Consider the following 72,089-nt stretch of genomic DNA (forward strand, 5'->3'; position numbering starts at 1 on the left):
ACCTTAGATATAACAAATCTGACTGCAGATAATATCACCAGTAAAGAGCAAGGCTTGCGATTAACATATACAGGCTAGTTTCCACTTATAATGTAGATCCTCAGCACTCGGCTGACGTCTGGACTGTTATACAAAGATTTGCGAGTCTAAATGGCATATACGCTAAGAGCATGCTACGTTTGACTATTGTTTTCACTCAAGCCCTCCGGCCGGGGGGGAAACATGGCCAAATGAGCATAGTCCAGCGGGAATCTAAAAACCAAGGCATAAAGCAATCTATAACGGAAAGGGTATTAGGTTCGGGAGCTGGGTGGGTCAAACATCTAATAAGTGTCCAACGTAGTCTAAATAACTTGCCAAGAAATTCTCTGAGGGGATTCAGTCCGTACGAATTATTATTCGGAACTAGGATGTTAATCTCTGACCTTGACAGTCAGACTTCAGTGGTGAAAGAAAAAAGCTTTGATATCAAAGACCGTTTGGCTATTTTGCAGGACTTAAACAAAACAAGAAAAGACCTGAGCAACATAAAGTTGAAACAACAGCCAACAACCACTGAAGAACCACCACCTGTCCCAGCAAGACCTGTCTGGATTCCAAAAGTCGGGGATCTAGTCAGAGAAAAGATCGCGGTAAAGAAGGAATTTGGGCCTTCATACAGAAAAGCAGTTCCTGTCTTGTCTGTCAACGGGACAAGATCAGTTGTACTACCGCCGCTTGCTGGTAAAAAGGAGAACCGAGTTGTATCCATCGACCTGGTAAAACCACAATCATGTGGCCGATAACAAACAGTAGGCCAAGTGGACACCCAATAAGTAGCAGAACACCAAGGTTTGCTACCAGTACAGAGGTCCTATCAAAGAGGCTCATCACATTCGAAACGCCTACAGAAGAACAACAAGGACTATGCAACAATGCAATAGAACTCAGACCTCTGAAAACCCAAACAAAAACATTTAGCAGAGACACACCAATCTATAATGAAGTACCAAGTGAAGATGCAAGAAACAGTTATCCTGAAGCAATTGGAACAATTGACAGAACTGCATCCGGCTACTTCATAAACTTCGATGATTCCTCTGAAGGCTTCAGTGAATCAAAGACACAGCCATCATCAAAAACCTTTAAAGATAAAGCTAAAGAACTTTTGAAACAACTGAAAGAAACATACCTGATTTCTCCATGGATCGAATTTTGGGTGGGTTTTGGTGCATTTATCCTCATACTTTGGCTCATCATGGTACTAACTTTGGGACGCTTCATTGAGGGAAAATATGCTAAAATGGACACAGCAAGTCAGAAAATCAACTTGATCCTCAAACCACACACATCTTCACACGTCGAGAAAAGAGAACTTTCTTCAGTCAACTTCACAGCCAATCCTATACCGGGTGGGGTAGCATGGGACAACACTGACTACGAAATCTATGGTCCGGTTGAAATCCTGAAATATCCACACCAAATTAAGATCTCCTTGAGTGACTTTGTAAAACCAAGCTCATTTGCTGATGATTGGGACTTCGAAAGCAATAATAATATGACGTCTGACTTAGTAATGTCTGCTAAATTTACCAAACATGATTATTTGCAGGGTTCTACAAATTATGATAGTATGTATTGCTATAACCACTATGGTAACCATTTTCTACATAGATCTGCACAGCCTAGAAATGTTTTAAATTATAATCAATGGGAACATTGTGCTACACCTCCAAAAGGGAGCTCAAGAACCGTTTATGACAAATATTCATACTTTTCAAGTTTTAACACAAGCAATGCTGAAACATTTTATTTTAAATTGTCAAACAAGACAGGGACAAAGACCATGATAACCAACACAAAATTGATATATTCAGATTCATTCTTCGAACAAATGAATACTTTTGGTTTTGATTATTGGGACAAAAATGTTGAATTGAAAAGTGTTTGGGGTACAAAAGAATGGCAAGTACAGGGTATAGAATCACTATTTAGAGCCTGCATGATCCCAGAACAAATGATATTTTTAAATGACACTGTTCAACAAACCACCTGTCTTGGCTTACCCAAAATCAAAGACTTAAATAAACCGTCTATTCCAAAGCCAACAATGTTTAGCAATAGCTCTACAGATGAAGAGATAGACGTAAACCATATATTAAACCAAAACAGAACACATCCTGATTGGAAACAATGGTTGATCTGGCCCACAGATACTAATAACTGTCAAGACAGATTCCTGAATAAAACACAGGGGTTCAAAATGACCAGGCCAGACCCTAGATATCCCCAAAGACATCACCCAGGGATAATAACCACCTACAGTGTGGGCAAATTGTGCCTTCAATGGCTTCAAACTTCCACACTGGCAGAAATTAAGCAACACCTAACTTTACTTACTGATGGTGCTGACTTGCGTGATTTCATTATGGGACCACGCAAACAGTGTCAAAAACGTTTCATAGCAGCCTCTGTATATGCAGCATACAATGAGGCCTGGAAGGTTACTCAAATTGAAACAGCAGAGAGAATACGGGAAATTGACCGTATTAATTTGGAAAAATCACTTTCTGTAGTGGACAATGGGTTAATGACTCTGTCCTCCAGAATTTTTTCTTTGGACAGCATTGTGTCTTCAGCAATCGACATATTATCGCAAGACTTACTGTTGCTACAACACGGTCAGTCGCAATTGCGTTCTATTGTACAGCTTGGCTGGACGTTACAAAATCTGCGTTCAGGCTATGTGCCTTGGCGTTTAATCAACACAACGTCATTATTCCAAATCTTTAACCTTACTGATAGACAAATCAGTATGGCACAAAAGGGTGCTGATTATACAATCTTGAGCATTGAAAAACTCGAAAGATTACCAGTGACAATATCAGAACAACCTGTCAGTGAATGGATAATACATGGAATCATAAATATTCCAATCTCAACCTTCAGGTTTCAATACTGCCAAAAATATATACAGGCTGGCATGTACGAGAAATTGGGAAAGGGGTACATTAAAACAACATGGAACCTGCCCTATTCACATGCATGTGTCAGTAATAAAGGACAGAAAGTGTTTCTTAGTGGCAATAATTGTGCGATGTCACTAAGCGGCACACTTCTGTGTAACGGAATTAGTTTGCATGGAGCCTGTGAAGGGAATTCATACAACCTTTCATGTCACCAGCAAGGCGCACCTGCAACAGAGATAGAACCATTCTTTCAAAGACTCTATAATGGGAGTTACATTCTAATTCTAGATCGCAGATGTTGTAGTCTTATGCCCGGGACTCCTTATATTGTAACTACGACTGCGAAGGTCAAGTGCTGTGGACGCTCATTGTTCCCCAGCTCCTTTCCAGACAGGGAGGCAAGGGCATGGCCCAATTTGAAAATTACTTCTATTCGAATAGATACTTTAAGCAGAATGAAAACAGTGCTTCTTCAGACGCCTACAAGGCTCACGTCATCAAAAGAAACGTATGATCTACAAGTCGCAAGGACGACTGCAGAGATACATTCATTGTTATCGACTAATTCCCCCATACATTTCGCGGAAATCCTTAATGAAATCTTAAATATTTCTGATACCACTGGGGTCTCAAAGGTATTTAAGACAGTATTTTCGATGGCATTAACACCATTCAAAGCCATACTGGGTATTTTTCCAGATTTCGTCCATTCGATTTTTGGCGGACTTCCCCTGATCCTGGGACTAATTGCAGGAATCCTATTCTTAGTCCTTATTTTTCGTTATGGCAACCCATGTCACAGACCAAACTCTCAGGACAATGGAAGAAACAATCCTAGCCATTGGATACCGGGACCGGATATCAAAAATCCTGGGACTCTCCCGGCTTAGAGACCTGAACATGACTTGGTTTCTATCATTTCGACCAATGTGGCAAAGATGTGTTTTACCTGTATTAAGGTGTCTGCTATGCGGAGAAGAATGCGTGTTAGACACCTGTCTGACGCTACAATCGGATGCGCCAATGGATGCAGAAACATTGTTGAGCCCAATAAAGGTTCATGCTTTGTGCTGCCCTCAAAGGCTACCAATCCTGATGACGGCATTCGTGGAAGCTTCACCACTACGATTGAGGGGTAGTGAAGTTCAAGATGAAAGCAGCATCGATCAGGTACGACCTTCTGTCAGCAATGCGAATCAGAATGTCAATGGAGACAATCATGCGCACGAATGCATGGTTACACCTATTTCCGAGTTAGTGGAACTTTCCCATGAAGCTGTTGACAGTTTTTTCGAAAGCCTAAATGATATGATGTTCTCACCAGAGCAGAAATAGAGACTTTTGAGCAAACTCGCACACGGCGTTCCCTGAATTCGGCCTTCAACTTTAAAAAATAAAGCCACATGAACTATTTTCACTCCAGTTCACGGACAGCAATTTTTTCAACAGCCCCAAATTATTTTTTACAATTTTTCGGGACACTTATCTTCTGCTTAAAGTAAGAAACTATTCCTAGAGAACTAAGATTTCTATTTTTAGATACTTTATAGACATTAGCTGCCCACTGGTATGTTCATAAAATATTTCATTCTGTGATGGAATGGTCTCGAACTTTTTTTCTGTATTAAGAGCCATTTCATGTGTAATTCTCATATACCAAATAGCAATAATGTATACAAATGCGTGATTACTTTAGCATTTAATTCATAGCTTGAGTGCATACAATACATATGACTGCAATATTTTCGTATATTTGAAAATTTCAAAATGCATTTATGTGTTTTGGGGTGGTAAGGTATACACTATACTCTATAGTATGTTGTACTATGTTATACTATGCATAGATTAGTAAATATGACCATAGTTAGCGTGGAGTGGGTGTGATGTATTCCTATAGGTTCTGAATCGATCCCCCTATTCCTGACCCTATTCTGGTTAAACTAACCAACGAGTTAACTAGCAGTCAGCCCATGAGGCGGAAAACCCCCATGATGCAGATACCGTTATCTGACGCAGTCACACTACGGCACAGGAACGTGTTATCTGATTAGGTCATAACGCTTGCGATCTAATTAGACAAGCGATATTCCTCCAGCCCCTGATAAGGCATACGGAGTTCTCATAACAAATCAAACCTATGACAACCTGGAAAAACCGTGCGGCCATTGTTTTGATTTCACAGAGAACTTCAGCAAAAGAATGTGCTAACGAGCAAGTCGTATGACATCCTTATTGACGTATCTATGTCCATCCTTACGTCAATCTCGGCACCTTAAAGGTATAAATATTACCGATCTTGCCCTATGCAAACACACGCGTGGTGACGAGACGGAGCAGCCACACTTGCCGAAGCCCAGAGCAGAGCAGACCCCGCTGGCAGCAGCCCCGCCTTCCTGACGCGCTGAGAACGAGAAGCTGCTTTCTCCTGCCGAGAAACCCAGCACCGGCGCTTCCGGGTAGCCCTCGCAGGCAGCCTGGAATATCGAGACCAGAGAAAGAGATACCATTCCTCATTCATCCTAACTTCCAGGTACAGAACTGAATAACCCCTCACAGAGAATTCTTTAGTTATTCACTTGGCAAAAACAAACTTAACTTAAACTGTAACTTTCTATTCCTGCCCTCGCATTAGACTTAGGTCAGGTACACGGGGTAGGCGTATCTAGAAACACCAGTTGAGTACGTTTAGTCAAATGTATATGTGTATGTAATATATTTTATTCATTTTAAAACATCATATTGCTTAGAAACCATATCAATGTTTTTACAGTATTATTTTATACTTCTGCTTTTAATGTATGCACTTTACTTAACTATAAGTATTGCAATAATATCGATCCATTTCTCATGTATGAGAAAAGAGACTGATCAATAAATAACACCTTTTTATTGAACACGCCCGTCTCTTCCTTTTCTCTACAATCTGATGAGACTAAGAATGCACGTACTGACTGAGTAAAATAAATTGCCTTTTGTTCACACGACTCTCGAGATATACTCTTGATTAGGGGAGAGCAAAGTTGTCATGTTCTATGGTTGTCAGAAACTAAATCCCTTCTTGTCTAATCAGGGAAGTTAAGACCTACCTGAACATTCGAGAAAGTTTCTAGTGAACTCTGAGCTAGCTGGCAAACCCAAAACTTTAAGTCTAATATCGACAGTAGTAGACCTAGTTAACGTCTGATCTAGGCCTTTACTATTGTAGGTATTATTCCAATGCGCAGAGCCTATTGGGATGATAGGAACTACACTACAGTACTTCCAGAGATCTCTGGAAGTAGCACACAATGGGTGCAGGCGGATCTCGTATCACTAATTGAAAATTGACTATTGCTGACTTTTCGAGTGGAGTGCTGGACCATTGTATTTCATTGCACATTGTGGGAATTTTTCTTGGAAGTGTAGGGGTATTGAGCTTCAGGTCCCTAGCACCCTGAGATTAGGATAACTTACACCAGACTATTGATAGGTGCAGTCATTATTGCCTTATACTCTGTGCTCCTTTTTGTTGTTTATCTATCCTGCATTGATTGTTTCACCAAATTCTCATGACATTACCAAAGTAGGGTAAAGACTGAAATTCTCCAGCTAAATATCCACTGCAGTGGATCATCCAACTTCTAATGGAAGTCAACTATCAAATACCTAGGAATATGGTTTTGCAAAGACCTCGCCAACTCTGTTTCCTTCAATGAAAATAAAACTCTAAGGAAAGTAAAAGATCTCTTATCAACATGATCACCAAAACATATTTCTTAGTGGGGTAGATTCAAAACCATCAAAATAATGGTCTAATTTTCGGTTAACTTCTCATCAAGTATGTTACTCACTCGTCTCTCCCCATATTTCTTCCTTAAAATTGATAAGGCTGTTTCACACTTCCTTTGCAAGAATAAAAAGGCCAGAATTAGACTTCAAAAAAATTAGATTGCCAGCAAAAGTCGGCAGTTGAACAGTCGCTGATTGGATTTCCTACCAAATGGCCTACCTGGCCTCACAGGGCTCCTGGTGGTTTAAATCTAATGCACTGAAAAATCCAATTTGGCTTGATGTTGAATCTTCTGCCACCCATATCCACTCATATAGACTCTTACTATAGCACAGGTTCCTTAACCCTGCCCTGCACACTTTTTAATGTTACCATTTCCGCCATACTTCCCGTAGATGTGGCACTGACAACTAACACCCAAAAATCGACTCCGATGTCTTTATGACATGATAAGAAACTACGCTTTCCTAACTCGTACACCGTTGGACCAATATAGGCACACAAAGGGATATCAGACCTCTATGATAACTCTGACCTGCTCTCATTTGCCTCCCTGCAACATAAGCACAGCCTCACTAACATGAACTTCTATGACTTTCTTCAACTTTAGGCCAAGATATCCAAGCTGCACCACCTTCTCAGTTCACCCCTACTACAGAAATTATAACGGATCCTTCTCGGTGGTCAAGGAACCTCAAAAATCTATAAAACGCTTATCTCCTCTAAAACCCCATGCCACCCACCCTTAGCACAAAAGTGGACATTTTACTTTTCATCCAAAAACCTTGTTCCTCAGGATGAGGACTCCTAGGCTAAAGTAGGATCACACTTGCTTCAACACAAACTGATCCCCTTCCTATTCCAGACCAGATTTGTGCAGCACAGTGCATGTACTGGACACCATCAAAACTTTCAATTTAAAAGATGCCAATATATGCTGGGCGTGCAACACGTCTGCCAGCGATGACGAGCATACGTTCTTCTCTTGCCCTTGCCTGCTAGCCTACTGGTACGATGTGTCTCTACAGCTACAAAATATTTTCAAAATGACTATTACGCTATCCTTCCCGGAGCTCTTGCAGACCACCCAATTGATCTCCCTGACACGGACCTTTTCCTCCTTGGCCTTCCACTCACCATTGCTATTAAACTAATATTGATCAATTGGAAATCTAGCAACAATGTATCTTACCACACTTGGCGGGCCTGGGTGAGCTATCTAAGGAGCACACATATAACCTAATCTAAAAACAAAGGTTGCCCAATAACCTCCCAGCGCATCTGGAATAAGCTTGATCGCTTTATTCGCCCCATGCGGCTCTAGAGAGAAATCCGCTAACTCTCCCCCTGGCTACAAGGTCTATCGTCGTCTATCATCGCCAGCATTACTTACGTTTTCCACACCTCTCATGCAGTATCACATGGCTCCCCCTCTTGACCCCCTCCTTCCTTAGACACATGGTCTGGGACTGCCGGCCACCCCCGGCCTTAACAGGCACATTATAATTAACAATAACTTATTAATCAGTCAAGCAACAGAATTCTTTGGAAGGCAGGGGGTCTCCCGACCCCCCGGCCGTATTTATTAAAATATGAAAACAAATTAATATTGATTAAAATAACATTATTTACATAATTATTAAATGCAAAATTCAGAGATTAGATTTACTGCCAGTTAGACAGGTATGATGGGCTAACCTTAACAAATGTTTAATACAGCGTGTTTCCTAACCAAATCTAACATCCTACATATCAATTTTGCATTCTAATAATTTCTGGTCCTACGGCAAGGTCGTTAACCGTTGTCAGATCCTTTAACCAGCTATGCCCTCACGTCTGAGTGCGCATGCGCGACAAGGGCCCGATTACCGGGAGGGTTCGTCCCTCTCCTGGTTGCCCTCGTACGCTCCGTGAACTCCATTTAACCAAAAAGGAGGGCCCTTACACTCGCGCCATTCGCTGACATCATAGGGTATGTGCGGGGTGGCTACCAGCCCGAGGAAGGAGTGACTCCCTCCCCCGCACCCTTCCAAGCAAGCGGATATCCTGCCCCTGAAGTTCTAGGAGAGACCATTGGCCCCTCCCCCTGGGCAGCCCCATTCGCTAATGGTGCCACCCCCTAAGGACCTTAAATTGCTGCTCACCGATTATGACCTTACCGCCACAGACCAGCATAGTTGACCGACTATCTGGCCCCCCAACTGCCTACACTGTAAGGGCATACCCTCCTAGCAAAACCTTCTACCCATGCCAGTATGTTCCCTATCAGTAGGTCGTTCCCTGTCTCTGTCAAGTGGACCCCATCCCGCAAGTAGAACTGTTCCCCCCAAATGCAACCATGCAGGTGAGGAGTTCGAAACAGCTTATCTATTTTATTGTTGACCCTCTTTACCGAGTGATTCAACGCCCTGACTGATTCACCCCCCCTCCATTGAAGCCTAGGTATCAACTGTGACCACACTATAGTGCAATCCGGTAACAGTTTCGCCAGCCAACCTGCCGCTGAAATGATCTCTTCCAAAAGGACCCTTCTGCCTAACTCGACTAAATCATTCCCTCCCAGGTGCAGGATGAGCACTGAGTGCGGTGGGGTGTGACTTTCTAGTACATCTGAGATGTAGCCCCTAAGCTGACTGAGGCGAAGCCCCCCTTTGCCATGAAAAGCCACATTGGCGCCCCCCCCACTCCGCCCTCCGTCTACCTTCTCCTGCAAGAAAAATTGGTTTAGCACGTTTCACATAAGAATGACCGACTATCCATAATACATGTGACCTCATTTCATCTTCCTGCCGTTGCCGCGATGTTGATGGCTGCTTTTGATGACCCTGTAGTAATTTCCGCCCTGCGTCACAGGCCCGAGAAACTAAAAGATAAACATAAACAAAGCAGGTGTCAGGGGGTGTCAACTGACCCTTACAAGATGTGCAGCCGCACATAACGCTTATAGGCATTGGAAGACCATCTGCCAATCCTCTTCACACTATTGACATTCAATCCCCTCGCAGTGGCCTCGGTGGCTGCCCCTATCCGGAAAGAATGTGTCCCAAATTCCTTGGGGTTTAAACCTGCTTTGGCAATAGTCATAGCTAAAACTCTTTGGAACTGAAACCTGGTCAAAGGGGTACCATCCGCATGCATTAGCAATGCTCCTTTTGCTTCAACCGCCCGTTGTTTGATGAACGCCTCCACATGTGACACCGGGCACCACGGGTTATTCGGTGCCAGATGTAGTACTAAACTCTCTCCTCTAGCCTCCTGATCAGTCTTGGATTTCCGGATGGTAACCCTCATTGTGTCGCCCGTATACTGATATCACTCAGCCGAAGGCCACCTATCCTGTCCGCTTTGTTGCCAGCCACTAGTTCACCTACCTGGAACGCCCCGTAAAAGGCCAGGGAAAAGGCGGCCTTGAATAGTACTACCTCCCCCGAAGAGCTGCATGTGTCCGGCAGGGCAAGGAATACTAGTGCCAACTGGTCTAGACCTATTGGCTTTCTGCTATCGGCGGTGGTTTCCTGTAAGCGCCGCCACCCCTTTAACGCCTTTTGTATTAGAAAGCTCTTTGTAGGGTCCCTGGCTCCCCTTGCTTGTGCTAAAAAGGAAACAGCTGCCTTATGTCTGCCAGCCGTCGCCGCTGAGCGCCCTTCCTTGTGAAACGTGTCCATGTACCCAATAAACTTAGCCTCCTGATCCCATTTGGTCTCCCAATCCTGTCCCAGAAATTTACAGTAAGACCTGAACGCCCCTTCGTAAGCTGTCCTGGTCCTGGGAGCTAGGCTGGCTGCCACGAGGTCATGTAGTTGGGGGCACCAATCTGCCAAAGTGTCGAAGGGAAGTGAGCTCGGAAGGCCTCTGCAGCTGGTAGGTGTTCCCTGAATACCTGCATCTTAAAGCGAGAAAGGGCATCATCTGCAATATTTAAGACCCCTGGAACATGTTTGGCCCTGAAATGTACATTCAATTTCATGCACTTCAGCACAATCTCCTTTTCAGGCGCAGTATGAACTTACACCGTGCTGCTTGTTTTATTGATGCATTCAACTACTGTCATGTTATCTGACCAGAAAATGATCAACCGATTAGCCAATTGTTCAGGCCAAACCTCTAAAGCAACCCAGATTGGGAACAGTTCCAGGAATCCGATGTTTGCTGTCAAATCGCTCTCCTCCCACCAGTTGGGCCATCTCTGGGCCACCCACTTATTGCCAAGTATGGCGCCAAACCCCACACCGCCGGCAGCGTCAGTCCATAGACCTAACTCTGCTGAGGTCAGTGTGGGGTCACCCCACAGTACTCTGCCATTGAGATCCTCCAGGAATGCCATCCATATCCGCATGTCCTGGTGAACCTCGGCTGACAGTCGTGTACAATGATGCTTGTCCCAAAAGCCCTTCATGGCTTGTGCAATTGAGCGGGGAAAATGGGCGTGCCATACATATGACCCTCAATGCAAAATTTAGCTGGCCAACTGTCTGCTGCAACTGCTGTAATGTGACTTTCTTTTTTAGCAAACATTGCTCAAGGGATGCCCTGAATTTCTCAATTTTTTCTTTGGATAACCTGACACAACCCTCCACGGAGTCCAACTCAATTCTTAAGAATTCCAGACATGTCGATGGCCCTACTGTTTTTCCCTGCGCGAGCGGGACCCCAAAAGCACGCATGAGCATGCAAAATTCCCGCAATGCCCACGCGCACTCCAGGGAGCCCGCCAGACCCAGGAAAAGAAAGTCGTCAAGGTAATGCATGACATACTGGTGGCCCGTAGATTGTCTAAGAACCCACTCCAAGAAGGAGCTGAATGTTTCAAAATATGCACATGAAATAGAGCAACCCATGGGCATACACATATCCATGTAATATTTGCCTTCAAAGGAAAACCTAGCAAGTGTTGATCAGCTGGATGCACTGGAAGTAGTCTGAACGCTGACTCAATGTCTGATTTCGCCATCAGTGCCCCAGGACCCAAAACTCTCAACATTTGAACTGCCTGGTCGAAGGACGCGTATTTCACACTACAAATGGTCTCATCAATCGCATCATTCAATGATAAGCCCTTGGGTGCTCACAGATTGTGTATGAGCCTATACTCGCCCTTTTCTTTCTTTGGGACCACTCCCAAAGGTGAGCAGACAAAATTTGGTACAGGGATGTCAGGGAAAGGACCCGCTACTCTACCTAGGCACAGTTCCTTCTTTATTTTGTTTGCTACCACCCGGGGATTGCTTTTAACTGACAACTGGTTCCTACACTGCGGTGTCCCAGTATAATCCCCAGTTGGAATCCGGAAACCGTGTGTGAAACCTTCCTGGAGCATCCTTGCGGAAGTATGGTTTGGGTATCTATTAAGCCAAGGAATCATAGCAGCCACGATAATAGGTGAGTGCGCAATTTGGGGATGTTCTCCGCTATTCTGGTTTCCTCCTCCCTCTGTTACCTGACGCACCACCTTTTGACCGGCATGCCGTTTCTGGGATGCGAAGGGTGGTCGCATATGTAACACGCATGCCTGAATTTGCAAGCGCCCGGTGCCCTGTTGCAAGTTCCCCTATTGAAATCCCAGCACACTCCTTTCCCACCTGTATTAATTCTGGCCTTATTGGCCACTTCCCCACCTTGCGCTGGCCGAAAGGGCTGCTGAAAGGGCTTCTGAGGCTTGGGGGAATATCCTTTGTTCCAGCTAGGGCTAGTACCTGCAGACTGTCCCCTTTCAAACTGAGAGTGCCAGGAAATTGAGTCAACTTTGTCCCAGGCTAAAGATCTGTTAAACTCCCTCGCTTTCCTGAAAGCTATGTCATATTCTTTCCATGAGTCACCCCCATGATTCTCATTGAACATAGTAACCCTACTCTGATAGCAAGCCATCTCCGCCGCAATACCGGGAGAACGCTCAGCGGTAACCACCACAAACACAGAAAAAGCCCTGATCCAATTGATGAGCGTCTCCTCGACCCTAAATTTGTACAACTGAGATCGCCATTCGCTAGGAAACATCATCTCCTTCTGTGATTTGGCATATTCCCACTCCCTGTTGTCAATCAGCAATGAGAAAATATTTATATATTTATCTGCCCAAATCAATTCTTTCACACTTTGAGAGACATGCTACGCCAAACTCTCACCCCTGGAGGGAATCGCGCCTTTGCCCAGTAGCGGCAGGGCAACCTCCTTACCACTTTCAGCGGGTTGCGTTGGTTCAACGTTCTTGACCGTGCCCCCATTGCTCGCTGGACCTGTTTGGGGAGAAGTCGGTGCGCTCTGCATGCTACCTTAGCCCATAGCCACCATGATTTGTGCAACCATTCTCTGTGCCTCAGCCGTGGGGTCAACTGCTGGAGGTAACATTCCCCCAATCCCCAACCATGGAAGCACTGCTGCTATCTGCGCCGCTAATTCTGGTGGTACCTGACCCCCCCCAGGCGATGGGCTTGCTGGAATTACCAGCGGGACAACTACAGGAACTGGGTTAATAGGTGGCGTGACTGGCGCTATCGGCACACTTACTGGAATTTGCGGGGCAGGCGTGGGTGACCCAGGTGCAACAGGCGCTCTATTTGGGACTGGCCTCGGGGACCCCCCCATAAGGGGTTTTGGGGGGCGACTACTACCCTTCTTAGCTCTACTACGTTTCGGTTGTTTCTCGAAATCCCCCCTTGGTTTGGGTGGCACTATGTTCCGCTTAGGCCTCCATGTTGGCCCTGCCTGTGCCTCAACCCTCACACCCAACACAGCGACAGTCTTCCCCAATTTGTCCACTTTCCCCAATCTCTTATCCATTGCTGACATTCTGCGCATCATGGTTTGAAACATCGGTTCCATGCGCGAAAACCCTGCACCCCGTCTGGCAGACATACCTCCTGCTCTCACCTACACTGCACAATGCGTTGATTATTGGCACAATGTGCCTTGTACCTGTTCCAAGTTGGAGACTCACAGGCTCGCCGTAAGCACCACGCAACTCTGACCGCACACACCAGCTAGCCTGGAGTGTTTGGGTGAGCGAACTCAAGCCCCGCGGCCCGCCAGAAGCAGTGAAATGCAGGCCTGGCTGTGTCCTCGGATTCCGCCGTGAGCTCCCCAGCTACCCGGATTGCAGCGGCCCTTGTCTTGTAAGCCTATAATGAAAGAAATGTTAAAAACCGAATTCTTGACTATACAAAATGAGGGGGGGGGGGTTAAGGGGTGGTGCTTTACAGAAAGCCACTATTACTTCACCCCTATTTGACCCAGTCCCCTTACTACTTTTTTATGCTCCAAACTGTGCAAAAACTGCCAAATAATTAGCATCAATTGTTAATAAAATAACACGGCCTGGATTCAACACACAATAACCCCCCTACTGATCACTTGCTGAATAGCTGTAGCTGGGCCGTGCTAAACAGTATGCAAGTGGCAAAAACCAGCTATCTAGTAACAGTTTTATATAGCGCAAACTTGACCTGAATTAGCTAATAAAAGCGCTTCACTTAGCACCAATTCGTTACTAGAGGACACCTTAATTTGTTAGGCATAGTGAGATTAAGTGATTTGACCGGAATCAGACTTTATTCAGAAATGCCCTGCTTCCTAAAATGCCTGGTCGCGCTTTCATACAGAATTGCAACAGTCTTTCCCCACCTAACGACACAGCGATCAGTTTCTCTTTGCAAACCCTGAACCGGTCTCCCATTAAACTCCTGCCGAGGCCGACCCTGCTTAGCACATGATACTTCGTTCTCCCCACGTATTTTAGATCACACACGCTCCGTTGGGGCCCATCGGGAGACGGGGAGGGGAAGAACCGACCGGACACAGATGTAAAGTGTGATAAAGGCCGCTTTTATTGGAAAACAGGTGCATCCTGAAAACATACCCCAACCTTGGCCTTTGCCGTACAAAACTAGTCCTACCTAATTAGACATGTACCTGAACAATCCCCCCACCCCCACCCCTAAACAGTTCCCCGTCAACATCATACACAAACCTTATCAATTACCCAAAAACCTGCCTCAACTGTTTTACATCTGCCAACTGTACACTCCTTCCCCTTCAACCAGTAAAGCTCCTTCCTCCTATCCTACCCCCCCCCTAAAACTATGGAAAAGCGCCATCCTGCAAGAAACCTCCAGCACCTGCTCCCAGCGACAACTTATTTTAGCCCTAACACAGAAAGCACCTGTGACCAATGAAAACCCCTTAATTTCTCCCCACCCCTTAAGATGGAAAATTGTACCACCCCTCCCCACCTAAGGGAGGGAGGGTGGGACAAATTTTACGCTATACACCCGGCTGCTGGGTCACTGTCCCATAAAATGGTGACTGGTGACCAGTGACCCAAAATGGCCGTTTTTGTACCCACCCAGCCCAAAAGGAGCCCAAAAACCGCCGCCCAGCCCAACCAGCCCAAGGATCCCTTCCTGTGTCCTCCGTCACTTGTCCCCTTCCCCTTCCTCCCGGTGCCCCAAACTCCCCGGGGGGGCGAGCCTCCCTCCGGTCGGCCACCCCCAGCAAAGCCCCATTGGGGCCCATCGGGAGACGGGGAGGGGAAGAACCGACCGGACACAGATGTAAAGTGTGATAAAGGCCGCTTTTATTGGAAAACAGGTGCATCCTGAAAACATACCCCAACCTTGGCCTTTGCCGTACAAAACTAGTCCTACCTAATTAGACATGTACCTGAACAACCCCCCCACCCCCACCCCTAAACAGTTCCCCGTCAACATCATACACAAACCTTATCAATTACCCAAAAACCTGCCTCAACTGTTTTACATCTGCCAACTGTACACTCCTTCCCCTTCAACCAGTAAAGCTCCTTCCTCCTATCCTACCCCCCCTTAAAACTATGGAAAAGCGCCACTCGAAAGCCCCCATCCCGCTTTCGACCCCCCCCCCCTAGGACCCCCGCACCTTCGGATACCTTTGCACCCCTATTGCCCGGTCCACCGCCTCTTTCAGCTGCACGATATACAGCTCCATCCCATACCTGGACAAGTGCACCCCATCCTCCAAGAAAAAGTAAACTGCCCCATACCTCAGTTCCGGGTGTTCCATTCTACCCACCCCTTCCTTCTCACAAAAGGCCCTCATCTCCCTGTTAATCTTTCTCCTGGTCCTGTCAATAGCCCCTGGTCTCTCCGCCCCCCTCCAGTATCTCCTGGGTATAAATTCCAACCATATAATGTGACACCCCGCCCACTGCCTCTTGATCTCCAGTATGTCCCTCCTCATCTGTTTCACCAGCGCCAACCCCTTACACTGAACCAGGTCGTTTTCCCCCAGGTGAACCACCAACACATCAGGGCACACCCCTCCCCGCACAACGTTATTCAAAACCGGCACCAACTCATGCCAACGCATGCCCCCTTTACCCCTCCAGTGACACCTGAACAAATGCTCGTCTAATTCAAGGTTAAGGTTCCGGTATTTTTCCCACACCGCCTTCTCAGCTCTTTTTACAAAGGAATGTCCCACCACGTATATAGACACTGCTGCCGCTGTAGGCCCCGCCACCGCACCTGTAAAGAGACATATGTCAGCAGCCACTCCAAAAACCAGCTTATTCCACCGCTACCCCCCGCAACCTGACATACGTCTTGTAACAATCCGATTTCCAGCGCCCCAGCTGTTTAATTTCTTCCTTCCCCCAACCCTTTCGCGCCGCCTCCGTCGCCGCCCCGATGCGAAACGAGTGCGTCCCGAACTCTTTTGGATCCTCACCCATGGACCGCAGGGCGTGCAGCAGGACCCATAACAACTGAGCAGCCGTCACTCGCCCCGCCTCTCTCCTGCCAAACACCTCCGCCTCGACCTGCCCCCCGCCGTCCGCCAGCCGTCTACCCCACGCCACTGGACACACCGCCTCCGTTCCCCCAGGACCCAGCAACACCCAAGTACCCCTCCCTCTCTGATCAGTCTTGGACCGTTGAAGCCGCACTGCGACCTCTCTACCGCGAAACTCCACTTCCCCCCATGTCAGCCCCGCACGCCCTTTCAAACCCACTAACTCCGACACCCGAAAGGCCCCGAAATACATCCATGACATCAACGTGGAAAATCGCACCGTCTCCTCCTGATCCCTGCACACCACCGGCAAACAGCCCACCAGTCCTGCCAACATCGCCTCCGTAATTGGCCGTCTCCTCCGCACCTGAGCCCCTCTCTCCCTCTCCCAACCCTCCAAAAGACGCCCTCCCAATTCACCCGCGGAAGGGGCATAACCCCACCAGAGCTTTCCCATGAGCGCCAAACCTGCCAGTTTTCCCGCAATAGTCACTCTCGCCAAACCCTTGTCCATCAACCCCAGCATGAACTGCACCACCTGCTCTTCCCGGCGCCACCTGTCCCGCTGCCTTACCGCTCCAAAACGCATGAACTCCAGCCAGGCCTGCTCGTAACTCCTCCACGTGGACGCTGCCATGGACGACCTCACCAATTGAACGACCCGCGCTGTCCCACCAACCACATCTCGTCCGGCACCCTCGTCTTGACCGCCTCCGCCTCCGTGGCTAGCCCATGGAACCTCTGCCACTGTGAACGAGACAAAGCATCCGCAATGTCATTGTCCACTCCTGGCACATGTTGTGCCCGAAACAAGATATTATGTTCCAGGCACCTCAAAACAAACACGCGCATCAGCTTAAGCACCTGGGGCTCCCTCGCAGACTGCCTGTTCACCACCTGCACCACCGCCATATTGTCCACCTTGAACAACACGCGCTTGTGCGCCAACTCCCGCGCCCACACCGTCACAGCCACCACCAGAGGGAACAATTCCAAAAAGGCAATGCTCCTACCCCCCGCCTGCCAACTCTCCGGCCATCGCTCTGCACACCACCGGCCCCCCCAATAGAGCCCGAAACCTCCAACTCCCGCCGCATCGGATGACATCGTCACATCCCACTCCCATTCCTCTGGGGGCGCCATGGGAACACCGTTGAATCACCCCAAAAACGCCAACCACATGCTCAGATCCTCTCTCGCGCCCAGCAATAGCCGTACGTGATGATGCGGCATCGACCAACCGGACAAGGCCAATCCCAACCGCCGACAAAAAGTCCGTCCCGCTCGCACGACGCGGCATGCGAAGTTCAAGTGGCCCAGCAACACTTGTACCTCCCGCACCAACACCTTCCGTTTTGCCAACATGCCCTCCACCAATTCCACCATCACCGCCCGCTTGTCCTCCGGTAGGCGTGCTTCCATGGTCGCTGAGTGGAGCTCTATCCCGAGGAACGACAGCACCGTGCTGGGCCCTTGCGTCTTCTCTGGTGCTAAAGGAACTCCCAGGTAACCCATCAGGTCCGTAAAATTGCTCAGCTGCTGCTGGCATTCCGTCGAACCGGGTCGACCCAACAGGAAGAAGTCGTCCAGGTAATGCGTGATCGCCTCAGAGCCTGTGCGCCAGGAAAAAGCCCACTGCAAAAAAGAGCTGAATCGCTCAAAGAGGGCACACGACACCGAGCATCCCATTGGTAGTGCTCTGTCGACAAAAATGAGTCCCTCCAGCTGGATCCCCAACAACTGATGATCAGCTGGATGAACCGGTAGTAACCGAAATGCCGATTTCACATCGCATTTTGCCATGAGCGCCCCCCGACCAGCCGCCGTCACCAATTTCTTTGCGACGTCCACGGACGAGTAGGACACCGACGCCAACTCCGCCGATATAAAGTCGTTCACTGATGCGCCTTCCGGCCATGAAAGATGTTGAATCAGCCGAAATTGACCTGGCTCTTTCTTAGGGACCACTCCAATGGGAGAAATGATCAAATCTTTCAATGGCGCTACCTCAAAAGGTCCCACCATCCTCCCCTCCTTAACTTCCTTGAAGAGCTTATCCCGGATGATCCCCTTGCATGCATTCACAGACTTCAGGTTCTCCGCCCATCTAGCAATCCGCAGACCCTCGTACCCCAACCGAAAACCCTCCCTGAAACCCCGACGCAGCACCGTCGCATCGTCCGCCCGCGGATACGCCTCCAAGAAAGGTTCCATCCTGTCTAGCCTAACCGGAGTATGAGCCTTTTCCCATGGTACTCGCTCCCCCCTACCCCCTCCCCTCCCCCTGCCAGGCACGGGAGCCGGGTATTGCCCTTGCGAGGGGCCTCCCCAAATCCCCCAACAACGTGCCTCTGGGTGGCGTTTTCCACAAAAGGAGCACTCATGCCTAAATTTGCACGTCTGCCGCAGGCAGGAACCCCTGTTAAAATCCCAGCAGGTCCCAACGCTTTGGCCGCTCCCGGCTCCCCCCGGCCCCACCCCCCCGCGGGTGGGGCGGGCCTAAAAGGGGGGGGGAGCCAATGGCAAACCACTGGCCGTGTATATTGTGCGGCCAAATTTTGCCCCACTCATCGTTTGTTGATACAAGTCTGCATCCAACTCCCCCCACTTAGCTTCCGGGTCCGACGCCATGCGCGCCCGAAACTCCTCGTCGTAATGCGACCACGCGTTGCCCCCGTAGGTCACCTGCGCCCGCCGCACCACGTCCATGTATTTGAACAGCGCAACAGCCCTGTCCGGGTACTTCTCACAGTACACGCTCGCATAGATCAGAAACGCCGCCGACCAATTCTCAATAGTAACCGGCACTCTCGGCCGCCTCGCCAATTCCTGTTCCTCCTCCTTCGAACCCTCCTTGGCCGTCAGTTCCCAGTGCAGCAACTTCAAGATCTCAACATACTCCCCTTTCCAAATCTTCTCCCTAGTTGCCATTGACAAATGCGCCCCCAGCGGCTTGGCCACCCCCATGTATGGCAGCTTCTTTACCGGCACGTCGCAGCTCTCTTTCGCCCCGGCGCTCGCCGCCGCCGCCCCGCCAGACGCCACACCCGTCCCCGCACTCCCCGCCGGCGTGCTCTTGTCCGGTACCTCGCCGCTCGCCCGCGCCCCGACGCTCACCGCCGCCGACCCGCCATCCGCCGTGCCCGTCCCCGCACTCACCGCCGCCGCGCTTTCTGCCTCTGTACACACGCCCAAGAATCAAAAAGGGCCTTGACTCCTTACTCAGAAAGGCTGAGTCCAACCAAACTTATTAAACAAAACAAAAGCCAATACTGGAATGTCAATTCAACAACAACAGAGTTCCAACGAAAGCTGCTTTGATTGAAGCAAAAACAACCTATTTGTCTTTAACAACATACAAATTTATTCTTATTTAGTGAAATGATCATTTTTCTTTTTAGCACACTATTTGTCGTGCTTGGAAAATACAAAATACAAAATGCAAAAAGTTTTATGTACAATATATACAACCATATGAATATACAATTTCAAGCACACTTGGCCATTCATTCATACACAATCCTTTCAAAACAGTGAAAACAATAATAAGAAAACAATAATACGAAAACAGTGCGTCCAAGCAACGGTTGATAAATCAGTCCAGAATATTTCTTTTCATATTTTTGCGAATTATTACAGTTGTAATTGTCACAAGATAAATCTGTACACACGCCAGCATCTACCACATACCTACCCTTCACCAGCCGCACATCCTCCCCTCCCCCAGCATCCGTCCCCACCGACACCTGCCGACCACCAAACACACCGCCACCCTCCTCGCCTCCATGAGGCGTGCCCAAGCCGCTCCCCGACCCCGTACTGGTCTTACCTGGCGTCAAGGCTGGCGTCCTCACCGGATCCCGCCGCCTAACCAGGTCCGCTGGGGGGGCCGTCACTCGCGGCACCACTTGCCGGGGGCATTCCTGTAAGACACTGCCAACAACATTACTGCCCTCCCCCCTGACCTCCCGCAGTTCCCCCTCCTCTTCCGACTCCAAGTCCTCATCAGCCACAACCCTGCCTGTGGACACCCCGCTCAAACCCGCCTTGGCCCTACACTCTGTCATCAGTGTACCTAGATCCACACTCACTCTCCTCCTGTTCCATTGATGGTAATCAGGGTAACCAGCTGCCCCGGTGCTCCATCCCCGTCCCCCGGCGGCCGGATCGACCCATCGGGAGGGGGGCGTTTGAGAGCTATGGCCCAGCCAACTGTCGTCTGTCCACTCCAGGTCCCTCGTTGGAGCGCGACCGCCCGTACTAGGCAGAGCCGGCCCATCCACTCGGCGGGTTGAAGCCGCATGCTGCTCACCCGAGCCCCTACCCCACTGCTCCTGCCAAGAGAAAAACGGGGAAGTCCAGCATGCCGGGGCAAAACCCTCTCCGCTACCCCCCCAGCCACCCCTCCCCTCCGCCGCAGAATGCCCTCCTCGCCGCGCCGGCCGCCCCCCATCCACTCTCACCCCACCCCCAGCTCCCCGCCCGGCCCCCCCCAAGCTCCCCCCCCCCAAACCCCCCCACCCGCTCAAACCCAGCGATTCCCCCCCTCGCCCCTCCGCCACACCACCTGCCCCGTAACCCCCCCCTCCAAACCCCCCCCGCCTCATCCCCCAGCCACTGTCCGCTCCGAATTCCGAATGCACCCCCGGACCCCCACTCTGCCCCCTTCCGCCCCCCCTCGGACCCTCTCCGTGCCCCGCCCCCCGCCCCCTGCCCCCCGGGGAGCCCCTCCTACTGGGGGGAACTATGTCTTCATCTGCAGAGTCAACCTCCCCTAATTCATCCCCACTCCCTCACCCTCCCCCTCCCCTCCTTCCGAGTCTTCGACCATGAGCGGTGATTCCCCCCCCCCGGCACACCCCGTCCCCTGACCTCCCCGTCCCCCATTGCTCCCTTGTCCCCATCCCCCTGCACCATCCCCTCTCCCCCCGTCGCCCCCCCGCCCCCCCCACCGCTCCCCCTTGGCCCAGCACCCCTCCATCTCCCCCCCTCCCCCCCAGGCCCCCTCCTCCCTCACCTCCCTTGTCGCTTCGTTTCTCCCTGATCGCTGCCAAGTCTCTTCCTTCACCCCCTTCCACACCCTCCATTCCAATCACGGCCTCCTGTGCACCCCCCTGCCTTCCCCCGCCTCCCCCCACCCTCCCAGGCCCTCCGCGCTGTCCACGAACTGCAGCGGCGCCTTCTTCCGGCTACCGCGTTGCTGTCTCCGCCCTCCTCCCCTCTTCGGCGCCCCAGCCACACTCTGCCCGCCTCCGCGCGCCGCTCTCCTGATCGCTCCCGCCCCCTCCCCCTTCTTCACCAGAGACCGAGGCGGCTCACACGCCAACACCGCTGCCGCGGCGCCATCAGCAGCGCGCCGCGGTGGCCTTACCCTCGGGGTGCTCCTAAGGAGATCCGTCCTGCCAGCTTCCTCGAGAAGGCGAAGCGCCTCCCGCACTCTTGGGTCAGCCATCGCGTCACCCGCCATCTTCCAGGTACCGCGCACACAAACCGCCGCCTCCTGCACTGCAACCCCGTCTCCTCGCACAACTCGCCTGCAAAACCGCTCTCTGACCACTCGATCCCGCCCTTCACTCGATCGCTAGATCCTCTATCCCCACCAACAAACTCTTACCCCCACTACAAACGCTCCAACTAAAGTCCACAAATTTTACGCTAGACACCCGGCTGCTGGGTCACTGTCCCATAAAATGGTGACCAGTGACCCAAAATGGCCGTTTTTTTACCCACCCAGCCCAAAAGGAGCCCAAAAACCGCCGCCCAGCCCAACCAGCCCAAGGATCCCTTCCTGTGTCCTCCGTCACTCGTCCCCTACCTCCCGGTGCCCCAAACTCCCCGGGGGGGCGAGCCTCCCTCCGGTCGGCCACCCCCCGCAAAGCCCCATTGAGCCGATCCTCGGTCCGCGGCCTCCCCGAAGAGCCAGCAATGTACCTTGCGCTCGACAACCTGATTAAGCGAACCTTCGTCCTTTGGGACCGCAACTCCCTCGTGGGCGGACCGCAGAATACCGCACTGCTGCGCTGAGACCTTCGGACTCCCCAGGCTCCTACCGCAGTCTCCAATCGGCAATCGTGTTCCTTCCGATGCAAACGCCGACCGCCGCTCAAACTACTGCTCAAACCTGTAAAATAAAAGGAGAAAAATTACAAGCCCCATAGTGGGGCGAGGAGCGAGCCTGGGAAGCGCAGGCACAAAGAGGATGCTTCCCGCGCTCCCCAGGCTCTTAAACTACCCCTCGCCAATGGTCCCCCCCCCTTAGTGCACAAACTGATTCCGGGTCAATATCGGGACCCATCGACCAACCAGGGCGGGCGGGGGGCGGGCCGGGCCCAGCCATGTGTGCCTGGGGGCCGAGCGGCCCCCCTTTCCTGGATACCGGTCAAACTCGTAGAATGTGTACATCTTGTCCTCCAAATCGCTCCTGCAGCTTGAAGAATCGCTCTACACAGGTGAAACAACATCTTCATCTCTGCAATAAAGTGGGTTTTCACTTACCTGCCTCTCGAGTGCTTCTTCAAGCTGCAGGAGCGATTTGGAGGACAATGTGAACACGGCGGCTTCGACCGTGGAAGAGGCACTACCTAACAGAAGGCAAGAGCCGATGGAATAGGGGCAGTGAAAGCAGGAAGTGTCTTGCTTTAACCAGCACAGCAGGGGCATTACACTAATGAAGGTGCCTTCTTCATCCGGGGCGCAGTGGAGTGCCTGAAATACAGAGGACTGGCACAGAACCCCTGCACCCTTTTTAATCAGTTGGTGAATCGCGATACCCACGGTGGGTGGTAATTACGGCGGATGGCAACTACAAGTCACAACATACCTTGCAGCTACTTACGCTTGAATTAGATTTGCTCACTACTAAAGTGCAACGAATCATGGGAAACCATCGAGTACTGTAAATCCCGTTTTCCATCAACTACCCCAAGAAGAAGGAGCGCACAGCCCCGAAATGCGTAGGCAGAAGGAAAAATAACGGGTGAAACGACATCTTAATCTCTACAATAAAGTGGGTTTTCACTTACCTGCCTGTCCAGTGCTTCTTCAAGCTGCAGGAGCGTTTGGAGGACAATGTGTACATCTTGTATATTTGCTAGTTTGCTTACACTAAGACTCATATCTCTCCCACAACTCAAGATGCCAAACCAACGTTATACTCTACGGGTCTGTTCTACAGCTATCAACTTTCTATATACTCTGCTGATAATGATCATAAGTACCACATTGATGTACTCTTTATCTAATTTTTGAATGTTTAATTTAATCTCTTCATCTCCCTTCTTGATTTCTTCTGTACTGTTGCCAAAGCCAATAAGAACACTTTGAACTAAAAAGAAATATTTAGCAATAAAAGCTACAGTTTGCAGTTCAGTGTGCATATATTTCATTTCCATACTAAGCACTACTAGACTTAACGACCAAGTTACCATTACATTACAGCAATAGGCTGCTTATTCATCCAATTCCACACCATTTATTTTACAAAGCAAACAAATATTGACCAAATGACGAGAAGAAATGGCTTGAAGAATGTTTGCGCAGGCTTTATTTTGGATCTCTTTGCTGACTGTCACCCGATAGTGTGAAATTTTGACTGTTTTGGGTCCTTCACCACTCCTCTCCGGTTTTCAGGCATAATCCAGGTAAGCATTTGTGCATGCATTTCTGTTTCCAAGTATACAATGGCAATTCCACTGGCTTCACTGTTTTATAAAGTGTGTGCAAAGGCACTTTTAAAATATTTTTTTCATTCTACAGAGGCGGCTCCTCTGTTAACGCGGAGGAGCGTCGCCCCAATAAAAAATTGCTCCCAGAGAAGTTCTGGAGTCACCATGAGGGGTGGCGATCTCAACTTTCTGATTGTCTAAGACAGCTGGGTTAGAGCCAGGATACGGTTACTGTGTCCTTGGAAGCGGCGAGAGAGGCCGCCGCCGCTCCTTCCAATCCTGACACTGTCCTCATGCAGCCTGAGAGCAGCGCCAGGATTGGTTACTGCAGTTTCCTGGTGCCTGCCTGCTTGGAGAAGACGGAGTGAGGAGGAGGACGTCGAGCCAGGAAGGTAACTGAGATTATTTTTTGTTTGATTATTGTTAAAACATATATATTTTTTACTTTTACTCCAGCCCTACCACCCTCCTTACATGCCAGTCGCCACTATTCTGCAGAGAAATATTGTCTCACGAGGAGAAACTCAATTTGCACTCAACCCCAACAATTTTGAGGGAGAACTGTTTAGTTTATTTACGCTGGAAAGATCTTTGTGCAATATAAATACACTCATTCATACATAAATATATGCAAATGAAATAGAAGGGAGCCAAACAGTATAAAGCTTGCATTCTGTCAATAGAAGAAAAAGGCAACACCAGGCTCAGGAAAGGGAAATGTTATTTGAAAAAAGACACACTGCAGAGTCCCCATATATATTGGGGTGGAATTTAACACCTGACTCAATGCACAAAGCTTTTAAAACATGAGGATTCTAAAACGAATTGTAGGCAAGAATGTTACTACTGACCGCGAGCAGTTAAAGATTGCACATGATAACTTTTAAAAAAACACCACATCACAGAGGCATAATTGTACCTGATTCTAGAAGCCGACACGTTTTTGCTGGAGCTCTGAGGCTGGTATCCGACGAGTCAGGCTGAAGCAGTCTTATATAGAGATGCAGTGTGTATGAGCCCCGAGTGCCTTTTCTTTTAAAAGGGATGTAAGGCGACTAGATATTCATCAGGGATGTGTATCTCCAACAATCCTTCGTTTAGAATGGCAAATACACTAATGAAAATATTGGCTCACATACTCTCAGGATTTAGAGTTCCTGTTATGAGATGTTTCTTATTCCCATTGGACAACGCAAGCAGGTAGCATGCACGTGCAGCCTCTTTCATAACCCTAATGGTTGATGTGTATATTGTGAACAATAACTTCAAAAAATAAATAAGTCACCAATACTTTCAAGGCTATGGGTACTCCCTATTAGTCAGAGTTCCCAAAATTAACTTTGACTCTCTCGGGGCAGCCCCAAGTGCAGCTGCCAGACTCACTACTCAAGAATTGTTTTTTATTTTTTGTCAAACATATGTTTATTCAATATGACTTTCAAGTGACATACTACATGTTGAAAACATACAGAACTTCATATGAGCATTAACATCTAATGAAGATTCAGCTTCTCTTTTTAAGAAGTCCCAATGCCTCCCTCACTCAATTCAAATGAATATCTGTTTTGGTACATCAAGTCTTTATGCTACTAGTACAAATAAGTTTTGTAAACAAACCTCAACCCTCCTCCTCACCACCCCGCCCCCTTCCCCTGGTGGTGGTGATTTTTTTAAATATGCTGTTGAAAAATTAGGCAAGTGGTGGATAGAAGGGTAGAGCCCTCCTCTGGCTCACCTAGTACTCTGTATTGCCCGGGACAATCTCATGTGCGTAGGAGAATTGTCGGGCCCGTACCCTGGCTAACCTAGAACTAGAAGAGGTGCATGGCTTGTACATAAGGTGGGCACACTGCCAAGGGGAGTCCGCGTGAGGGAAAGGAGACCAGTGGGCCCTATTTATATTCAAAAATGTATTTTCATCTCTGAAAATCTCTGCTAAACTTTCCATAGTGAGAATTGTCCACAGGAACATGGCTGGTGCCTCTATCTTTTTCCAGGCCGCCGCGATTGTAGCCATGGCTGCCCCAAGAAAGGCCAACATTATTGCCTTATCTGCTTTTGTCTGATGTTCTAGGTCTGGATCCCTGATGTTCAGGAGCACTCCCTCAATGGATGTTGGTATAGGGTAGCCCAACATGTCTTTAATGTGTGTTAGGATCCCCTCCCAGAAGGTTCGGATAGTAGGGCAGTACCACAACATGTGGCAGAAATCCTCGAGAAAACCACAACCCCGCAAAAAGAGATCGGGGGTTTCTGGAAATGTCTTTTTGAGTTTAGTGGGATAGAGGTGCCAATCAAAAAGGGTCTTGTAATAGGCCTGTCTCAAGGCAACTGAGTGGTTGTTCTTGGTGATATCTGACCATAAGTGTTTCCACTCCTCTTCTGTAATATCCCTTCCAACCACCAGCTCCCAAAAAGACATGTAGCCCACCCAAGGAGCATGTACTGTCGAAAGCAGCAAGGCATAGAGTGAGGAAATTGCACCTTTCATATTGCCCACAATCTGTACCAGCTGTTTTACCGGGGTAAGCTCTCTGGTGGAAGCTTCTCCTATCTGTGGCTGGGATACCCAATGTTTGAGTTGGAGATATTGGAATTGGTCGCTGCTGGGAACATGGAACTCTCTCTGGCAGCTCTCAAATGAGCGTATGTTTACAATTGTGAAACAGGTCCGAGACCATCAGGCAGCCGCCCACTCACAAAGTATCAAATGGGCCCTCTCGTAGTACTGGGGGAAAGTCAGGGTTGAAGTGTGTAGGGCACAGCTTTCCAAACTTTCCACGTCGGTGACACACCTTTTCGACAATCTTCATCTTGTGACACGGTAATGCGAGCGAGCGCGAACCTCCTACAGGGGGTTCTGGGGGGTACTCCTGCAAGAAAATTTTGAAAAAATAGTGGGCCAATGGTGCAGTTTCAAGCAAATTTGAGAAAGCAGGAAGGTTCTAACAAAGACAGTGACTAGCAAAACTGGGTGTAAGCAAGGTTAGGTGTGTGCCTGAAACAAGAATATAACCATGCACACATTGACACATGCCCCATTGATTTACAGCACTAAAAGGGCGGGTGCACGCACTGCCAAACCCTTCCAACCATGCACAAAGTCCACCTGATGCCTTGCTGAATATGAGTTATAAAAAAATCCGTACAGGACCAATCATGCAACTTATCAGCCGGTCTCTGCGCATTGAACTCAGGTTAGACCGCTTTTCTCAGCGCAGCACGCCAAAAGGCACATCATCCTTACTTCACCGTGCCTTGCTATCCATCTCTCTCCCATCTCTCTCTCTCCCATCTCCCTCTCCTCTCCCTCCTCTCCCTCTCTCTCCCTCTCTCTCCCTCTCCCTCCCTCTCCCTCCTCTCCCTCTCTGTCTCCCTCTCACTCCTCTTCCTCTCCCTCTGTCTCCTCTGCCTCTCCCTCTTCTCCCTCTCTCCTCTCCGTCTCCCTCTCACTCCTCTCCCTTCCTCTCCCTCTCCCTTCCTCTCCCTCTCCCTTCCTCTCCCTCCTCTCCTTCTCTCCCTCCACTCCCTCTCTCCCTTTTTCTCCCTCTCCCTCCTCTCCCTCTTCCTCTCTCCCTTCTCTTCCTCTTCCTCTCTCCCCCCTCTCCCTCCTCTCCGTCTCACTCCTCTTTCTCTCCCTTCTCTCCCTCTCTCTCCCTCCTCTCCCTCTTCCTCCTCTCCCCTTTCCTTTCCTCTCCCTCTCTCCCTCTTCTCCCTCTCTCCCCCTCTGTCTCCCTCCTCTTCCTCCCCCTCCTCTCTCTCTCCATCCTCTTCCTCTCCCTCTCTCTCCCTTCCTCTCCCTCCTCTCCCTCCACTCCCTCTCTCCCTCCTCTTCCTCTCCCTCCTCTCCCTCTCTCTCTCCTCTCCCTCTCGCTCCCTCTCCCTCCTCTCTGTCTCCCTCTCAATCCTCTTCATCTCCCTCTCCCTCCTCTCCCTCTCTCCCTCCTCGCCCTCTATCCCTCTCTCCCTTCCTCTCCCTCCATCTCCCTCCTCTCCCTCTCCCTGCAGTCTCTCTCTCTCTCCCCTCTCTTTCTCTCTCTCTCTGGCTCTCTCCCTCAGTATCTCTCTCGCCCTCTCTCTCCATCCTTCAGTATCTCTCTCCTCTCTCTCTTCCTATCTCTCTCCGTCTCCATACTTCAGTCTCTTTCCCCCTATCTATCCCCCTCTCTATCCCTCCTATCTCTTTGTCTCTCTCTCTCTCCATCCTTCAGTCTCTCTCTCTCTCTCTCTGTGTTTCTCTCCCTCGGTATGTCTCTCGCCCCCTCTCTCCATCCTTCAGTATCTATCTCTCTCTCTCTGTCTCTCCCCCCTCTCTCGCTCTCTCTCTCCCTCTCTATCTCTCCCTCTATCTCCCCCCCCCATATCTCTTTGGCACCCTTTCGCCGTTACCCTTCTCTCAGGAACTTCTCGCGAGAGCCGCCCCTGGAAAAGCATTGCCCCTGCTGTTTGTGCATTACAAGGAGCCGTTGGTTGTGATATAATTATTAAGTGCAACTACTGAGAAATAAATTCAACAAAATAGAAAAATACAATTATGTAATGTTTCGGAAATAAATGCGTAGGTCATAAGATAAAAAGCCCATGGACCTGAGGCTGGACAGAGTTCCCACCTCTCTGCTAACGCCTGAGTTTTCTAAGAAATAAGATGCAGCGCCTTGAACCAGTGCGCCAAGCAGAGACTTCTTCCGAAACTGCTCGGAAGCTGCCACTGCCAGGTGTCCGACAAGGTCAAGGAGCAGGAATCATGTTCGCAGCAGCGAGTGCCCCTGGATAAGGCTGGTTCTTGGCAGGCAAGACTGGTGCCTGCTGGGCCCAGGGTGGAGGGAGGCGCTACAAAGCATACTAACAGCAGCTGACACCACCCAGCGTCATACAACTCAAACTCCCAGAATGCATATAATATTGGAACCAAACAGGAACGATCGCCTGGGGCCTAAACAGAGTTTTAAAAGTTTGAACATTTACCTGGGGAGCAGAGGCGGCGCCGTGGTCACTGCACGCTTATCCTTCCTCCGCCTCCATTCTGCATACGCCATACTGCGTCACTGAATGCAAGAGGATTCGCCCTAATCTGGCTGCAGGCGTCATTGTCACGCGACACACCCACAGAGGGGAGGCGACACAGTACCGTGTCGCGGCACACACTTTGGAAAGCTCTGGTGTAGGGAATTCCGGTGAAGGGATGGAATTTTAGCCCGGTCCCTCGTGACTTCTTCCCAAACCTTAAGTGTGGTGCGTGTCGGGGTTCTAATGTACGCATTGGCCAGCCTATCTTTTTTCTGCTTCTAAAGCACGTCCTTCCCACTATCGCCCTGTCCATGTGAAGCCAATGTTCGTTGGACTCCCTCATGGACCATTCTACCATCACCCTACGTTGGGCTGCTTTGTTGTACAGGAAGAAGTCTGGTAGCGCCACACCCCCCTCTTTCTTTGGGCATTGTAGAGCATGAAACGGGATACAAGCCCTTCCGTTCTTCCAAATGAATTTAGTAATAAGAGAGGGAGCTTGGGAAGGAGCTCACGATCCAGGTCGAATGGAAGCGCCTGGAGCAAATAAAGTAATTTTGGGAGCATTGTCATTTTTATGGCATTTATCCATCCAAGCTAAGAGATGAACAGCGGTTTCCAGCGCTTGAGATCTTGTTGGAGTATAGACAGCAGGGGGGATAGTTGGCCTTATAGAGATCCTCATCCTCGGGGTGAACTTGATACCTAACTATTTAATGGAGCATTTGGCCCATTGAAAGGGGGCCCGTCCCTGCAGCTGCAGGGCGTCCCTTTCAGGGTTTGTACGATTTAGGATGAACAATTTCGATAAATTAACTTTGAAGCCATCTAATGCCTCAGATTTACACAGTTCTGCCTCTAATGCCCTTAATGAAGGGCCTGGGTCTGTGAATGTCATCAGGATGACATCCTCAAATGTTGATGCCTTGTGTTCTATACCTCCAAAGTGTATACATTTGATCTCCAGGTTTGCCCTGATTTGAATTGCCAATGGTTCTATGCTCAGGGCAAATAGAAGAGGGGAAAGTGGACAACCCTGTCTTGTACCTCTGCTATGTGCAAATGGGCGTGACGAAGACCCGTTAACCTGAACTCGGGAATGTGGGTGCTTATAGTTAGCCCTGACCATGATTATTAATTTAAAAAATAAATATTTTCATTAGAGCAGGACTAAAAACCATAGGAGAATGACATCATGGGATGAATAAATAAGATGGACATAACTGATATCAAATAGCTAGCAGCGAAAATACATTTACATGGAATTGCATACGGTAAATAATAATAAACATCAATTAGAAAACTACTTTATAAAAAAACAGTTCTAAATGAATCAATAATTAGGAAAGTGAATATATTGCATATTAACCCATACTAAACCATGATCCTGTAGACTATTAGGCATTTGCTACCTCAGATAATTCCCCAGAAATACAAATACATATCTTCATTAGTGACTATTACACCTTAGTTAGTAAGCTGTAATCTATAAAATGGCTACTTCAGGCTAACATACGAGTATCAAAAAACTATTAAAGTGCATGTGCGGCTAGCAGCAGTTATTTTAGTAAAGTGCAAAAATGTACTCTCTGAAGCATAAATCTCTAAAAATATACTTTTACTCAGATATATAATGGACAGAAAAATTTGCCCAGATAACGCTAAATCTTACAGCAGCCCCTACACATTTTGCATAGGCCTCCGCAAATCTATAAGTCCTGCACATGTTATTAACCCAATGTTCAATCCTAGGTTGCTTATTAGTCTTCCAATTTTGAAGGACAAGTGATCTAGTGACCGTTATAGAAATTACTATGAAATGCTGCTGATATTTAGTTAAACACTTTACCTTCCCCGACAAACCAAACAGCACCAACATACATGATTGAGTGATTGTTAAGGACACAATTTGAGAAATCTAAATAAAAATGTCCTTCCAAAATTGCTGTAGACTACTACACTCAGAAAATATGTGCACCCACGCCCGTCATCCTGTTTATTACATCTAAAACATTGGTTTTGATTAGTTGGAAACATTTTATGTCTATATTTTGCATTTATTTTATATTTGTCTCCGTTTCTGACTTTTTTCCCACAGCTGCTACCCCCGTGCTCCCGCTACCGCCTCCCAGCTGCCATTCCTTCCCCCACCCCTACTTAATGGCAGCCGCTGCATGTCGCGTTCAGTGGGCGTGCTGCTGGCACGCTAAAGGCAAGCCTGTCAGCACTCGTCCTTGACTAGCGCCAGGGACCCTGGTCCTCCCAACCCCTACTGCTACGACTCTAACACTGTCCATGCTGTAAACCCTGGATGCAACAACAACTGCCAGTTCTTGATGCCAAACAACTCCCAAGGCATGTTCTCCTGCCACCACTGCCGCCACACCTTCTGGACCCAGACAGCCACCATTAACCCACCGGACGCTAGCAAACCCAAACACCTGAGCTGCATCATCCCCAACGTACGCTCCCTGCACAGAAATGCAGTGGAAATCTGGGACTAGCTCAACACCCTCTCGCCCGACGTAACCTTTCTCACAGAGACCTGGACTAATGCCTCCTTTGCTCCTGACATCGCAACCGCCTTCCCCGACGGATACAAGATCCTGAGGAAAGGCTTCTCTAAACCCACCACTCACAAGCCTACACCACGCCTTCAGCACAGAAACTGGAGCAAGATCACCACAGACCACCTCACTTCTGCCCTCAGCCACATTCCTCCCCCTACCATGACCCCCACCACGACCAGAAACATCTCTGCAGCATAAGACCTCCACCAATCGATCACTGACTGTGCAAACACACTTGCCTCCCTCCCGAACTTGAACAGATGACACAACTCAAAAGTCACCTGGCTCACCACAGACTTACAAGAATACAGGCTCTTGTGCCGAAAACTGGAGAATGCATGGAGAAATAGGAAAACCATGGAAGCACGCCTACAGGGCCTCCACAATGGCACACCACCAACTCATCAGATCTACGAAGATAAACATAAATTCAGGGCAAAATCCTCTCCAACTCCCACAACTCCAAAGAACTCTTCAACATCATACCCCACAGTGAAACCTCCGATGTCCACCCCTCCCAGGACCTCTGCAACAAACTCAGCTCCTTCTTCCACCACAAGATCAGGAATCTTTACAACAACTTTGGGGACCAAGAACAAGGCACTGACCCAACACCAACCCCCAGCAACGTCACCCAGCCAACCCCACCACATGGGATGGCATCTGGTCGGCCCCTGTCCTCGGTAACCCTCCCACACCCACGGACCACGCCTGCAACCTCTGCATCATACTCAACTCCTCTCTCACCATGAACAGACAGATCAACGGCGTATCCTCCTCATGCTTCAACACCCTCTGCATACTCCGCAAGACCTTCCAATGGATCCCCCCGGAACCCAGGAAGACCGACAGGTGCCTCCTTTAACAACAATTTCATACAAAACTGCTGCCTACGCAAATGATACCCTGATCTTTACTGATTCTCCACAACTTGTAATTCCTGCAACCCTATCCTGCATTGATTTACAATGAAATACAATGGTCCAGCACTCCACTCAAAAAGTTAGCAATAGTCAAGTTTAACAAAAATGTAAATCCATTCAGCAGGTCTTTATGTAAGTATTCTTTATTCATGTTCTTCTAGTGAATCACACGACCGTAGCCAACGCGTTTCATCCCTAAGTACTACTTCAGGGCGAAAATAATAGAAGGAGGTTTTTCTAACTGGTCTTTCAGCCACTACTGACAATATATCATTCTCTCTTAAGTCAGCCAACTCAATATGTTCCAATATTGTTCTCCCTGGATTTGGCCAATCCAATTCTAGTGAGTGCTCCCAATAATACTTTTTCTAACTGGTCCTCCGGGCTCCACTGGCAATTTATCACTCCCTCCTAAAGCGGCCACCTCAATATTTTCCATTATTGTTCTCCCTGTATTCGGGGAATCCAATTATAAAGCGTGCTCCCAATAAAGCATAAATGGTGTTAGCCTGTCTCAATTAGAGATCCATCTGCGCCGGCGTGTGGTACTTCCAGAGATCTCTGGAAGTAGCACACGATGGGTGCAGACGGATCTCGTATCACTAATTGAAACTTGACAATTGCTGACTTTTTGAGTGGAGTGCTGGACCATTGTATTTCATTGTAAATTGTGGGAATTTCTCTTGGAAGTTTAGGGGTATTGAGCTTCAAGTCCCTAGCACCCTGAGATTAGGATAACTTACACCAGACCATTGATAGCTGCAGTCATTATCGCCTTATACTCTGTGCTCCTTTTTGTTGTTTATCAATCCTGCATTGATTTTTCCACCAAATTCTCATGACATTTCCAAAGTAGGGAAAAGACTGAAATTCTCCAGCTAAATATCCACTGCAGTGGATCATCCAACTTCTAATGGAAATCAACTATCAAATACCTAGGAATATGGTTTTGCAAATACCTCGCCAACTCTGTTTCCTTCAATGAAAATAAAACTCCAAGGAAAGTAAAAGATCTCTTGTCAACATGATCACCAAAACATATTTCTTAGTGGGGTAGATTCAAAACCATCAAAATAATGGTCTTGTTTTTGGTTAACTTCTTATCAAGTATGCTACTCACTCGTCTCTCCCCATATTTCTTCCTTAAAATTGATAAGGCTGTTTCACACTTCCTTTGCAAGAATAAAAAGGCCAGAATTAGACTTAAAAAAAATTAGAATGCCAGCAAAAGTCGGCAGTTGAAGAGTCTCCAATTGGATTTCCTACCAAATGGCTTACCTGGCCTCACAGGGCTCCTGGTGGTTTAAATCTAATGCACTGAAAAATCCAATTTGGCTTGATGTTGAATCTTCTGCCACCCATATCCACTCATATAGACTCTTACTATAGCACAGGTTCCTTAACCCTGCCCTGCACACTTTTTAAAGTTACCGTTTCCGCCATACTTTCCGTAGATGCGGCACTGACAACTAACACCCAAAAATCGACTCTGATGTCTGTATGACGTAATAAGAAACTACGCTTTCCTAACTCATACACCATTGGACCAATATAGGCACACAAAGGGATATCAGACCTCTATGATAACTCTGACCTGCTCTCATTTGCCTCCCTGCAACATAAGCACAACCTCACTAACATGAACTTCTATGACTTTCTTCAACTTCAGGCCAAGATATCCAAGCTGCACCACCATCTCAGTTCACCCCTACTACAGAAACTCCAACGGATCCTTCTCGGTGGTCAAGCAGCCTCAAAAATCTATAAAACACTTATCTCCTCTAAAACCCCACGCCACCCACCCCTAGCACAAAAGTGGACTTTTTACTTTTCATCCAAAAACCTTGTTCCTCAGGATGAGGACTCCTGGGCTAAAGGAGGATCACACTTGCTTCAACACAAACTGATCCCCTTCCTATTGCAGACCAGATTTGTGCAGCACAGTGCATGTACTGGACCCCATCAAAACTTTTAATTACATTTAAAAGATGCCAATATATGTTGGGCGTGCGACACGTCTGCCAGCGATGACGACCATACGTTCTTCTCTTACCCTTGCCTGCTAGCCTACTGGGACGATGTGTCTCTAAAGCTACAAAATATTTTCAGAATGACTATTACGCTATCCTTCCCGAAGCTTTTGCAAGGACCTTAACTGGCAGACCACCCAATTGATCTCCCTGACACGGACCTTTTCCTCCTTGGCCTTCCACTCACCATTGCTATTAAACTAATAATGATCAATTGGAAATCTAGCAACAATATATCTTACCACACTTGACGAGCCTGGGAGAGCTATCTAAGGAGCACACATATAACCTAATCTAAAAACAAAGGTTGCCCAATAACCTCCCAGCGCATCTGGAATAAGCTTGAACGCTTTATCCGCCCCATTCCGCTCTAGAGAGAAATCCGCTAACTCTCCCCCTGGCTACAAGGCCTATCGTCGTCTATCATGGCCAGCATTACTTACGTTTTCCACACCTCTAATGCAGTATCACATGGCTCCCCCTCTTGACCCCCTCCTTCCTTAGACAGGATACCCGTCAAACTCGTAGAATGTGTACATCTTGTCCTCCAATTCGCTCCTGCAGCTTGAAGAAGCACTCTACACAGGTGAAACAACATCTTCATCTCTGCAACAAAGTGGGTTTTCACTTACCTGCCTCTCAAGTGCTTCTTCAAGCTGCAGCAGCGATTTGGAGGACAATGTGAACACGGCGGCTTCGGCCGTGGAAGAGGCACTACCTAACAGAAGGCAAGAGCCGATGGAATAGGGGCAGTGAAAGCAGGAAGTGTCTTGCTTTAACCAGCACAGCAGGGGCATTACACTAATGAAGGTGCCTTCTTCATCCGGGGCGCAGTGGAGTGCCTGAAATACAGAGGACTGGTACAGAACCCCTGCACCCTTTTTAATCAGTTGGTGAGTCGCGGTACCCACGGTGGGTGGTAATTACGGCGGGTGGTAATTACGGCGGATGGCAACTACAAGTCCCAACATACCTTGCAGCTACTTACGCTTGAATTAGATTTGCTCACTACTAAAGTGCAACGAATCATGTGAAACCATCGAGGACTGTAAATCCCAGTTTCCATCAACTAGCCCAAGAAGAAGGAGCGCACAGCCCCGAAATGCGTAGGCAGAAGGAAAAACAAGCATTTACAATGCAATGGGTCTCGCAGTTGTTAGAGTTTGAGCTATTGGCATTGTAAATGGCAATGTCTTTTATTTATGTGTTGGTTTTCAAAACATAAATAAAAGGCATTGTCATTTACAATGCCAATAGGTTAACCTCGCGCAAATGCGAGACCTATTGCATTGCAAAGGCTTTTTTTTGCTGTAGTTGTCTGTGAAGTTCCACTTGCAAGTCATGGAGCACGCCCAGGTCAAGCAGAATCTGTGGTGTTTCTAGACAACTGAAACAGCCAATTGTTTTATGGCCATTCCTTGCAGGGGCTTCACAAAAAACAACCACGAGGACTGACAGGGGAGACCCCTCAGCAATCCTGCATATTAATGTTTTAGGAGAAATGATAGTTGCAAATAAATACTAGGCGTGACTGTCTGGACAAGATTGGACAAAACCAAAGAAAAACAGCAGTCTTTTCCACGTTTGAGGTGTCTTTAAAGCCTAGCAACATTTTAACTGCACTCTGCACTCTAAATCTGCACTCTGCACTCTGAATCTTGAATCTGCACTCTGAATCTTGAATCTGCACTCTGAATCTTGAATCTTGAATCTTGAATCTTGAATCTGCACTCTGCACTCTGCACTCTGCACGCTGAATCTGCACTCTGCACTCTGCACTCTGAATCTGCACTCTGCACTCTGAATCTGCACTCTGCACTCTGAATCTGCACTCTGAATCTGCACCCTGAATCTGCACTCTGCACTCACAATCTGCACTCTGCACTCACAATCTGCACTCTGAATCTGCACTCTGAAACTGCACTCTGAATCTGCACTCTGATTCTGCACTCTGAATCTGCACTCTGCACTCACAATCTGCACTCTGCACTCACAATCTGCACTCACAATCTGCACTCACAATCTGCACTCACAATCTGCACTCTGAATCTGCACTCACAATCTGCACTCTGAATCTGCACTCTGAATCTGCACTCTGAATCTGCACTCTGAATCTGCACTCTGAATCTGCACTCTGCACTCTGAATCCGCACTCTGCACTCTGAATCTGCACTCTGAATCTGCACTCTGAATCTGCACTCTGCACTCTCAATCTGCACTCTCAATCTGCACTCTGCACTCTGAATCTGCACTCTGAAACTGCACTCTGAAACTGCACTTTGAAACTGCACTCTGAATCTGCACTCTGAATCTGCACTCTTCCCATGATGCACTCCCTGCGGTGAAGTGTGCTTACCCCTCTTCTAGTGCACCTCCTCAGAGGTAAGAAGCACTATATACATTCAGCTACAATACAATACACACCTTTCACGAAATTATGTTCTTCCTTTGGTTGTCTGCCCTAGACTCTGGGTGACAATACAAACTCAGCCATAGGCAGAACAGAGCCGATATATATATATATTCACTGAAAAAACCATAGGTTATAGACCATATATAGTTAGGAATTAGCATTTACAAAACCTTGAAAATTCACTGAAAAATCCATAGGTTAGAGACCATATATAGTTAGCTGGACATTTTATTGACATAAAACCAATGAAATTCCATATATAGTTAGTTGCACTAACTATATATCGCGCACCCGCAATCCACTGCTGATGATGTCACATATTACATCATTCATGACATGGTCAGTGACATCACTGATGACATCACTGATGACATCTCAAATGACATCACTGATGACATCACTGATGACATCTCAATTGACATCACTGATCACAACACTGATGATATCATTCATGTGATAATACGATGCACGTCCTCACACTCTAATATTACCTTTGATACACCCAGTGTTAAACACAGACAACCATTCTTGAAGTCATTGACACACCAATACCAGTTACTACATATGCACACACTGATTCCTAGGTCTATACACACATCCACTCATTTACCCATAGAATTACTCATACATATAGTCACTCATCAATACAACACTATCATCTGCACTCAAACACCTATACAGACACTCACATTCTGCCACTCATCCATTGAGTTACTCACACATCTAGTCAGCCATGCAAAAATTCAATCACACTTCCATTTCCTCAACTATACAGTTATACACAAAACACCTTACTTATTAAAACATATACTAACATATACTTACTTTGGTATACAATTACTGATACAAGTACACAATGATCCATACAGCCACTCGCACAATTAGTGGCTCTTATGTATAGTCATTTATATATGCCAGCTACCTACACACACACTCAGTCTCCCATACAAATACTCGGGCAACCAATCAATAACACATATAGCCTGTCGTATAGCTACTGATCAACACATGCAGTAGCTTACACACCAGACATACTGTTGCCCACATTCAGACAGTTTAGTCACTAACCCATGCATTCAGTAAGACACATTTAATCACTCAATCATACAGTCAGTCACGCACCTACTGAATCTTTCATCCAGACACTTATATATCCTCTCATTCTTCAATATGTAAAACATATTTAAACTTTACAGAAACACACAGTCACTGGATGATGTCATCAGTGATGTCATCAGTGATGTCATTTGAGATGTCATCAGTGATGTCATCAGTGATGTCACTGACCATGTCATGAATGATGTAATATGTGACATCATCAGCAGTGGATTGCGGGTGCGCGATATATAGTTAGTGCAACTAACTATATATGGAATTTCATTGGTTTTATGTCAATAAAATGTCCAGCTAACTATATATGGTCTCTAACCTATGTTTTTTTCAGTGAATTTTCAAGGTTTTGTAAATGCTAATTCCTAACTATATATGGTCTATAACCTATGGTTGTTTCAGTGAATTTCAATGTTTTTTTAATAGCAAATATCAAAACCTTTAAAATGTATTCTTCTTTAAATCGAAAAATATATTTTATATGTTTTTAATACATTTTTTTAAGTATTTTTTTTTTATTATTTTTTTGTTTCGCTCCCGGTACGCGAACCGGTGAGCTTCCCGTTAGCTCATTTTGGTTCCGCGACTCGGTCCGCGAACCGGTAAACGTTCCGTTTGCGCAACTACCGCGTTAGAAAACAACATCGTGACGCGTCGCGTAAACGCAACGTATCACGTTGTCGCGTAATGCGTCATATGACGTGCCGCGTTAGCGCACCCGGAAGCGCTCCGGTGCGCGAAGCGAGGCGCGAAGCACAGCTTCCCGGAAGCGATCCGGGGCGCGGCGCGGAGCGCGTAACGTAAGCATAACAGGTCATGTGACTTGTTAATAACACTTTTCATTGGTTCATTTCACTTTTGGTTTCCTAATGATGTAAGACTAGGTCATGTGACCTAAAAATAACACTTTTCATTGGTTTAGAACTATTTTTTGTCCCAAATGATGAAAACCCCTCCTTGTTTCCTCACTCTGACTTTCAACTTTGTGAGAGGAAGACCTTTTCTCTTTACTTAGCAATGGCAAGTCTTGTAGCTACAGCTGGTGCACCCCCACCACCACCACCACCACCTCCCAGGAAGAGAGGACCACCTCCTCAGGTTATCGTTCAGCAAGAGGAGGAAGAAGAGGAAGAAGAGGAAGAGGAGGAAGAGAGGCAGTTTTTGCCTGAGGAGCCTAGGAGGTCCCGTGTCAAAGAAGATTTAATTTGGCAATTTTTCAAATATCCCCGGGGCCAAAAAAAAGTGAATGCCCGGTATGTAACTTGCCTTATTTGCAAAAAAGATCTGTCCAGAGGGACAGATAAAAAATATAGTTATGGCAATTATACCATGCATCGCCATATGGACAGGTGGCACCCTATCAACTATAGTGCTGCGCAGGTACGTGACCTGCAGGATAACCCCCGTCCTGTGGCCAGTACATCACATCAAGAGGCACTGACGGGACCAGAGGCGAGGGAGACGGTCCCAAATATTCAGCTGAAGTTTGGGGAAGTGAAACATGTATGCATTTATTGCGAAAAATTGATTTGCTACAGGGAGAGTAGCATAAATTTAATCAATGCTGCAATTGACAATCACAACTGTCCAAAACTCCCCAGAAAATAAATTATCTTTTTTTTTGTGCTCCTGTTGAGCCCTTTATAATGAATCATTTTTGTTTCGCCCCTCAAAAAAAAACCAAAAAAATATAAAACCGTTCAAAAAATACAAAAAAGTAAAAAAAAATTCTGAAAAATAATTAAAAAAATATAAAACAACAAAAACAATAAAAAAAAAGTTCTTATCAGAACTACCTCCCCTTTATAAAAAATTGCTAGAATGTTTAGCACTCTGGCAACCTCTATTTCTTTTGGTTCGCTTCCCGGTTCGCGCGCCGGTACGCGAACCGGAAGCGAACCAGAATTTTTTTTTTTTAAAAAAAAGAAAAGAAAGTATAAGGGAAGGAAACAGAGAGTAATGTTAATAGAAAGACAGCTAGAGGGAGTAACACAGAGATACTGTTTAATAGATCTATTTACCGAAGAAAAGATGTAAGTGGGTATAATTGTGAAAAACAAAATAGATAAGGAAGTGAAAGAAAAAAAGGAGAGTAGAAGAATAATAAACAAGAGTTTCTTAGAGAATGTGAGTGAATGTTCAAATTAAGAAGAAAAACAGTAAAGGATGTGGAATGAGAGGTAGGGATAGAACCGGACTAAAAGACCAATCCTGAGGGAAAGTGTTAAGAAAAAAGTGAGCAAAAGTAAATAGGAATAAAACAAGATGTATGATAGTGACTAAGGTTAAAACATGTGGAATAACAGAGAGAAAAAACAGAAAGCAGAAAAGAAGAAGTGACAGAAAAGGAATGATTGAAACAGCAAAGAAATGTAAATAACATAGGGGCATATTATCAACACAGGCGATAAAATTATCGCTGCTTTTATCGGCAGAAAACTGCCGCTAAAGCCGCTTTTGCGGTAGAAAACTGCCGCTAAAGCCGCTTTTGCGGCAGTTTTTTGCCGATAAAAGCAGTGATAATTTTATCGCCAGTGTTGATAATATGCCCCTTAGTGTGTTTGAACTACAGGGAGAAAGCATAATGAACAAGTAGTGAAAGAGTGATGAGTCAGAGATAGTGAGAGTAATAGAGACGGAGTGAGTGAACAGGAGTGAGGAACTATGAGAACAGAGGGACTGAGAAAAGGAGTGGAAGGAGTAGAGTAAGTAAGTAATAGAAAAAGGAATGAGGGAATTAGCAAAGGCAGGAAACTGATGGTTAAAGAAATGAAGCAGTGGAAGTAATAGAAGTTAAATGTGATAGAAATGTAACGAAAAGAGTACTAAACACTTACCTTATAATTGTCATTAACTTAGTCACTTGTTATTTTTATACTTTCAATCTGTGAAAGAAACAACAAAAATTTGAAAAATATTAAAAAATGTATTTAAAAATTAGAAAAGACAAGGGAAAAGATTGACAATCATCCAATTTTACAAAGAAATAAAGTTAGAGATAAACATGCAGAAAAAAAGAGAAAGAAACGGTGATAGACAGTCAGAGACAAAAAGAAATTGAAATAGAGTAAATTACTAAGAGAAAAAAAAGGAAGATACTTTCAGTGACAGAAAAGAAGGATAGAAGAGAAAACTAAATTGAAGTTGTGTAAGCTAGTAAAAGAAAGTGAGTAAGGTAAACTATATAAGGAAAGGGGGAATAAGGAAAACAGAGTGAGGGAGAGAGGAGACAGAGGAAGTGAAGGAAAGTGTGTCAGATACAGACTGAGTGAGGCATCTACACAATGTGATTCGTAATGTTAGGAAACACAGGTAATGTAATTGAAAAACGTGCAATTTTTTTTGCTCATTCCACAATCACATCACTTGTGTTTCCTTTGCTTAGGTATCTCATTGTGCAGAAGTAGTCTAGCAAATGAAAGAGTACGCAGAAGGTGAGCACTGTATGCAACAACTTTGACACTTACAGAAGCCTCAGCTTCTCCATGCCCCCTACACAGTCCTAAATATATACATTTTAAACTGACGGTATCTTGTTGCAGATGAAGTGAGGCCAATCTTGCAACATGGTGCATCTTTTGCTCTGCTGCTGCGTCACAAAAGTGACGCAATGGCGGCGCAAAAGAGGCGCACGGCCATCATAAATCTGCCCCTAACATTTTAAATGATTGTTTCAGGATGCCGATAAGGTGTGGCCTATCCAGAGATTTGTTTGAGGTGAGGCCTACTCAGGGTTGCAGATGAAATTTAGGCTTATTGAAGAGTACAGAGGAGATAATACATGTGCAGGCCTACCAATGAAGTGAGTCATGTCCACTGCACTCTTGAACAAAGGCCACACCTCCTCTGTGTCCCTGGACAGGCCTAAACCTCATCTGCACAATGTGATTCGTAATGTTAGGAAACACAGGTGATATAATTGAAAAACTTGCAAATATTTTTGCTCATTTCACAATCACATCACCTGTATTTCCTCAGCTTAGGTATCTCATTGTGAAGATTTAGTCTAGCATATCCAAGAGTACGCAGAAGGTGAGGACTCAATGCAACAGAGCAATGTACATTACTCACCTCCCTTGACACTTACAGAAGCCTCAGTTTCTCCATGCCTCCTACACAGTTCTAAATGTATATCATAAATACAAACAGGTACAGAAATAATTATACATGTTAAATGGTTTATTTTTGCTGTTCTCAGAATATATCAAATTTCACTAAAAACAGTGAGTTGAAGGTATTCATCATATAACAGCGGGGAAAAAAAAACACAATCAATATAATTGTGTTTAAAAAACCCATATAACATAACCAATCAGAAATCAGAACTCCTGAAAAGTAACTTACTTTCCATGACGTCGAAGGATGTCCTATGAACAGCTTATACTCTGTTGTGCTGTTATTATTTTCTGCCAGCCACTTTCTGAAAGAAAAGCTCCATCGTATTGACAAATATGTTACATACAATAAATGACTTCTCGCTCTCTACCGCACTTCTCCTCATGGCCAAATCGTGTAAGAGCCATTTATAACTCTTGGAATTCTTCTAAGCAAATCCCGTCATTTTCTTTTTCCGCAACTTTCAGAAAGAAAACGTTCAAGATCAATTTCACAATCCTGTACTAGTAATATCTCACCCTTCTTGCTCACTCATGTTCCACATTTCCTATGACACTGATACTACTTACTATGAGGCAGACTAACACTACCTCTATGACTACTTCAATTATTTAATTCTCTACATCACTTTTAATCACAAAGCAATTTAAAACAGTACATAAAATTATATCAACTCCTAGAATCATTATAGGCCAGTTACCTACCCTAAATTCTCTCTTCTGAAAACAAAAAGTAAGAATATTTTTAAGTCAAAAGGCAACATTTTTCATAGTCAAATGTGAATCATTTCCAAAACACCAGCTTTTTTTTACATTTTAAATAAGCTGTGTAATAAGCGGATGTTGTCAAAGGACCATCATGTCATATAATAGCTGCAGTTAGAAATGTTCTTCCTAAAATCAACAACTGTGTAGCCACAAAATTTGTAATTAAAGTTGAAAACTTACTTTCATCAGGTTTATATAGTTGGAATTTTAAAATGACATTATAACCAAAAGTTTGTTCAAAAAATGTGTACACCATTGCAGACTTACATTACCTCTACTCCATGTTTTGATTGGCTGCTTGAATTAGCTTATTAAAAGAAACAGTTTTTCTGAACTCATTCAAAGTGCAGTTATTTTTCCATGACGTCAAGTGTTATGGTAAGAACACTGTTTGCTTTGGGGAATACTCTGTTGTCCTTTAACTAATCCGTGCCCACCACTTTCTGTAAGAAAACCTTCTTTTTTTTCAGGAACTACTTAAAACTCAAAAATACCTTTTTACTCTGCACTACACTTATCCTGAAGGCCAAATAGTGTAGGAGCCATTAGAACCTCTTGAAATTCCTCAGAGCAAATCCCGAGATTCTTTCCCTAAAATTTTGGTTGTAAAAACACCAGGTAAGAATTTTTAAGGTCAAAAGGCAATTCTTTTTTAAAGTTAAAACAGAATCATTGCAGAATGACCAGCCGTGTCTAGACTTCAAATAAGCTGTGTAATGTCCTGATGTTGTTGAAGGACCGTCATGATATATAATTGCTGCAGTTACAAAAGTCCTTCCTGATATTGACAACTGCGAAGCCACAAAATTTTTAATTAAAGTTGTCAATTTTGTTCCATCAGGCCTACATCGTTGAAACATTAAAATGACATACTGGCCATATGTTCGTATAAATAATGTGGACAACATTACAGACTTACATTGGCTACACTCCATGTTGTGATCAGCTGCTTTTACTAGCTTATTAAAGGACACTGATTTACTGTCTGGCAAAGTTAAATATATAAATCTTTCTGAGTCTACACTAGTAGTACTTGATACCCTACAGTTCTCGCAGTCATGCTGCCATTGATAAGAAAGGCCAAACAGATGATCTACATCTACACCTTCATCTTGCAATACATCAAGCATATACATTAAAAACTCCTGACAATCTTGCTGAATATTTTGAGAGAATTGTGTTTGGCCTGAACATCTGTCTAACAGATTTCGAATTTCAGACACACTTTCTATGTTTGTTCTATCAGTGCTACATTTCTCTAACACAGAATTCAACAAACTGCAAAATCTTTGATCCGAATTGACCACAATCTCTTCTTTTAAAGTTTCTAGAGAAAAGACAACATTAACCACTACATTAGCATAGCAGTTGACACCAGAACTATTTTCAAATTGAAAACCAACAACATCTTCAACAGAATCCATTTTTTTCTGCTTATAATTTCGGGTTCATCGACTTTTCGTCTTTTTGCTACAACCTCCCTACTATTAGTCAGATTTCTTCGTTTCCGGCCTACCACACGTTTCTCAAACAAAGGATATTGAGGCAAATGTGGCGCATACTCTCTTCTTAACCTATTGTATTCCTTAACACAATCTAGATCCGCACAAATGTTTGTGACATCACACTCAATCAAGTACAATCCCGATAAAGTTCTGACTCGTGACAATGCCACATATGCCATACCCTCCTTGAACACAGAACTGCCAATATTCACCAATGCACTGTCTACACTTAAACCTTGCGATTTCTGGATTGTCACCGCATATGCCAAGCAAACAGGAAACTGCTTACGGCGAACATATAAGTCTTTTACAAAAACCTAGCAGAGCAACGACCAATTAGCTGTACTTCCTCAATGCCATCAAATTTAATTTTTAAAAATTCAATTCCATCTCTATTTCTGTATTTCTCAAAATCAACAACATTACCCATTGATCCATTTACCAGACCTCTTTCAAGATGTACATTCCTTCTCAAAATGATACGGCAATTTAAGCACACATTCAGAGTCTTTTCAAAACCAGCAGTTTTAGATATAGTCTTCTCTAATGAATCCAATTTCGATTTCAAATTCTCAGACAAAATAATTGTTGCTCCCATATGCTCTATTCTGTCAATAGCTTCCAGTTTCACAATCTCTGGGTTTTCTAAATTCAACATTTTATTGTTGAAGATGGCACATTCTGCAAGAGTTGGCATCAAACATATTCCAGATTTCTTCTCAGTAATTTTCCGAAAAATATTCTCAGGCAGAACGTCTTCTTCTGGATACAAATTTGACAGTAATCGTGCATGTAAAGCTTCTTTCCCATGCTCGGTCACTTTTCCGATTCTAACATCTTGTAGAATATTCTTGTAATCTTCATCCTTCGCCTGACGCATATTTTCACGCAGTTCAGCATAATTGAAGTTTAACCATATATTGACGTGGCCAATGCTCCCTAGGCACTTCCTGGTATCTTCATGCGTGAGCATTTTGAACACAGGTTGTCCTTTCACTGGTGTCAGCTGCAGAAGATCACCGAAAACAATGATGTGTTTGCCACCAAATAACACATCATACTCTGTTTTGAGAACTTCTTGCATTCTCAAATGCACAAAGGCAAGCATGACATTGGAAACCATGCTTACTTCATCAATGATAAGAAGTTTAATTTTCCTCAAGACTCTGGAAACTTCACAACAAGCATCTCCAGATAACTTGTGGTATTGTAATTTGTTATCATGCTCCACTGGCAGCATCAGTAGACAATGCAAAGTAATACCTTTAATGTTATGTGCTGCCAGTCCAGTTGGAGCGGTGACAACACAAGACAGCGATGACTCAGTCCTTTTCTGCAAATAACATGAAATTGCTTTAATGAGGAAACTTTTTCCAGTTCCCGCATCTCCACTCACGTACAGTCGGACAGGCTTCAACGATGTACATGGGCACTCTTTCTTCTCATGACTTAATCCATGATCAATTTGGTTGGTAACTTCATCATATATTTTCCTCTGCTCAACGTTGAGTTGTCTTTCCAAGTCTTCTAAGTTAACCGCATCCTCCTGAGCATGTGCCATGGCTCTTTCCACTTCAATCATGGAAGTGGCAGCTTCATTTTCGATAACTGGTCCTCCTAGTGGATTCTGACTCAATGAAACAGAACTCTGACTGTCCTGAGAACTGTCTCTAGCAATCTCGGCTGCAATCATTGCTTCCTGCTCGATTTCCGCATTCAACATTTCTAGATATTTGGGAAAAAGAGGACATTCTATGGTCTCCTTGGCGGCATTGAAAGAGTCTTCGTAACAGAGGAAATCTCCAAGCAGTTCCTCTACTGCACGCCAAGGCTTGAAAAGTTGCAAAAGAGCTAAATAGAAAAACTCTTTTCTTTCAGGAGATTCGCCACTCAATTTTCGATGGTTTACCAATTGGCATTTTCTTTGCTTGACCAGACATCCCTCACTTCCAATTACAGCATACACTCCTTTATCAATATCTTCTTTGATGTTCCTCTTGAATATGTAATTTTGTAAAACCTCATACAGACAAACATTCTCGAGGTGACGGCTTCTATTTGGATAATATGTATCAAACATGTTGGTCTTCAAAATATCGGTACTGTTTGGCTCCTTTTCCGCCAAATACTCAATTTCCCGCACAGGTTTCAGAACTCGATTACGTGTTGCAGCAAGACCAAGACTTGCCCAAATGATACTCCTAGATTTGGCATAGAGACTTGCTGAAGATAACCGGTCAGAACATTCGTAAGCTCCGATTTCTCGATGCGACAACATCTTCAGACTGAAACTGTACAACTTCTTACTGAGGCTCTTTTCATGGGAAATGTCCTCCCACATATCCTTCAATTCTGTCTTTTCTTTTTTGGTGATGTAAGATGTCAGATACCGAGCCACAGCCATACAGTTATCAGCCACAAACTGTATATCCATGTTAGCATTCCACATGGACAAAATCACTGGGTTGTAGTCGTTGTTGTACTTGGACTCTTCGTTTCTTTTCAAATTGTATGTATTTTTGGGTGAATTCCTCGTCACATTATGTCGCAGCGAAGACATCAAACTGTTCACTCTTCCTTTAGAAATCACCGGTCGTGGAAAGGCGAAACGACATTTTGTGTAGAACTTGTCCTTGTTTCTGAATTTACGACGACAGTACTTTCCACAACGATGGCTTTGGAAGCGTAAAACTTGTTCTCTTAGGCTTTTGTCTTCCTTTGTGTTTGGAACAGCACATGTAGAATACTGTTCTATGAAACTCATCACTAAGTCATCCGGATCTGTTCCAAATTTGGGTGCATCTTTGATCCATAGCAGCATATGTATATGAGGAGCACCTCTTGCTTGGTACTCCTTTCTCCAGAAGAAATCAAACACCTCTCCAAGAGGTGGATTCTTCTTGTTCATGATGAAAGACATCATAGCTTCAAATCTATGATTGAAGTATCTGCATACATTCACTGGATCCAAAGAGCACAGTTCTCCGGGTGTCTTGAATTCGATATTTTCAATGTTTCCATTTGCCTCTCGTAGAAATTCAAGTAAGTCTTCCCAGCCATACTCGGCACAGCTGAGAGTGAGGAACCATGTGGGAGTTCCTAAGTTCCTCAGCATACATTTTAAATCACCATGACGACGGTACCAGTACTCATTAGTACCACGCTGACACGCCATGAGATTAATCAGGTGAGAATCCAAAATACTGTCTTGCACATTGACTTTATCCATAAAGTCCCTTGCCGAGATATTTTGCATCTGTACACCACTTTTCAAGATGTGGTTCACTGCATATGACAGTCCAGACAGATCGCTTTCAAACAGGAGATGAAACAAATAGGGAATGCATTGACGAAACCTAGGATCTTCTGCATACAATCGTAAAGTCCGGTATTCAGAAGCAGGAATTTGATCAGGTCGCTCATCATATCTTCCTCCTTCACCTGTTGGAAATAGCTGTGGGAAACACCGAGCTTCCAAACTTTCCTCCCAAACACTAATAGGACTCCCTTTGGCTTGTTTCATTTGAAACAACTCAATAGCATTCCCCATGACTTCCTTGGAATGCAAAGGATGAACACTATAATGTTCATATATTCCTTCATTTTTAGAGGCTTCTACTTTCTCAATTTGACCAGCACACAAATCGCTATCCTCTTCTTCACTTACTTCCTCTTCTGCAACATATACATTCTTATAGTACTTATTTTTTTTCTTCAAATACAATGTTGCCTTTTTGACTTTCCTAACATCCACTAAATCTTGCCATATTTTCTTACTCTTTGTCGGAACCCCATTAACTAAGATAACCAGAGGTTCCTCTTCCACTTGCTCTACTCCAATTGTATTAATGTTTTTCTTCAAATCTAGAGGCAAATAAACAACTCTTCCCTTTAATCCTCTCTGTAAATCTGATGGAGGCAAGTTCCCTGTCTTTGGCTCCATTCGTACAATAGCCTGAAAGGGATGGACACTTTGAATCAAAATAGATTCATAAGTATTTAAATCCTTCAATTCAGAAGGAATCTCAACCAATTCCAGATTATTATGAACTGCTCTAGCAGGCATCCGGTTTTGATTTAATTTGTTACAACAATAAGTACACACACGTTGATCCGATCCCAAATCAAAACAATTTTCTACCATCAAGTATGTTGCAAAATCCTTCCATTCACTATTATTTTCTCTTTCACTTTTTGCATATAAATCTACTAACTTAGTCTGATTCTTATAATAAGTGCGTCGACAACACACACAAGTAAAATTAGGCCTCTCACTTGATTTCACCTGAAACGTGGCAATTTCCTTCTGAAAATTATCTGTACTGGAAATCTGTACACTCTCTTCCACATTACCTTCTTCTTCTGGGTCAATTTCAACATTCTCCTCTTTACTTGCAAAGTAACAAAACTCAATTTCTGCACAAATATTCTTCACATCTACTTCTGAACCATGCAAAAGAGCAGTGCATAATTGTTTAAGCATAATTGCTGGACTCTTAGCATAATACAACATTCTAACTAATTTCCTCACTTTATTATGATGCACTGCTAGCATCCTGAAATGATGAAAAACACTCTGGCATACTCTCCTGGAAAGACAAGCCAATGAATGACCATGCAAACCTGTCAGTTCTCTCAATCTGCAAGGATCTAAGTCTTGCAACAACTTAATTTTTTGTTTCAGACTTTTCTTACTATATGTACGTAAGAAATTACAAAACAAATCAATTGATTCCTGTCGCACACTGCAAATACTACTACACTTCCAGGTGTACACTGGACCCTTAGGACGTCTCCCTAAAACTTCATCACCTAACACCTCTTCTGACTCTGTTGTCACAAGTTTTTCTTTTTCAACCACACATCCATCTTTCACCTCATATGCTCGACCACTGGTGTCAACTGCATGCACCAAATCATTATCCTGGAAATAACTCTCCTCATTAAAAAATGCCTCACAACTTGAACTATGCATCCATTCTCCTGAAAAAACTTCACAAAAATTACTACGATTAACTGCTCTCTTCCATCTACTATTTGATTTGAAATCATAAATTACCTTGTTTAGTTTCCTAATTCTATTGATTATCAAAATAAATAACTTTCGCTTAATTTCGAATGCCTGATCAATAATTTTCTCAATATTTTTTTTTCTTTTATAAAAAACCACTTTCTGTTGACCTTTCTTAATATTTTTTAACAAATTGCCAATCATCCTGTAGCAGAACATTCGTCTACGAATGTCCCTAAACTGATTTTTCCTTCTACTACCATGCACAGAGTTATCTCCTACTCTAGCAGTAACATTTTTGATTGGCCTTTCCTTTCCGTTTAAATTGGCTCTCTTTTTCTGGACTAAAACATGTTCTGTAGTGATACTTTTTTTTCTGTAAATATTTCTTATGAATGATTTCGTTGTCTTACCCGGAGCTTTCTTGGTGACTTGACAAGTTTTTATTGTAGAGGGCTGCTGCAAGCATTTAGTAATCTGCTGTCTTTGACGTTTTGTAGCCTTTCGGATTCTTTCCATCGATGGCATACTGTATTTTTGAAATGATCTGCACTTGAATCTGTGGTAAAATATAATAAAAAATGTTATTAACCACTATTACCTAACAGTAAATCAATAACAGTTGTCAAAAAATTAACACACTAGTTGTCAATTCTACATACAATAATTTGTAGTGCATTGGCAAATTTAAAAGTCACAAATAGTAGCAAAGAAATGGAATGCTTCTACATTTGACCTGTGCTCTTTTATATGTGAATCTGAACTAATTTTATTAGCATATTTCACTATTTTATTAAAGACACTTCACACAAGCTGTTTTTGAATTTGTATTTAATATTAAATGAAACGGTTTACATGGTTACTTTTCATTTCTAGTAACTTAAATTTATTTTTAAAAGTCTTTATAGGTTAATAGGCTGGAGCAGGTCAGCTGCCCACCCTATGTCATACAATTCTGACAAATCAGCATCCTCATCATGTTCTTCATCATCCACAGGATATAAATCATCCAAGGGATCTACTTCCACTGATGTTTCAATGACAATTTCAATGATAAGATCGAGATCAACAGATTGCTCATTATCACTCATGCTTGATATTGTCGTTATCTTTAAAAAAAGAGAACAACAATGAGATGTTGCAGAGTAAGAGAAAAATCTCAAAGACTATAATAGTAAAATTGTTTAACAAGAATAACATTTTGCAGATATTATTTAACCATGTCCAGCGATGCTGAGGAGGTGAGGCCTATGTCCAAGTTTTCAGTGAACAGGACTCATCTTTTCTTAACCTTGGATAAGCCTCACCAACTCTGTATATCCCTGCTCATACTTAAATGTAAAGGTGCAGATTTATGTTAACTGGCGCATCCCCAGGGATGCACCAGTTAACGTGCGCCGCTGCTCTGCCACCCATGGTGTGCCGCATTCACAATGCAGATCACCATTGGGGCAAAATCAGCACAGATGGGTCACGCATCTGTGCCGCAAAAGCGGCACATTGCAGGAATCACGTCGCAAGCGCGACATGACTCCTGCAATGCACAGGGGCAAGCCACACATTGCATGGTGCGTCACTCCTTATGCCTGTTTCAAACAGACGTAAGGTTTTGATTCACCAATGCCATAAAGCTGACTCAGTGAAATCTTGTAAATTTCACTGTGTTAGTTTTACAGGGCTTTCATGCAAGTGAATACCCACCCTGCAACAAAACGCCCACATGAAACCTGACGCAGGTTTCATGTGGCACAGGACTTTACAGCATGACACATCAGCCTAGATGCATCAATTTGTAAATATGTCGCAACATAGCGCATCTTTTGCTCATCTTCTCCATGCCCCCTACACAGTCCTAAATGTATACAGTTTAAACTGACGGTATCTTGTTGCAGATGAAGTGAGGCCTATCTTGCAACATGGTGCATCTTTTGCACTGCTGCTGCCTCACAAAAGTGACACAATGGCGGCACAAAAGAGGCGCACGGCCATCATTAATCTGCCCCTAACATTTTAAATGATTGATTCAAGATGACGATAAGGTGTGGCCTATCCAGAGGTTTGTTTGAAGTGAGGCCTACTCAGGGTTGCAGATGAAATTTAGGCTTATTGAAGAGTACAGAGGAGATAATACATGTGCAGGCCTACCAATGAAGTGAGTCATGTCCACTGCACTCTTGAACACAGGCCACACCTCCTCTGTGTCCCTGGACAGGCCTAAACCTCATCTGCACAATGTTATTCGTAATGTTAGAAAACACAAGTGATGTAATTGAAAAATGTGCAATTTCTTTTGCTCATTTCACAATCACATCACTTGTGTTTCCTTTGCTTAGGTATCTCATTGTGCAGATGTAGTCAAGCATATCAAATAGTACGCAGAAGGTGAGCACTGTATGCAACAATTTTGACACTTACAGAAGATTCAGCTTCTCCATGCCCCCTACACAGTCCTAAATGTTTACAGTTTAAACTGACGGTATCTTGTTGCAGATGAAGTGATGCCAATCTTGCAACATGGTGCATCTTTTGCATCACTGCTGCATCACAAAAGTGACGCAACAGCGGCACAAAAGAGGCGCACGGCCATCATAAATCTTCCTCTAACATTTTAAATGATTGATTCAAGATGACGATAAGGTGTGGCCTATCCAGAGGTTTGTTTGAGGTGAGGCCTACTCAGGGTTGCAGATGAAATTTAGGCTTATTGAAGAGTACAGAGGAGATAATACATGTGCAGGCCTACCAATGAAGTGAGTCATGTCCACTGCACTCTTGAACAAAGGCCAGGCCTCCTCTATCTCCCTGGACAGGCCTAAATCTCATCTGCACAATGTGATTCGTAATGTTAAGAAATACAGGTGATGTAATTGAAAAACGTGCAAATATTTTTGCTCAATTCACAATCACATCACCTGTGTTTCCTCAGCTTAGTTATCTTATTGTGCAGATGTAGTCTAGCATATCCAAGAGTACGCTGAAGATGAGGACTTTATGCAACAGAGCAATGTACATTACTCACCTCCCTTGACACTTACAGAAGCCTCAGTTTCTCCATGCCTTCTACACAGTTCTAAATGTATATCATTATCATCATAGTGACTATGAAACTCTAGCAGTACATATTGTGAAACCTAATTGACTTCAAAAAACGTTATGACCTTCTCATAAATGTGAAAAGTTTTTTTTTTTTTTTTAAAACGATTTTCTGGTCATAATTTGAAAACACAACACAGGTCCTATGTAGAAGCACACCGTGTCAGTACTTAAATTTACCAAGCACACATGGGGTCGTATTTACAAGGACCTTGCACCACGGGGAAATGACTTAAATTAAAATGGGGAAAATAACATCAAAGTAACTCAAAGTCCTTCTAAATATGCCCCAAACAGCCTATGAAACTCTAGCAGTACATATCAAGAAACCTAATTGACTTCAAAAAAAGTTTTTAAACACATCAAGTAAAACAATTATTCAACCACATTCATGGGGAAGTCACTTAAAATGCCCTAACACACATGAAAGCGTATTTGTAAGGCCCTTGCACCATTTTTGCATCACTTTTAACATGGCTATGTAACTCAAAGAAACAAAATCTAAATTTGCCAAGCACACATGGGGGCGTATTTACAAGGACCTTGCACCACAGGGAAATGTCTTAAATTAAAATGGGAAAAACAACATCAAAGTAACTCAAAGTCCTTCTAAATATGCCCCAAACAGCCTATGAAACTCTACCAGTACATATCAAGAAACCTAATTGACTTCAAAAAACGTTTTTAAACACATCAAGTAAAACAATTATTCAACCACATTCATGGGGAAGTCACTTAAAATGCCCTAACACACATGAAAGCGTATTTGTAAGGCTCTTGCACCATTTTTGTGTCACTTTTAACATGGCTATGTAACTCAAAGAAACAAAATCTAAATTTGCCAAACACACATGGGGGCGTATTTACAAGGACCTTGCACTACGGGGAAATGACCTAAATTGAAATGGGGAAAATAACATCAAAGCGACTCAAAGGCCTTGTAAATATGCCCCAAGCAACCTATGAAACTCTAGCAGTACATATCAAGAAACCTAATTGATTTCAAAAAACGTTTTTAAAAACATCAAGTAAAGCAATTATTTACCCACATTCATGGGGAAGTGACTTAAAATGCCCTAACACACATGAAAACTTATTTTTAAGGCCCTAGCACCATTTTTGCGTCACTTTTAACATGGCTATGTAACATGGCTATGTAACTCAAAGAAACAAAATCTATTTGTAAAGCAACATTTTAAATACACAACTTTCTTCATAATTTTCTCCTTAAAGCATACTATTCTCTATTTAAATTAAATGAATCTTTTCTCACCTTAGCAAATACTTTTTGAGTTTCAAAACAGTCTCAGACACACACCAATTTGTCTTCAGCAGAACAAAGGGTATGCACTCCAGAGGCTGCAACCAACAATGGCACAGAAATGCTGTAATTCATCACACATATCTCTCATGTCACCCAATCAAAACTCTTCCCTCACTTTTTTCAAATCAACACCCTTCCCCCTTCTGCCCTTTCTGCCTTTTTCCATAGCAACCACCTCCTGAAAGACCTCTGATGTTTGCAAGTTCACACAACAATGTTTCAATTGAACTCTGAACTCTCAGTACACCTGCGTATCCAGTGCAATCTTTCATAAAATGATTTTTTCTTGACCATTCAAATTACATCTTTCAAAGAACTCATCCATGCACCCTAACTTTCTGTTTTCAGCAATCAAAATCCACCAATCACTGCTACTGATTCATTAGCACAGAAACTCCACAGTTTTTTCATTACATACTCCTACTGTTTCAACTGCTATTTCATTCCCACACTTCATCTGACTGCAGCAGAACCTTCTCTCACCATGTTTTCTGTCTGGATTGTTGGACATAGTTACATCCACTGGGCTCAAAGGTATGCTGATAACAGAAATTTACACAACCTCAATTTACAAAATGTGGAAATCAACTGGATTGGCCACAGAGGATTAAGATGTCACCAATTGATACCATTGGTGAAAACCTTTTTGCATTTGCCAAAACCTAACCTGTTAATTGTGCACTGTGGAGGAAATGACTTCGGCACTTTGACTGGGGTAGGTCAGGAAATGCTTTTAAAAGACAGCTTTGACCAATTGATGGCACTTTTTCCTCAAACTGCCTTGGTATATTCAAATATATGCCAAAGACAGAAATGGAGGTGGTCGAACCAATTTTGTCCACAAATTGAGAAATCAAGGAAGCATGTAAATAAGTCTGTTTCAGCTTACATGAGAGACCATGGAATGGGCTCCATGTACAACAATAACTTGCGTTACTACATGCAAGATATCTACAGAGGAGATGGAGTTCACTTCTCAGATGAGGGGAACAGAGTTTTCATCCTGAATTTAAGACTATGTATTGGTACCTACTTATAAGTACCTAAATCTACCACAGACCCAAAAGCTCTTCTCAGAGCTACCCTAACTATGATCACTATAAAAAATTTGAAATGTAACTTTTTTTTTACTAATTTTCACAATTTACGCTTTCCGGAGCGCTACCCGGTACGCGCACCGGACGCTAACCGCGCGAACATTTGAAAAAAAATGTGTTTTTTTCGCACATATGGGCCTCCTCATCCACCCTCAGAAAACCTAGGGGGTCAGGATACGTCTACCGTGCCCCCTTCTACCCATTCTGAACATTATTTGCCCTCCATCTTGTATCTCAATTCTACCGAAACACAAAATGGAGGACTCCCGTAACGCTGCCGGTTCGCGTACCGGGGCGTGCACTGGGAAGCGCTCGCTTAAAAAAGGTGGGAAAGTAATTTACAGAAAAACCACTGGAGACACTTTCACCAAATATAGATTAGCTCATACTACATACCAATCCCTACCATTTTCACAAATTTGGTTGGAATTCCATTTAGCCATTTATCCTGTAGACCTCTCTAAATACCCTGAGGTAAATTACTTCACAAAACACATCTGAAGTGTTGGAATTTACAACCAATTAAAATGTTACTTTCATTTTCTACTTTTTTTACCTGACATTTGATTGGTTATGTACCTGAATATATATAAAGCAAGAGAGAGAAACACAGCCATTTTGACTACTACTTCCTGACGTACATTGCAAGAGCATTTTCACTGACAACTTAAACTTGTTTTTAAAAGGTAAGATGTTATTTTGTAAATTTGAAAGGAGAACTATGTCATGCACTTTAAGTTAATTTGGGAAAACATTTTCAGATAGTTATATACTGTCCCTCTGTAAGAGTTAGAGATTGAGAAAGGCTTGTTTATTATAATTATGGATTGATTTAGGTTTCTGTGGTATAATTATGAATTTACTTAGGCTTCTTCACAGGCACTTTTTAATAGTACTACTTCACGCCTGAAACCATACAGTGCCCATAGATTACTTCTCTGTTATAAACTCACAAGTACCTGTCTGAACTTAAACCCAACAGTGCCCTATCTCTACTGATATATTTATTTGTTATGCAAATTACAGCAAGAAAATGGAAGGAGAGCAGAATATTTCCTTCAAAATTGTTCTGGAGAACAACACAGAAAAAGATATTGAGGACAATGATGACTCAGATTTCATGGATGAATCACGGGACCATGAATTAGTTCAATGTGTAGATGCAGTAGATTCGCTGATTGAAAATGAGGACATTTCCAACAATGTGTTGTCAAATGTTCTGTTAAATTTGGAAAAAGAATCACAAAAATAAATTTATATTTAATAAAAAAAGCAAAAAAAAACAAAACAACAAAATGAACAATCAATAAACATACAATATTTGAAAAGTCTATCATTCTTTTTTCCTTATAGTACGCTCCCTAACCGCTTCCCGGTGCGCGTACCGGGCGCTCCCCACGCAAAAAAAATGATTTTTTTTTTCCCCCCGCGGGGCCCTTTTAAAGCCTCCACATCAAACCTAGGGGGTCAGGGAGGATCTGCTATGCCCCCTTATGGTCATTTACCCCTTTGTTTTGGCCTCCTCTTGTCTCTCGATCCTACCGTGAGACAAGATGGCGGCCGCTCCGGACTGTTTAGAATGTTGACAGACACCGGAGAGCCAATCAGCTTCGCTTCGCGAAGTTCCGTTACGCGTCATGTACGCGAACTGGGGCGCTGCCCGGAGCGCTGTTACAGGTATATATATTTTTTTAACCCTAATTTCTCAAAATCCACTGGACCGCATATATTGAGACCTAGCAAAGGCACATCGGGCTACCAGTCCCTACAATTTTGCCAAGTTTCGTGGAAATCCATTCAGCCGTTCGAGCTAAAAGTGAGTCCAACCGCCCTATGGAAAATTGCATGGGAAAAACGCGTTTTGGGACCCCCCTTTTTACTCGGCCCCCCTTGACGAAATCCCCCCACATTTTCAGGGGCTGCTCAGAAACAAAATGTTCCATTTTCCTGAAAATTTCAGCCAATTCCGTCATCAAACGCCAAAGTTATTCGACATAGAATTTTCAAAAATCCCATAGGAAAAAAATCCTAACTATATATACCTACTGGCGACCGCCAGTAGGTAATATATATATATATATATATATATATCTATTCACTGAAAAAACCATAGGTTATAGACCATATATAGTTAGGAATTAGCATTTACAAAACCTTATTTTACTCACACAAAACCATTGAAATTCCATATATAGTTAGTTGCACTAACTATATATCGCGCACCCGCAATCCACTGCTGATGATGTCACATATTACATCATTCATGACATGGTCAGTGACATCACTGATGACATCACTGATGACATCTCAAATGACATCACTGATGACATCACTGATGACATCATCCAGTGACTGTGTGTTTCTGTAAAGTTAAAATGTGTCTTACATATTGAAGAATGAGTGGAAGTATAATTGTCTGGACAAAGGATTTAGTAGGTGCATGACTGAATGTATGAGTGAGTGATTAAATGTGTCTCACTGAGTGCATGGGTTAGTGACTAAACTATCTTAATTTGAGCATCATTATGTCTGTTGTTCTGTAAACTGCTGCACGTGTTGATCAGTAGCTGTATGATTAACTATATGGGTTACTGATTGATTGTCCAAGTATTTGTATGGGAGACTGAGTGTGTGTGTGGCTGGCTGGCTGGGAGGTGTGTGACTCTGTGCAGATCAATGTGTACTTGTATCAATGATTCTATAAGAAGGTAAGTATGTGTTAGTATATGTTTGAAAATGTAAGGTGCTCTATGTTTAACTGTATAGACAAGAAAATGGAAGTGTCATTGATTCTTTAACAGGACTGACTACGTGTGTGAGTAACTCCATGGATGAGTGGCAGACTGTGAGTGTCTGTATAGGTGTATGAGTGCATATGTTAGTGTTGTAAAGATGAGTGATTGTATGTATGAATGATTGTATGGGTGAATGAGTGAATATGTGTGTAGACATAGGAATCAGTGAGTGCGTATGTAGTAACTAGTATTGGTGTGTCAATGGTTTCAAAAATTATACTCTGTATTTAACACTGGGTGAAACAGAGGTTATATTAAAATGTGAGGAGATACATTGTATTGTCACATGAATGATATCATCAGTGATGTGGTCATTGATGTCAAATCACATGTCATCAGTGATGTCATCAGTGATGTCATTTGAGATGTCATCAGTGATGTCATCAGTGATGTCACTGACCATGTCATGAATGATGTAATATGTGACATCATCAGCAGTGGATTGCGGGTGCGCGATATATAGTTAGTGCAACTAACTATATATGGAATTTCAATGGTTTTGTGTGAGTAAAATAAGGTTTTGTAAATGCTAATTCCTAACTATATATGGTCTATAACCTATGGTTTTTTCAGTGAATTTTCAAGGTTTTGTAAATGCTAATTCCTAACTATATATGGTCTATAACCTATGGTTTTTTCAGTGAATTTCATTGGTTTTTTAACAGCTAATATCTGTAGCTGTAAAATGTATTCTTCTTTAAATCCAAAAATATATTTTATATGTTTATTAATAACTTTTTTTTAAATATTTTTTTTTCTTCGTTCCCGCTTCGCGAATCGGGAAGCTTCCCGTTAGCTGACCTTGATGCCGCGAAATAGACCGCGAACCGGTAAACGTTTCTTTACCGCAACTGCCGCGTTAGAAAACAACATCGTGACGCCTCCCGTCCGCATGACGTTTCCCGTTGTCGCGTGATACGTCATATGACGTGCTACGTTAGCGAACTCGTACGCTTACCGAGTCGCAAAGCACAGGTTTCTGGAAGCAAACCGGGAGGCCCTGCAAAGCGCGTAACGTAAACACAGCAGGTCATGTGACTTGGTAATAACACTTTTCATTGGTTCATTTCACTTTCGGTTTCCTAATGATGTAAGACTAGGTCATATGATCTAAAATGAACACTTTTCATTGGTTGAGAACTATTTTTTTTCCCAAATGGTGAAAATCCCTCCTTCTTTCCTCACTCTGACTTTCATCATTGTGAGAGAAAGACCCTTTGTTACCAGTGAGCAATGGCTTCTTTACTAGCTTCAGCTGGTGCTTCCCCACCACCTCCACCACATCCAAGGAAGAGTGGACCACCTGCTAAAGTTATAATTCAGCAAGAAGAGGAAGAAGAGGAACAGGACGACCTAGATAATCTCCCTATTATGGCCAGAAGATCTGTTGTACCGGAAGTAACGGGACCAGAGGGCAGGGAGATGGTGCCAAATATACAAACGAGATTTCGTGAAGTAAAACAAGTCTGCGTACATTGCAGTGGATTCATTTGCTACGGAGAAAGTAGCATCACTCTGATCAACAGAGCTATTGACAATCATGCTCATGTTTGTCCGAAACTCCCCAAACAATAAATTCTTTTTTTTTGTTTTCTTGCTCCTGTTGAGCCCTTTACAATGAATCGTTTTCGTTGCCCCCTCCGAAAAAAAAACAAAAAAAATATAAAACTGTTCAGAAAAATTCAAAAAAAGTAAAAAAATGTTCAGAAAAATAATAAAAAAAATATAAAACAACAAAAACAATAAAAAAAGTTCTTTTCAGAACTACCTCCCCGTTATTAAAAAATTGGTACAATATTTGCAACTGTGCCAACCTCTATTTCTCTTAGTTCGCTTCCCAGTTCGCTCCCCGGTACGCGAACCGGAAGCGAACCCAAACATTTTTTTTAAAAAAAAGAACAGTAAGTATAAGGGAAGAAAACAGACAGTTATGTTAAAAGAAAGACAGCTATAGGGGAGTAAACTAGAGATACTATTACCCGTAATCCACTGCTGATGATGTCACATATTACATCATTCATGACATGCTCAGTGACATCATCAGCAGAGGATTGCGGGTAACAGTATCCCTAGTTTATTCCCTATAGCTGTGTTTCTTTTAACATAACTGTCTGTTTCCTTCCCTTATACTTACTGTTCTTTTTAAAAATAATTTTTTAGATCAGTCAGAAACAGTGAAAGTAATGAAATATAAAAGACTACGTAGAATATGAGCACTGTATGCAACAACTTTGACACTTACAGAAGCCTCACCTTCTCCATGCCTCCTACACAGTTCTACATGTACATCATAAATGCAAACAGAACAGAATTAATTATACATGTTAAATGGTTTATTTTTGCTGTTCTCAGAATGTATCAAATTTCACTAAAACAGTGACTTGAAGGTATTCATCATATAACAGCGGGGAAAAAAAAACACAATCAAAATGATTGTGTTTAAAAAACCCATACAACATTACAAATCAGAATTCAGAACTCCTTAAAGTTAACTTACTTTCCATGACGGCCAAGGATGTCCTATGAACAGCTTACACTCTGTTGTGCTGTTATTACTTTCAACCCGCCACTTTCTGAAAAAAAACCTCCATCGTTTTCAAAAACATGTTACATACAATAAATGACTTCTTGCTCTCTACCACAAGATTCCACAAGGCCAAATCTTGTCAGAGCCATGTATAACTCTTGGATTTCTTGTTAGCCAATCCCGTCTTTTCGCATTTCCGCAACTTTCAGAATTAAAATGTTGAAGATCATTTACACAATCCTGGACTAGTAATATCTTCCCCTTCTTGCTCAATCATGTTCTACATTTCCTATCACACTGATACTGCTTACTATGAAGCAGACTTACACTACCTTTATGACTAGTACAATTATTTAATTCTCTACATCACTTTTAATCACAAAGCAATGTAAAACAGTAGACAGCATTGCAGACTTACATTCCCTCTACTCCATGTTTTGATTCGCTGCTTCAATTAGCTTATAAAAAGAAATAGTTTTTCTGAACTCATTCAAAGTGCACATATTTCTCAATAACGTCCAGTGTTATGGTAAAAAGTTATGTCTCTGTACTACACTTATCTTCAAGGCCAAATAGTGTAGGAGCCATGAGAACTTCTTGAAATTCCTCAGAGCTCATCCCGAGATTCTTTCCCTAAAATGTTGGTTTTAAAAACACCAGGTAAGAGTTTTTAAGGTCATATGGCAATTTTTTTTTGAAAATTAAAACAGAATCATTGCAGAATGACCAGCCATTTCTACACTTTAAATAAGCTGTATAATGTCCTGATGTTATTGAAGAACCATCATGATATATAATTGCTACAGTTACAAAAGTCCTTCCTGATATTGACAACTGTGAAGCCACAAAATTTTTAATTAAAGTTGTCAATTTTCTTCCATCAGGCCTACATCGTTGGAACATTAAAATGACATACTGGCCATATGTTCGTATAAATAATGTGGACATCATTTCAGATTTACATTGCCTACACTCCATATTGTGATCAGCTGCTTTTACTAGCTTATTAAAATAGACTGATTTACTGTCTGGCAAAGTTAAATATATAAATCTTTCTGAGTCTACACTAGTACTACTTGATACCCTACAGTTCTCGCAGTCATGCTGCCATTGATAAGAAAGCCCAAACAGATGATCTACATCTACACCTTCAGCATACAATACATCAAGCATATACATTAAAAACTCCTGACAATCTTGCTGACTATTTTGAGAGAATTGTGTTTGGCCTGAACATCTGTCTAACAGATTTCGAATTTCAGACACACTTTCTATGTTTGTTCTATCAGTGCTACATTTCTCTAACACAGAATTTAACAAACTGCAAAATCTTTGATCAGAATTGACCACAATCTCTTCTTTTACATTTTGTAGAGAAAACAAAACATTAACCACTACATTAGCATAGCAGTTGACACCAGAACTGTTTTCAAATTGAAAACCAACAACATCTTCAACAGAATCCTTTTTGTTTCTGCTTATAATTTCAGGTTCATCGACTTTTCGTCTTTTTGCTACAACCTCCCCAGTATTGGTCACATTTCTTCGTTTCCGGCCTACCACACGTTTCTCAAACAAAGGATACTGAGGCAAATGTGGCGCATACTCTCTTCTCAACCTATTGTATTCCTTAACACAATCTAGATCAGCACAAATGTTTGTGACATCACACTCAATCAAGTACAATCCCGATAAAGTCCTAACTCGTGACAATGCCACATATGCCATACCCTCCTTGAACACAGAACTGCCAATATTCACCAATGCACAGTCTACACTTAAACCTTGCGATTTATGGATTGTCACCGCATATGCTAAGCAAACAGGAAACTGCTTACGACGAACATATAAGTCTTTTACAAGCAAAAATCTAGCAGAACAACGAGCAATTAGCTGTACTTCCTCAATGCCATCAAATTTAATTTTTTAAAAATTCAATTCCATCTCTATTTCTGTATTTCACAAAATCAACAACATTACCCATTGATCCATTTACCAGACCTCTTTCAACATGTAAATTCCTTCTTAAAATTATACGGCAGTTCAAGCACACATTCAGAGTCTTTTCAAAACCCGCAGTTTTAGATATACTCTTCTCTAATGAATCCAATTTTGTTTTCAGATTCTCAGACAAAATAATTGTTGATCCCATATGCTCTACTCTGTCAATAGCTTCCAATTTCACAATCTCTTGCTTTTCTAAATGCAACATTTTGTTGTTGAATTTGGCACATTCTGCAAGAGTTGGCATCAAACATATTCCAGATTTTTTCTCAGTAACTTTCTGAAAAATATTCTCAGGCACAACATCTTCGTCTGGATATAAATTTGTCAGTAATCGTGCATGTAAATCTTCTTTCCCATGCTCGGTCACTTTTCCAATTCTAACATCTTGTAGAATAGTCTTGTAAACTTCATCCTTTGCCTGACGCATATTTTCATGCAGTTCAGCATAATTGAAGTTTAACCATATATTGACGTTGCCAATACTCCCTAAGCACTTGCTGGTATCTTCATGCGTGAGCATTTTGAACACAGGTTGCCCTTTCACTGGTGTCAGCTGCAGAAGATCTCCGAAAACAATGATGTGTTTGCCACCAAATAACACATCATACTCTGTTTTGAGAACTTCTTGCATTCTCAAATGCACAAAGGCAAGCATGACATTGGAAACCATGCTTACTTCGTCAATGATAAGAAGTTTCATTTTCCTCAAGACTCTTGAAACTTCAAAACAAGCATCTCCAGATAGCTTGTGATATTCTAATTTGTTGTCATGCTCCACTGGCAGCATCAGTAAACGATGTAAAGTAATCCCTTTAATGTTATGTGCTGCCAGTCCAGTTGGAGCGGTGACAACACAAGACAGCGATGACTCTGTCCTTTCCTGCAAATAACATGAAATTGCTTTAATAAGGAAACTTTTTCCCGTTCCCGCTTCTCCACTCACGTACAGTCGGACAGGCTTCAACGACGTACATGAGCACTCTTTCTTGTCATGACTTAATCCATGATCAATTTGCATGGTAAGTTCGTCATATATTTTCCTCTGCTCAACGTTGAGTTGTCTTTCCAACTCTTCTAAGTTAACCACATCCTCCTGAGCATGTGCCATGGCTCTTTCCACTTCATTCATAGCAGTGGCAGCTTCATTTTCGATAAGAGGTCCTCCTAGTGGATCCTGACTCAATGAAGCAGAACTCTGACTGTCCTGAGAACTGTCTCTGGCAATCTCGGCTGCAATCGTTGCTTCCTGCTCAATTTCCACATTCAACATTTCTACATATTTGGGAAAAGCAGGACATTCTATGGTCTCCTTGGCAGCATTGAATGAGTCTTCGTAACAAAGGAAATCTCCAAGCAGTTCCTCTTCTGCACGCCAAGGCTTAAAAAGTTGCAAAAGTGCTAAATAGAAAAACTCCTTTTTTTCAGGAGATTCGCCACTCAATTTTCGATGGTTTATCAAGTGGCATTTTCTTTGCTTGACCAGACATCCCTCACTTCCTATTACAGCATACACTCCTTTCTCAGTATCTTCTTTGATGTTCCTCTTGAATATGTAATTTTGCAGAACCTCATACAGACAAACATTCTCGAGGTGACTGCTTCGATTTGGATAATATGTATCCAACATGTTGCTCTTCAAAATGTCGGTACTGTTTGGCTCCTTTTCCGCCAAATACTCAATTTCCCGCACAGGTTTCAGAACTCGATTACGCGTTGCAGCAAGACCAACACTCGCCCAAACGATACTCCTGGACTTGGCATAGAGACTTGCTGAAGACAACCTGTCAGAACATTTGTAAGCTCCGATTTCTCGATGCGACAACATCTTCAGACTGAAACTGTACAACTTCTTGCTGAGGCTCTTTTCATGGGAAATGTCCTCCCACATATCCTTCAATTCTGTCTTCTCTTTTTTGGTGATGTAAGATGTCACATACCGAGCCACAGCCATACAGTTATCAGCCACAAACTGTATATCCATGTTAGCATTCCACATGGACAAAATCACCGGGTTGTAGTCGTTGATGTACTTAGACTCTTCGTTCCTCTTCAAATTGTATGTGTTTTTAGGTGATTTCTTCATCACATTATGTCGCAGCGAAGACATCAAACTGTTCACTCTTCCTTTAGAAATCACCGATCGTGGAAAGCCGAAACGACATTTGGTGTAGAACTTGTCTTTGTTCCGGAATTTACGACGACAGTACTTTCCACATCGATGGCTTTGGAAACGTAGAACTTTTTCTCTTAGGCTTTTTTTCTCCTTTGCGTTTGGAACAGCACACGTAGAATACTGTTCTATGAAACTCATCACTGAGTCGTCTGCATCCGTTCCAAATTTAGGTGCATCCTTGATCCTCAGCAACATATGTATATGAGGAGCACCTCTTGCTTGGTACTCCTTCCTCCAGAAGAAATCCAACACCTCTCCAAGAGGTGGATTCTTCTTATTCATGATGAAAGACATCATACCTTCAAATCTATGATTGAAGTACCTACATACATTGACTGGATCCAAAGAGCACAGTTCTCCGGGTGTCTTGAATTCGATGTTTTCTACGTTAGCATTTGCCTCTCGTAGAAATTCAAGTAAGTCTTCCCAGCCATACTCAGCACAGCTCAAAGTGAGGAACCATGTGGGAGTTCCTAAGTTCCTCAGCATACATTTTAAATCACCATGACGACGGTACCAGTACTCATTAGTACCACGCTGACACGCCATGAGATTAATCAGGTGAGAATCCAAAATACTGTCTTGGACATTGACTTTATCCATAAAGTCACTTACCGAGATGTTTTGCATGTGTATACCACTTTTCAAGATGTGGTTCACTGCATATGACAGTCCAGACAGATCGCTTTCAAACAGGAGATGAAACAAATAAGGAATGCATTGTCGAAACCTAGGATCTCCTGCATACAATCGCAAAGTCCGGTATTCAGAAGCAGGAATTTGATGAGGTCGCTCATCATATCTTCCTCCCTGACCTGTTGGAAAAAGCTGTGGGAAACACCGAGCTTCCAAACTTTCCTCCCAAACACTAATGGGACTCCCTTTCGCTTGTTTCATTTGAAACAACTCAATAGCATTCCCCATGACTTCCTTGGAATGCAAAGGATGAACACTATAATGTTCATATATTTCTTCACTAGTACAGGGTTCTACTTTCTCAATTTGACCAGCACACAAATCGCTATCCTCTTCCTCACTTACTTCCTCTTCTGCAACATATACATTTTTATAGTATTTATTATATTTTTTCAAATACAATGTTGCCCTTTTGACTTTCCTAACATCTACTAAATCTTGCCATATTTTCTTATTCTTTGTCGGAACCCCATTAACTAAGATAACAAGAGGTTCCTCTTCCACTTTTTCTACTCCAATTGTGTTAATGTTTTTCTTCAAATCTAGAGGCAAATAAACAACTCTTCCCTTTAATCCTCTCTGTAAATCTGATGGAGGCAATTTCCCTGTCTTTGGCTCCATTCTTACAATAGCCTGAAAGGGATGGATACTTTGAATCAAAATAGATTCATAAGTATTTAAATCCTTCAATTCAGAAGGAATCTCAACCAATTCCAGATTATTATGAACTGCTCTAGCAGGCATCTGGTTTTGATTTAATTTGTTACAACAATAAGTACACACACGTTGATCCAATCCCAAATCAAAACAATTTTCTACCATCAAGTATGTTGTAAAATCCTTCCATTCACTATTATTTTCCCTTTCACTTTTTCCATATAAATCCACTAACTTAGTCTGATTCTTATAATAAGTGCGTCGACAACACACACAAGTGAAATTTGGCCTCTCACTTGATTTCACCTCAAACGTCGCAATTTCCCTCTGGAAATTATCTGTACTGGAAACCTGTACACTATCTTCCACATTACTCTCTTCTTCTTGGTCAATTTCAACATTCTCCTCTTTACTTCCAAAGTAACAAAACTCAATTTCTTCACATCTATTCTTCACATCTATTTCAGAACCATGCAAAAGAGCAGCGCATAATTGTTTAAGCATAATTGCTGGACTCTTAGCATAATACAACATTCTAACTAATTTCCTCACTTTATTATGATGCACTGCTAGCATCCTGAAATGATGAAAAACACTCTGGCATACTCTCCTGGAAAGACAAGCCAGTGAATGACCATGCAAACCTATCACTTCTCTCACTCTGCAAGGATCTAATTCTTGCAACAACTTCATTTTCTGCTTCAAACTTTTCTTACTAAATGACCGTATAAAATCACAAAGCAAATTGATGGAATCCTGTCGTACACTGCAAATACTACTACACTTCCAGGTGTACACAGGACCCTTAGGACGTCTCCCTAAAACCTCATTACCTAACACCTCTTCTATCTCTGTTCTCACAAGTTTTTCTTTTTCAACTGGACAACCATCTTTCACTTCATAAGCTCGACCACTGGTGTCAACTGCATGCACCAAATCATTATCCTGGAAATAACTCTCCTCATTAAAAAATGCCTCAGAGCTTGAACTATGCATCCATTCTCCAGAAAAAACTTCACAAAAATTACTACGATTAACTATTCTCTTCCATCTACTATTTCTTTTGAAATCATAAATTACCTTGTTTAGCTTCCTAATTCTATTGATTGTCAAAATAAATAACTTACGTTTAATTTCAAATGCCTGATCAATAACTTTCTCAACTATTTTTTTTCTCTTATAAAAAACCACTTTCTGCTGACCTTTCTTAATATTTTTTAACAAATTCCCAATTATCCTTTTGCGGAACATTCGTTTACGAATATCCCTAAATTGTTGTTCCCTTCTACTTTCATGCATAGAGTTATCTCTTACTCTAGCAGTAACATTTCTCATTGGCCTTTCCTTACCATTTGAATTCTTTCTCCTTTTCTGGACTGAAACATTTTCTGTAGTAATATTTTTTTTACTACACATATTTCTTATGACTGTTTTTCGACTCTTACCCGGTGCTTTCTTGGTGACTTGACAAATCTTTTTGTTAGAGGACTGCTGCATTATTCCATGGTCCTGCTGTCTTTGACGTTTTGCAGCCTTTCTTACTCTTTCTTTGCTAGGCATCCTAAAATCTTGAAATAATCTGCAGTTGAATCTGTGGTAAAATATAATAAAAAATGTTATTAACCACTATTACCCAACAGTAAATTAATAACAGTCATCAAAAACTTAACACACTACTTAAGTATATAATATACTGAAGCCTATCTCCAATTTTTCACTGAACAGGACTCATCTCTTCTTAACCTTGGATAAACCTCACCTACTCTGTGTCCCCTGCACATAATTAAATGTAAAGGGGAGGATTTATATTAACTAGCACATCCCCAGGGATGCACCAGTTAACGTGCACCGCTGCTCTGCCACCCACGGTGTGCCGCATTTACAATCAGATAGGACAAAGCTACATCAAAATCCTGCGCCTGCTTGAAGCAGGCATAGATCTTGACGCAGGTAGGCTGAAAGCTAAAGCAACAACTAAGTGTCGTGTGCAGAAGTTACAAAAAAGGAAAAATGGCGTTTAAACCAGTAATGAGACCATGCTAACGTAATACAGAGTAAAAATATCCAGGATCTACATCAGTTTGGGGTTCACGAACCTGGCAGGTACAAGGCACTGAGGCTTTCCACCGTGCATGTCTCATCCCAAAACATATGTTGTTTGTGAATGAAACAATTTCCCAGACCAAATGCTTTGGATTGGCTACTTCTAAAAAATTAAACACCCCTACTATCCCGGAGTTAGAGGAATATGATGGTTGGAGTAATTTTACTCGTTGTCTATTAAAGATTTACAGGCCCTACTCCGTAATTCTTCCTTTAACATTTCCAGTATAAATCCAAAAGGTTGACTGCTTTGGCAACGTGCCTTATCCACGGTTTAATAACGCTGCCTTTTGCTTTATATAAGTTTTCAAATTGTATGAAATATATACCAATAGGTCGTTATTAACCTTTAGGTAGTGGTTTTCTTCATGAAGTCTGGTCGCTTCCATACACATACAGATTTTCAAAGATGATCAAGAAGTTTATCTGAATGGAGAGGAATGCACTGAGACGCCAGATCATTCACTAATGTGTAGGCACATACAGTTACACGGTTCATGCAACAAACACCGACCAAATATGGCTTGCGTGTTGCAAGGCACACCAGTTCCTGCTATCATCCCCACGTTCAAGTTCTTGGAAAATGGTAGTTATTTGATGCTCAATAATGAAGATTGTTCTGGGTTAATTAAAAGTATTCATTTTATCGTAACAGTAAATGAACGGGTTATTTGCTGCAGAAATGTTCTATTTCCTCCCACACATGAACATAGGGAGTTTTCAATCTGGCCACAAATACCAACCTTGGCAGCACATTTCAACGGCATGGCAAGAATAAGAGCTATTTTGTCTCAGAGAGAGGTGGCCTTGAGTTCGGCCCATGAAACTTTCGTGCTTCACACAGCGAACACCCGTACAGAGGTGCAGACCCTTTTAAATACAGATTCGCCTTTCCATTTCAGCAAGATGGTTCGGACTATCTCTAACGCGTCCTCCACAAAGGGCCTGGCGCACTTTTTTAAAATTGTTACCAGTGGTCTCGTGACTTCATTTGAGAAAATCTTTGGAGTCATCCCTGCTTTCTTACATTCTATTTTTTCCACTCTGCTTCGTGGATTCCCATTTTTACTTGCATTACCAGCGGACGCTCTTGTGCTTTTTTACATTTTTAAATATGGATGTCCCTCCTGTGCAAGCTCCCGCCCTGCAGCTGCTGACACTGTTCCGCAATCGCATGCTAGAATATTATGGCACAATGCCGTTGGCGATATTAAGCACGGCATATGGATTATCTTTTCTATGCTGATGTGATTCCTTCAAATCTAAGACACTAAAGTATCGGCACGCCCTAAACCAACACAAAGAGACCTTCTTAGCAAATAATATATTATGTGTATTAGGGAGGGTGAGATATAAGCAGCCGCGGGCCGTGGAGGGAGTTACGGTGGGGCAGGGATGCGGGGAGGGGGAGGGGCAGGGTGGAGCCCTCTCCACCCTGCCCCTCCCGCTCCCCGCCTCCCTGCCCACCGTAACTCCCTCCACGGCCCGCGGCTGCTTATAAGTGTTGCTAACTCTTATTCATTTACAGCATGTTAACATACTGTCACCATTCGCTTTTTATGTACTATTGACTATGCTGGTAATTTTGCTACTGATAATATGGGTACTTGTATAATCTAAGATACTACGCCTGAGAAGACGGCATTAGTAAATAAACATTTCAAATACACATGTGTTCTTCTTAACTCCATGTTCTCGTTTCTAAGAAATATATAACGACCGACTGTCCATGAGTTCCACGTATCCTGAGGTACTATAAGTTCATATTCTGGATTGTCTAAACATTGAGAGTTTGTTATATCCAATGTGACACTGTACCTAGCTTGCTAAGGAGTTTTGATTACTAAGGTGAGTTTTGGGACACCCTAATTCGCCGAGGTTCCAATCCTCTGTCCACAGTTCTGTGTCAGAACAGAAACCCTGCGACAGGGGCACCCCTCAACCTTACTGGAGCTTCATTACACTTGCGATACAACTCCAGCAATGCGCCAACTTTACGGCACAAATACGTCACGCATCTGTGCTGTTTTTGCCCCATGATGCGCCGCATTGTAAATGCAGCACACCATAGGTGACGGAACAGCGGCACAAAATGACTAACACATCCCTGGTGATGCGCCAGTCATCATAAATCTATCCCTATGCTTCTTATCTTGTTAGAGATAAACCGCCATATGTATCATCAAAGTTTTTTGCATTTCCTAAATAGCGAACTTTAAGGAATAAATAGCGATTCTTTACCATTCCTAGTTTGCGATGACCTATTTGCTAATTACAAATTACCCATTCATTTCCATGCAGCAGGAGGCCCATAGGAATGAAGGTGCAATTTGCGATTAGCAATTACCTCATCGCAAATTACGAATTTTTCCGACGGTGCAGGGGTGTCTCAAGAACACCCTGCTGCACCCCTGAAAAAGAAATTTGGGGTCATATGGCGCACATAAATTTTGAAAACATTCCTTTACCTCAAAAACGATTTTCAACTCATAATTTGAAAACACTGCACATGGGGAAATGACTTAAAATGTCCTTAAGACACATAAAAGCATTTTTTGATTGCCTTTGCAGCATGTTTCAGTCACCTTTAACATGCCTATGTAACGGAAACATTCAAAATCTAAATTTGCCATGCACAGGTGGGAGCATATTTACAAGCAATTTGCTCCACAGACAAACTTCTTACATTGAAATGGGAAAAATAACATCAGAGACTCTCAATTACCTTATAAAGAAGCAGACACCATTATGTCCTTCTCATCAATATTAAAACCATTGCTTTTTCTCAAAAACGATTTACAAGTCATAATTTGAAAACACTCCACAGCTCCTATGCACATAAAAGCCCTGTCAGTACTAATACTTCACATTTTCTCCAATTACAATTTCTCAAAGAAACAAAATCTATTTGTGAAACACTTGAGACAAAGCAACATTTGAAAAACACAACTTTCTTCATAATTTTCTCCTTAAAGCACACTATTTTCTATCTAAATTAAAGAAATCTTTTCTCACCTTAGCAAATACTTTCAGTTTCAAAACAGTCTCAGAAACACACCAATTTGTCTTCAGCAGAGCAAAAGGTATGCACTCCAGAGTCTGCAGCTATCAAAAGCACAGAAATGCTGTAATTCCTCACACATATCTCTCATGTCACCCAATCAAAACTCTTCCCTCACTTTTTTTCAAAGCAAAACCCTTCCCCCCTCTGCCCCCTCTCTGCTTTTTCTGCATAGCAACCACCTCTTGCAAGACCTCTCACACAACAATGTTGCAATTGAATTCTGAACTCTCAGTGCACCTGCATATCCAGAGCATTCTTTCATTTAATGATTTTTTCTTCGCCACTCAAAATACATCTTTCAACGAACTCATCCATGCACACTAACTTTCTGTTTTCAGCAATCAAAATCCACCAATCACTCTTACTGCTTCATTAACACAGAAACTCCTCAGTTTTTTTCATTTTACACTCTCATTTTTTCAACTGCCATTTCATTGCCACACTTCATCTGACTGCAGCAGAACCTTCTCTCACCATGTTTTCTGTCTGGATTGTTGGACATAGTTACATCTATTGGGCTCAAACGTACGCTGAAAACAGGAATTTACCTAACCTCAATTTACAAGATGTGGAAATTAAGTGGTTTGGCCACAGAGGATTAAAATGTCACCAATTGATACCATTGGTGAAAACCTTTATGCATTTGCCAAAACCTGACCTGTTAATTGTGCACTGTGGAGGTAATGATTTGGGCACTTTGACTGGGGTAGGTCTGGAAATGCTTTTAAAGGACACCTTTGAGCAATTGATGGCACTTTTTCCTCAGACTGCCTTGGTATATTCAAATATATGCCAAAGACAGAAATGGAGGTGGTCGAACCAATTTTGTCCACAAATTGAGAAGTCGAGGAAGCATGTAAACAAATCTGTTTCAGCTTACATGAGAGACCATGGAATGGGCTCCCTGTACAACAATAACTTGCGTTACTACATGCAAGATATCTACAGAGGAGATGGA

The sequence above is a fragment of the Lissotriton helveticus genome, chromosome 5_1, assembly GCF_964261635.1.
Source record: "Lissotriton helveticus chromosome 5_1, aLisHel1.1, whole genome shotgun sequence".
Classification (NCBI taxonomy): Eukaryota; Metazoa; Chordata; class Amphibia; order Caudata; family Salamandridae; genus Lissotriton; species Lissotriton helveticus.